Source organism: Vigna angularis, chromosome 9, assembly GCF_016808095.1.
Source record: "Vigna angularis cultivar LongXiaoDou No.4 chromosome 9, ASM1680809v1, whole genome shotgun sequence".
Lineage (NCBI taxonomy): Eukaryota > Viridiplantae > Streptophyta > Magnoliopsida > Fabales > Fabaceae > Vigna > Vigna angularis.
The window spans coordinates 19,724,084-19,796,172 of NC_068978.1; the positions used below are offsets into that span (position 1 = coordinate 19,724,084).

Below are 72,089 nucleotides of genomic sequence, written 5' to 3' on the forward strand. Positions count from 1 at the left end.
ACATTTAATTAATGCATCATTTGTTATCAAGTTTACTTTAGATGAAGTAGATGATATACTCTTTATATACTTCCCCTATAAGAAAGTTTACAAAATCTTGCGGTTTTGTTTGAGCGAGGTTAATACTTAGATGCTTTATCATTAGATCATACTCATGTTCTTTATTTCAGACGCTACAGAGTATAGATACTCTGTTAGGAAATCTACATTGTTTAGCGCAGGTCTAAGCTAGCATATTGCTTAATGGGATGACTATCGTTTATCCAACACGTTGTCTTCCTTTTAAGTGTGACATATACTTTTCCATAATGTTTAGTGCATCGTTTTAGATATCACACATGACTTATTTTTTCATACTCTTGATGACATAACCAACTCACTAATGTAGAAAAATACGTTAACGTTAGTGTTTTTCGATCTTTAACATCCAATACAAAGCTAACGTCATATCGAGAGATGTTAAATTGAGACATCATATGGAGCCCAGCGCAATTCCCTTTGCGCTTAGCAAGTGATCCAAGGGTGGTTTCTGTGAAATGGAAAAGGGGGGTTTGACGTCTAATTTTGTGAAGACTTACGTCAAGTTCGTTAAAACATAGCATTTCTCTTCGCGAAGGTTTTCCTTTGGAGTGGCACTGTAAGTGAGTTGACGTCGGTAATTGTATAGGTTGACTTTAATTCATGTACTTTAACGTCGTGTAGTGCATAGGAGAAAATAATGATTCATCAGCGTCTTCCAATGGATTGCAGATGTAACTCAGAACGAATTCCCATGTCTACCAAAATCTGGCCATGCTTTCACTCCATCTTTTGTCTTTCCTTTTACGTTTAGTAAAGTCCCGAAAATACTATCACATACATTTTCTTCAACGTACATCACGTCTATGCAATGTCGCACATCAAGTTTAAAATATGGAATATTAAAGAATATTAATCGTTTCTTCCAAATGTTTTTCTCAATGGTCTTCTTTTGAAGTTTTCCTAACACAACATTAATGTTCTTGACCTGGTTGTATACTTCTTCCCCATTGCGAGGTCTGAACATAACATCATCTTCTGCAATTCCATTAAACACTTTTTTCAATTTACGATAAGGATGATTTTGAGGAAAGAATCTTCGGTGTCTTGTGTACAAAGTTTTCTACCCATGCTTCAATTGAAGATATCTAGTATTTTATGCAAAATGACCTTTAACACTATAACCACTCAAGTTTCCATATGTTGGGCAATCATTTATTATGCAAAACAACATTGCATACAAACAAAAGTTTTCTTCTGAATATGAATTGAAGATCTTGATGCCCTCTTCCCACAACATTTTCAAATCATCAATTAACAGTTTTAGATACACATTAATGTCATTTCCAGGTTATCTAGGACCCGATATCATCATAGGCAACATCATATATTTTCTCTTCATGCACAACATAAGACATATATTGACCATGAACTATTTTTCCTACTTAAGTTGCCATAAGGATTCATATCATCGGTACCAAGTGCAAGTCTTAACTTTCTTGGCTCTACACCAAATTCTGGAAATTTTTCGTCAATCTTCTTCCATTCTAGGGAATCAGTTGGATGTCGAAGAAGATTATCACACTTTCTTCCATCAATGTGTCATTTAAGATTCTTCCCATCTTCTTGAATAGAAAACAATCATTTCATCCTAGCTACTATAGGCAAGTACCACGTTGCCTTAGTAGGTGGACCATCATTATCTTCATTATTATTTTCATCAACTTTCTTCTTAAACTGTGATAAACCACACATCAGATACAACTTCAGTGAAGCATATTCATCTCTATACAAAACACAATCATTGGGACATGCATGTATCTTTTGGTATTTCAAACCCAGTGGACATAAAATTTTCTTCGTCTGTAATTACGGGTTTGTAAGCCATTATTTTCTAGAAGGATCTCCTTTAGCAACTCCAACAATTTCGTGAAACCTTTATCAGTCCATTCATTCCTTGCTTTTAAACAAAACAATTTCAAAGTTGCCGACAACCGTGTAAAGTTGGTGCATCCTAGATACAACTCTTACTTTGAATCGTTCTTAAGACTTTCATATAAATGAGCTTTTCCAAAATTTTCTTCTCCAACATCACGTATGATGAGTCAATATTATCTCAACTTCACTTACCTTATTGTACTAGATTTAATTAGGGAATTGTGCTTGAATGTACATTATTCCCCAATTTTTGTTAATTGTGCTTAATTTGATCAAAAATTCTTGTTTCAATAAATTTGAATGATCTAGGACTAATTATTGTTATTATTAATTGCAGGAGAATTTTTGGAATCATATTTTGGGGACATTAAGAGTTGCCAAGTCATTCCAAATCTTCCACATCAGCATTTTAATTTAATTTAAATTGTATTTTAATTTTTTAGGCCTTTTTGGACCAATTTGCACATTGAGCCGTTTTTGGCCATTTTTGGGAGTGACCCAATTGTAATTTCTGACCTAGTTTAGTGTGCCAAGAGGGGGGAAGACCTCCCATCTCTCCTTATTCTACATTTTGTGTTTTAAGGGGTTCTTGGAGAGCTCCTCATCTTAGGTTTTTCGTTTTCTCTCTTCTCTTTGTATTGAACTCGTTTTCTAATTAAATGCAATCCTGTTTTCAATTTCTTTCTCTATTTTCTTGCTCATTTTTGTTTCCATTGCTTCTACTATTCTTAGAATTTAATTTTCGTTTTCATCTTGCAATAGCATTTCGTTTTGCTCTTCCAATTCCAATTTACATTCTGTTTTCCCCTTTTGTTTTCATTTTGCGTTTTGTGTTTTGGTTTTGCGTTTTGAAGTTCTGGGTTTGGTTCGTTTTTATGTTGCATTTTGGTGCTGTAATTCATTTTCCAATTCTTGATTTTGCGTTTTTAATGTTGGGTTGCAGTTCTAATTCATTAATAATGGTAGATTAATCGGTTTTTGTTGGTCATTAGTGATTTTACAGCATTTTCCATGAGATTATGTGCTATTATTGCAATTCTGCTACTGTCACTTTGTATCACATTTAATCTGTTATGCACTTGCGATTAGGGCACGCTTAGTGGTCTAATTTCGGTTAATTATCGCTTAATTAGTTAATCTGTTTAGTGTAGGGGTTGATTAATTTGGTGCAATTCGTTTGCTTAATTCCTCTTAGGAAAACCCAATTAATCTTCGCTTAGTTGATTGATTGGTGTTTGAATAGGGTGAGGGTAACGTTCAATTGATTGTTAATCGAGGATTGGGAGTGTTGTAACTAAGCCAATGACCAACCTGTCTTTGAATTGTGTGAAATTTGTGTTTTGATTTGTTAATTTCTAGTTCAAAAATGTCTATTTCCTCCCCTCCACTACATGTTTGATCTAATTCCTGAACCACATTTGGTCCTTGGGAGGCAACCTAGGAGTCACTTCCTAGTATTATACTACACTTAATTGCATATTAATTTGATTCGGGTACGACCTCGATCAACGTACCATTTCCTCTAAATGACCACTCATTGATTCATCCACATAATTTGAATCTCTTGACATTGTTGGGTGGTATATTACTTCTCCAAGTCAAGTCCAAACTATATAACTTCTCATTATTTCATAATGAACAAATGATCACGGATATTGTCCAAGTCTTCCAATATTTGATTAAGACAACAAATAGAAGGACAAAAATATGTCTCGTTCATTGGGTTTGCATGTTCTTTAACATATTATAAGAGTAAAAACTCTCATTTCATACTCTTCACCAATATAATGTTCATTCATCCAGCTTCAATTCATACTACTCTTAAAATGTTTTTAAACAATAAAAAGGCAAAAAACCACATCAAAAAATAAATATAACTTACGATTCACAAAATGAATAGAAACACGCGACTTAAAAAACAAATACATTTAAGGTAAATAACATAAAACTGACATTGGATGTTCTTTAACTTCGTGAACCAAGCAAATGGGGCTTACTTCAATAGATAGAGGTTCAACTCACTAACCACGTAAAAGCCTCAAGAAAACAAAAACCAATCGATCGAAACATACAAAAAACAACACAAAAGATCATGAAACCATTATCGCAAAGACTTAACTGAGTGAAACGTAACCTTTGTTGTTATTCACACTTATCTTTGAAAACGGAAGTTCAAGAAAAATGAAAGCGCAAAGAAATAGTTAAAGTAAGTTAAGTTTTTAAAATTTACAACATATAAGACGTTGGAAACCAAGTAAATCTGACATCTTATAGATATATGACGTCAAAATCTAGGACACTCAACGTCATATTGTAGTAAATACTTAAACTTTCCCGCGAAAACTTTAATGTTTTTTGGGGAAATATGATGCCGACTTAACCCACAGTCCGATGTTTATTTGGTCAATGAGAAGTGAAAAGGTCATCCTCACAACATCAACAAGCATATAACGTTTGGGAATACAAAAGATAAACGTCATATATCCATGAACAATGTAGTGAATGTTATGAATATTTATTTCATTGAAGTTGGAATCATTAATTATAGTGTTGTAAATGAAATGTTTGATGTTGAATTAGCCTTAGGTTCAATGTGTAATGGGTTAGGAGGACAGGGTAGTTGGTAGCATTAATTACAGTGTTGTTACCAATAAAGGCTTTGACGTCAAACTAGGTAATGATTCGACATCTAATTGGTTAGAAGAAGAGTGTAGTTGGGAGCATTAATTACAATGTTGTAAAATGTTATCAATGAGGAGCATTGATGCCTTGAAGTGATTTTGATGATAATACACTTGAAAGACTTGAAGAATCTATATGGTAAATGTTAAAAGCATACATTGTAGAAATCATTGTACATGAATTATTTTGCATTTGTAAAGTACTTAAAAGTTTCATTAACTAGTGATTCTTTACTGCAATGATCGATTATCACAGGGGATAATGGATTATCACATGCCAAAACAGAAAAGGGTTGGTTGTGGCAATAATTGATTATCACAAGGGATATCGATTATCATGTTTTTCAAAAACCCATAACGGCATGAAATAATCGATTATCACTTATGGTAATCAATTATCATTGGTAGTTAGGACCATAATTTCCTTTTCTTACCCATGGCCTACATATACAACCCTCATAACCTTTAAGAGGTTACCAAAACTACTTGAGTGCACAAATAAGTTCTTAGGAAGTTCTTTGAGTTTAAGTGTGAGTTAGATCAAGTCTTGTGAAAAGGAGAAGATTGTGTTTACTACGTCTAAGGTCCAAGCGTTTTTCTTCAAGTTGATTGAGTTAGTTTCTTTACATCGTATGTCGAAGGAAGGTGTATTCTTTTCCTAATCTTTGCATTATTCAGATTGTAATCTGAAACTGAATTATAGTGAAAACGTTAATCACTCTTTATAGTGATTAATGACTAGACGTAGAATCTATTTATTCGAACCAGGATAAAAATCATTTGTGTGATTTTCTCTATCCTTATACTCTTTGCTTACAAACTGTTCGTTAAAATTAGTGAAAGAAAATAATATGTTTTAAAAGAACCAATTCACCCCTCACCTCTTAGTTATTGACCATTTTCACGCTTTTAAACATTTGCGCGATACCAATCTCAACAAACGAAGTGTTTGATGTCAAATTGGGCCCAGGTTCGACATCTAGTTGGTTAGGAGGAGAGGGCAATTAGGAGCATTAAATACAATGTTGTTACCAACGAAGGATTTGATGTCAAACTGGACAATGATTTGACATCTAGTTGGTCAAGAGAAGGGGGAAGTTAGGAGCATTAATTATAGTGTTGTCAACAAAGCCTTTGACGTCGAACTGAGTAATGGTTTGACGTCTAATTGGTCAGGAGAAGGAGGTAGTTGGGAACATTAATTACAATGTTGTTACCAACAAAGGGTTTGACGTCAAATTGGGCAATGGTCCGACATCTAATTGATCAGGAGATGAGAACAATTGATAATAATAATTATAGTGTTGTTACCAACAAAGGGGTTCACGTCTCTTATTGCATATTCAGACATCTAAAATTCGTATTCAAATACCATTTCCATTCCATACTTTTGTCCAGAAGTGTTTCCCTATTGAACATATTAGAACCCATTTTTATGTTTACCTAAAGATTTTTCTTTCCTTTAGATTTCAGAGCATTTGTCTTCTGATAGAAAACTCATAGGCAAGGGTCTTATCACTAGAAGTATGATGAAGCTTTTATAAGAAGAACTATCTTTAGAAGAAGAAACAAACTTTAGCTTCACGTAGGTCATCATGGAAGATGAAGGAGTAGTATAGGATTTAGGCCATGTATTCAATCATGTAGTATAGGATTTCTTTAAGCTTGTATTAAGGCCTAATTAGTGTAGGGTTTTCCTTAAGTTAGACATCAAATCAAGTGGAAAGTGTGTGTCATGTGTCATGCTTCATTGGAGAGTATTTGTTTTTAGAAGTGACCACATGGCACTCTAGGATTGGAGGGGTTTACCTTTATAAGTGGCCACTTGTCCTTCCAACATTGAAGAGGATTTGTACACTTGCCTCCATCCTAGAAGGCCACCAAATTTAGCCAAGCCTTGTCCTTTAGATTTTCCATTTTCTTTTAGGGTTGTATGAGACACCCTTACCTATATAAAGAGGTGCCTCCATCCTTGTAATCATCTTGGAAGTTTATTAATGTTATGCTGCCCAAATTTTGCATACATTTCCTAGATCTAGACCAGAGCAATCCTAGAGGCCTTTCTAGTTACATTCCTCCTTGAGTTGGCCTCACTTCTTTTGGAGCCATGAAACACTACACCACCACCACTATATCTACTAAATTTTGTGTGCTTCTAAACCATCCACACCTTAGCTCATCATCTTTTGACCATTTACCACCACATTTTCACACCATCTATCCAAGGAAATACCCCTCCGTGCACATTTCTAGATTTGGCCCAACCTAGCATAAGGAGGTTGTTATCATCTTCTCCAAATAGCAATTTTTTGTCTTAGATTTCAAAGTGCCCATTCATCTTCAGGAAACATGTATGTATTAATGAAGGTGGCCTTTGAAATTCGAAGACTGGAAAATGTGTTGTAGAAGGGATAGGCCTTATTTCCCAACCAAGAGAGGTGGGTGAATTGGTTTGTATTAAAAAATAAGTTTTTTTTAAACCTTTGAAAATCTTTTGCACTTTCTTGAAACACAAGCAAATGAAGATTGTAATGCAATAAAATAGATAAGGAAGAGAAAGATTAAAACCAAGATTTATACTGGTTCGACCAAGCCTACATCCAATCTTCCATCAACAACCTTAGTTGAAGGGAGCCACTATAATGATAGAGTTTACAAGCAAGAATACAAAGACTCCCTCTCAATGCACTCTTCTTCCCCACTCAAAATCACTTATAGAAAACAAGAGGTGAACACTCTCACACTCTCATAACCTAGAAAGCAATCCCAAATTTCTGTCACCTTAAAGCAATCCCAACTCTAAGATTACCGAGCAATCCCAATTCTCAATAAGAACAATCACAATTATCTCCTCTGGCACAACATCACAAGAACTCAATCCACCGATTGAAAAGGATAAAAATGATCTTCACAGCAAGAACTTTAATATTATAGATATGATAAGCAACCTTTTAGCACACTTCTTGATAGAATCTTAATGTATAAACCCAAAGTTGATCCTTGATTCTTCAAGATGGTTCTTGGACGCTCCTGTAATCAAAACTCAATCAAAATGTTAGTTATGAAATTGAATGTTCAAAGATTAGTTTGGAACCGCGCGCAAGATATCTATTTATAGCATTTTTGAAATCCTGACACATTTTAATCGATTACACTATTAATGTAATCGACTACGTTTTTCCTGCTAGTTTAGTAGTTTTTTCCAACATTTCAAAGTACGACTTATAATTAATTATATGGTGCATGCAATCGATTAAACAATTCTTAACAGCCAAAAATAAATGCAATATGACCGTTATAACTGTATTAACTTGAAGGAAATTGAATTCATCATATGAAGTGACTTAACCAATTATACAACTTATGTAATCGGTTATGTCCAACACTTAAGTAAATTTTAAATTTCAAACACCATTTAAATCAGATTTTAACTCTTTAGAAAAGATGTATTGGCTAACTTTCTTAATCAGTTATATACATTGTATACCAATTATGTTAGAACAGTTTGCCTCCAATAAAGCATACAAGAGACCTTAAACAATTTAACAGATTACATGGATTGTTTAACAGATTAAATTATACCATAAATACATTTTTAATCTGTTTAAACATGTAAACTTTTTTCCAATCAATAATACATGTATCAAGCACACACATCAATAATATCAAACATTTGTTATGCCATTTTATGCAAGATAACTATAAAACAGATCCTTAATGTCCATCAACAAAATGTCCATTATACAATGTTCATTATCATGTACATCATCAAAAACAATATATTCAAAGATTAATTCTTAAACAATGAATATGCATATAATAGATATAATCACAAATATAATCACAATGAATATGCATAACATATAGTCCAAGCACAATCACAAATATAGATAATAACAATTTTCATATATGTGTGGAAGAAACTATTAAAACATTTATGTTGTTGTCATCATCAAAAACACACAAGGGTTTGGGTTTAGCTTTCACATTGTTCCCCTATCAACATGCGTTTTGGAGGATAGAAATGTAATGAAATCTTACTGAAAAAGGAATCTTCAGAAAACTTAAACCATGGTTCACAATATGTTTAATGGTGAAACTTTTTAAACATAATGACGTCGAACTGAGACATAATTCGACATCTAATAAGTCGGCAGAAGGAGGCAGTTGGGAGCACTAATTATAAATTTGTTACCAACGAAGGGTTTGATGGCAGACTTCGCAATGGTTTGACGTCAAATTGGCCAGGATAAGGGGTCAATTTGGAGCATTAATTACAATGTTGTTACCAACGAAGGGATTGAAGTCCATTGGTGCATATTCTGACATCTAAAATTTGCCTACAAATACCACTACCATTCCATTATTTTATCCAATAGAGTTTTCCTCTAGATCATATTAGGATTCATTTTTTAAATTTTCCTGAAGATGTTTTTTATCTTCATATTTCAGAGCAAAATGTAATGAAATTTTACTGTAAGAAACATCTTTAGGAAATTTAAAAAATTAATCACAATATGTTTTAACAATTTGTCGTCGGACGTTCGTATTGTGCGACGTCAATATGCTTTGTCAATATAAAAAAACCTCCAATGTTAAAAAACCTATGCACAAATATGAAAACCATTTAAGATAAGAGGCATCTTTAGAAAACTTAAACCGTGTGTGAATATATGTATAGTGGAACCCTTGTTCAAATTGACATACAAATTGACATACAAATTAACGTCGAATTATGTGATAATCCGATGTCAATTACCTTTGAGGATTTCAAAAGCAACTACATTATTACAAAACCTATGCACAAATATGAAAACCAAACCATCCAAAGAAGCATACTTTATGCAAAATGGAGAAGTTGTTTGAAATCCATATATGTTAACTTTTAGCCTCTAAATTTTTATCACACCTTCAAGGTTCACAAAAACTTTTCATAAAGATGATGAAAGCGTTACTTTTGTGAACTTGAAAGGGTTAATAGAAATTCAAAGACAAAAAATTAACAATATGGAAGTTGGTTCCAAAAGCTCTTTAAGGAAGCGAAAGTTTGGTGAATGAATGTGTAGGTTTTACAAAGGATTCGAAAACTCTTTTGGAAAGTGAAACAATGAGGAATATAAGGAGAATTTCATATAAATTTATTTTGTTGTGGACGTTTGCGATTGCCTACGCAAACGTTATATTTTTACTCAGAGTACAATATAATGTCGAAGATGGGGTTAACCAAAGTTAAAGGACTTCGGTTGTGATTTTTTCGGACGTCATTAAGTTAATATGTCAAAATTTTAGCCTTGTACACGTCTAGTTTATTGCATTTATTTACAACAATGCCACCAGTATTTTTAACGTTGGTTTTTTCGTTCTCTAATGTTGATTGTGAGACGTTATAGCCTTATTTTGCACCAGTGGCTTGATTGTGAATGCATATGTGTTTAGCGTAGTGTTTTTATGTATATCTTTATTGCATTAGACACTATCTATTTGAACATAATTACTCTAGTATTCATTATGGATGTTTTGTCTTAGTAACTTAGATAGACAATTTTACTTGTCAAACATTTGTCTTTTGGCATATCCAATTATTCAGACATTTCTTTCTATAAGAAATATTTCATTGAGTATTGTTTGATAAACTTCAAAACATGGGTTCCTAAACAGTCTAGCTTCTCTAGACGATTTTGTCTTAACACTTTATAAATTGGTTGCACAAATTCTTAAGAGGTTCTAAATGTTTCTTTGTTCTCTATTAGTCATTAGGGTATGATTGGATCATTAATTTAAGCCTTTTGTGTATATATATTTGTTTAAAGATTTTGTATTGTGAGGAGGATTTGTTAGAAAAAGGGTTCATCAATTCAGGTAAAGGAATCTTATAATTATATTATTAGGCATTTTAAGAATTGTGTGTGTTTTGAATGAAACTAATTAGATTGGATGACATGGGTAAAAATGTTTGAATTGTGTATATTGTGGACTGAGTTTTTTGAAACTGAATGTGTAGTAAGTATTGAAATTGGCTTTTGTGTTGTGCGAATTTATTATATGCATGTGTTATAAAATTATGTTTTGAGAGTGATCTAATTAGTTAAATGATGTTATTTGGGACATTTTAAAATCATGAACAATAGTTTAAGAAATCAAAACTAGAAATTTTGGAATGTATAAATTGTTTAAACTATTACTAAGTTAATATTCTATTTACTTGAAACTCGTTGCTTGAAATCAAAACTTGTCTCAATACTAAATAAGGAATAAGCAGATAGTGAAACCGCCACAAAGATGCCTTTAGCCCTTTATCTATTTATTTATTTATGCTTTTGAAACCCATCATCGACAATGAATATGCTGAGTGAGGATGAAGAAGGAAAAAGAAGAGGTGAAGAAGAAAAGAAAAGAAAATAGAAAAAGAATGTAAAAGAAAAAAATTAAAAAAAAAACCATGTTAGTGATGTGTCAGCTAAGTGTTTTGACTTTTTAATCAATATATGGTTGTTAGACACATCACCTAACATTGTTGATTCTCGAAGACATATTCTATGCATTACTAAATTATAGGGATGAATATATTGTTAGAATCGCACATCGGAATGTTCGCATATGGACAAAGAACAAAATTAAGGTTAGAAAACACCTCCTCTGACACACAAAGGATGAATAGTTTTTCTAGCCAAATCAGCAACACTCAATCACTTACACACACTTAGTGAAAGTTCACATTCTACCTACACTAGGTTTTTTAAAGCCCCTTTTTCACAAACTTTGAGAGTTTCTCTAACACATAGATCATAAATCTCTTAGTGAAAAGTTATTTTCAAATTAGGTTTAGGTAAAATATATATAGACCCCTATTTTGAAAATTAGGTCAGAAAATTGAAAAGTCTATTTGCAATTTCCACTAATAATCAATTATCATAAATGATAATTGATTATTTCAAAAACTCTTTCAAAAATTATTTTCTTGTTGTGATAATCGATTATCAGAAGGTGATAATAAATTATCACAAATATACTTCTGAAAAACTTAATTTTAATTGGATAATCGATTATTATTAATGATAATTTATTATCACATAGGTTTTTATGAAAAGTAAAATTTTCCTTAAGTGTTTTATTGTATGAGTTCTATCTATTGACTTTTGATCTACTAATTTAAATAAAATACACAAATTATAAGACTTCAACAACTAAATTCTTAAGTGTTTAATGTATCTCTTCATCCAATCATTTTTTAAATCTTCAACACTTTTTCATAAGCTAAGTGTTCTAACTTTTCAATCAAATCAATATATGATTCTTAGACACATCACCCCAAAATTATTTAATTGATTCTCGAAAACATATTTTATGTATTACTAAAATATAGAGATGAATTTTGCATGAAATTTTTAAGTGAATAAATTTTAATTTCGCATTTAAGAAATTAAAAACATTATTAACCCTTTATTTTGTTAACAAGATTCAAAATCGTAATTTTTTAAACTAAACCTAATTATATTCTGGTTTATGTGCTACTACTCCTTTTTATTTTCACTCTGCCAAAAACCCTTTCGTTAATCCAATATCGAATAAAAGTTTATATCAAAATAATTTAGAATAAAAACAAGAAAAGATCAATTTATTTTACAATTTTTCTAACAGTTTTTCTTTAATATTTTATGAAAAATGTATAAATAAAAAGTAAATAATTTAATGCGTTAAAAACTTGAACAGTTAAATACATTCTTTATTTATCAAGATAATTTGCAGAAAAGTTCATTTAGTAGCAGTCACAATATTTTGTCCATCCCTAATTCTTGCAATTTTTTTTTAAAAATTTTCCTTCATATTTTCTTAGAAAAGGTATGGCTTTAGAAATTTATTCCTAAACTAAGCTCCTATAATTAATCTTCTCATTACAATCACAATCAAGTCAATATTTAAAGGTTTAAATATATTTAAGTGTGCTGCGCATATATAGAGAGAGATTTAATTTCTGTAACAAATTACTTTTGATTTTGTTTAATGTCACTTATTTTATTTTCTTTTAGGCAAAACAACATGATTTATATTTTTACGATATATTTTAAAATAACTTACTTAAAATATAGTAATTTCGTTTTAATATTATTGAAAATTGTGATATGAATTTTTGTTCCTAGTCCAAACAATATGTTGAGTATCTAACCAAAATAAGTGATAATGGATATTACAAGATAAAATAATTAATAGAAACTATTTAAAATATATTTTACACGTTTAAATAAATAATGTAAGAAAGATACAAAGAATTAAAGAGAGCTGAAAAAATGTTTTGTAAGAGTAATTCATTTTTCAATCAACTGAAATTGTACGACTTACAACTGAATGTTTAGGAATATTTTATTACACTTTTATTACAAACATTTTAATTATATAATTAGTAAATTAATTATATTTGCGCTAGTAAATAAGAAATACAGGATTGTAAAAATAAATAAACAATAAATTATACATTTCATTTTCTTTTCCTTTCTCTCTTTATCTAACAATTTGAATGTGAACAAAAGTATAACACTCTAATATTTATTCCATCCTTAACATCAAATATCTAATGTTTATAAAGTAAAAGCATATATGTCCTTTGAAAATACAAGTTATTCTAAAGTAAAAGTTATATACACTTCTATGATGTTAACAAATGGACATTTTTAATGTTATGGACTGTAATATAATTATGTAAGTTATATTAGGAATGTGAATTCTTGAGTTAATCCACATGTTTAAGTTGGATTGAGTTAGAAAAAAAATTAAATATGGATTAAACCTGATTCACTTAATTTATGAGTTAAAAACGGATTGAATCTGGTTGAAAGTGAATTCACCCATAACCTACCAACAACAACTTTTTATTAGTTTTTCATCATTTTTTATAAGTTTATATTATTATAATTATTTACTACTTATAATTGTGTAGGTTAACAATTTGATTTTTTAAATATTAGAATGTTGATAATAATGTTTGAATAGTTTAAATATTTAATTTGTTTGTTTGCTAAATTATGTATGTTAAAGTTTTAATTTTCAACTATTCTCTTTATAATAATATTTGGAAAAATAGGTGAACAATTTGATTATACTACTATAAAAAATGAATTAAGTTTATTCACTTTAATTGCATTGTAATAAATATATAAAATAAATCAAAAGAATAAAACATCCTTCAATATGTGAACCTACTAACTCATCAAATGAAATCTATGATATAAAATTTCTAATTTACCAAAGAGTGAATCAGGTTGAAATGCTTTATTTTTAATTCAATATATGATAAGTGAATCCATGTAAGTAAAATTGACTTATTTTGATAGAACAAGCTAATTCAATTCAAATAGTATTATCAAGAAATTATTTAAGAAAACATCAGACAAACCAAACTTAATTAACCACATGCTATCTTAAAGACTCTGATATTGGATCCAAACCCAACTCTTAAAATAATAGGTTGTTCCATTAAATTGACAAACATTGGAATAAACCAAATGAAACTACAACCGAAAACAACATTACGGTATACCAAAATAACCCAGATGCACTTTTTTTACTATATTAGTAATTATATGTCGGGGTTGGACTGCTCCGTCCTGTTTTAAATATATGGGCTCGATTTTCTGGTGTGCCCTGCATATATGGGGTGTTGCTCCCTCCAGTACCATTCCTTCTCCCTCTACCTTCTTAACTCTCTACAAAAGTTTTTTAATTATAAAAGTAGTCTTTTTTACTTTTAACCTTAATTTATTTACTTTATTTTGAAATCCTAAATTTATACATATTTTTACTCACCCATTTTCACTCGTAAGTCCACCCCCAACTCTCCCAAGTCTCACTTTTTCTCTTTCTAGATTCTCACCCCTTTCAACTCTCACCGGATCCGTTTCTTCTCATCTTTTAACTCTTACTTCTCTTTTCCATATCCGTTTAGTTCTTCTTCATATTCTTGTCTCCATATCTGTTTGGTTTCATGGTGTGGTGGTGTGACTTTCTGTGGTGCGATGATGCAGGGTGTTTGCGGTGGTCATTTGACGATGGAGCGATTTCAAACGATAATGAATATTTTATGACTAACAATAATGATCAAATTCCTCTCTTAAAGTTTTAAAATTTCAATATCTTAATTTTTTATTTAAATGATTATATAAAATAATGTTTCAACCTTTTTATAAAATTAATTATCCTCCACAATATTTTTTCTGACACATTGCGAGATATATTTCTTCCTCATGTATCAACATTTTTTTTATGTGAGATTGCTTAACTCTTCGTATGTTGGTGTGGGTAAGATAAACAATCAGAAAGTTCAAAAGATACAAGAAAGAAGCATAAAAAACAGGGAGAGACAGAAGAAAATGAAACATAGAAACATGAGTCCACCATTAAAATGGTTGTGTTGTTTGGGTGATGAGATAGAAGAGAGAAAGAAACAACATAATGGTCAATAACAAATGCTTATTGGTTAAGCATAAACCAAACCATCGCATTCATATAGGAGATTGGAGTGGGTAGAAGTTACAAAATATTAATCCTAAAAATAAAATTATACTAAAGGATAAAACAGGAATGGGGAGATGGAGGGAACAAGAGGTGGTGGTGAAGGGAGCAACACCCCATATATGGGCTTAATTTTCTTGCCAACCTACATACATCTTGACCCGTAGGCCTGGGTACTGGCCCATTTTTGGTGGGTTTAATAAAGTATTAGCTAAATTAGTATATTATAAAAAGCTAAATTAACACTAATTGTTTACTGTCCATATAAATGTAAATTGTAAAGTAATTAGATGCTAAGGTTAGGCCCAATATAATTATATTCCCAATACCTATGTGCTTATTTCATGTCTTTTACACGTCTTTGGTCGGTCTTTGATCCGCGCAGACAACAGGTTATGCAGGACGAGTTTAAGCATACCAATAAATTTTAAATCTCAACTCGTTTTACACTTTTTCTTGCAACCTAACTCGCACAGGTCATCCTATATTAATTCATCCATGATTAAATGATGATCTTTTGCTTTCAATGGTATATACATAAACATAAAATTCATTATAGGGTTTACGATTTAGAGTAACTCGCTTTTAACATCCTAAATATACAGGAAAGATATAACAATATAATTAAATTCAAATAGCATTATCTTAAGAAAACATTGACAACCGAACTTAATTAACCACGTGTTATCTTAAAGACTCTGATACTGGATCCAAGCACAACTCTTGCAACAATATTGTTGCATTAAATTGACAAACATTGGAATAAATGAAATGAAAGTACAACAAAAAACAATCCTACAATATATGAAAACAACCCAGATGCGTTTTATTTATTATATTAGTAATTATTTGGAGGTCTATGGGGTGATAGAAACATGAAATTCATTATTTGTATACGTAGAATAAGAAATGATGGATGATGTTCCCAGACAAACTAGTCCTTGCCGTACCATGATTTCCTTTGAAGGTCTTCAATTACTTTGTTATCAAGTTGAAGAGCCCTGGCGAGAACCTCAACAGAAATAGGTGGAACAGCTTTAAACAAAGCGTTTGCAACAATAACAGTTCCTGGATTTTGACTGCTAAGACCAGCAATAGCAACAGCATTTCCATAACCGACATTGAGTTGGAAGTGAACGAGACCAATTGGGAAGACAAAGACATCACCCTTGTTCAAGACTTTGGTGAAAAGGCGATTTCCATCTTGATTTGAGGATACAAATCCAACATAAAGTGTTCCTTCGAGAACAATAAGGATCTCAGTGGCACGAGGGTGGGTGTGGGGAGGGTTTAAACCCTTTGGTGCAAAATCTATGCGAGCCAAAGATATGCCCAGCGTGTTCAATCCAGGTAGTTGATCAACAGCCACAGGAGTCACCTGTGCATTCAGTGGGTTGTCGGTGTTCCCAGGTTCCACATGTAAGGAGAAATCTTCAGCTTTCACTGCCTTTGGGTCTTTGCAAAATTCTCCATTCACAAACACTACCAATTACAAAGCAATGGTTATTATATATGTAGCATGAATACTATCCTGATCCCTTCACACGTGGACACTTGGACACGTGTAATTTTCAAATGGTAAGAAAGAAGATTTATATATTAGATCATTATGAATTATTTAAATCGAGGTATTCAAAATTATCTAAAAGTAAAGTTGGTAAAAAAATAAATGTTATTCATTTATGTCATATCCAAATAGTAAAAAGAAGATATAATTCTTTCAAGACGTTTCATCCCTTCTTAATCATCATCCTGAAAAAGATACTTCAGTCCAATTATTTAAATACAAAATTTAAAAAAAAAAATACATTGTATAAATAGGTGATTAGGAATTTAATAAAATCATTTTCAATATATAATTGTATCTATATATATGATTGAAGACTATTTTTACGTACCACCATCGCGTTCCTTGATTGCAACACAAAAGTCTTGCAGGGGACTAGGGTCATACGCAGAAACAAGTGAGGAAGTGAAAGCTAAGATGGCAAGAAGCAAGTAAACAGCTTTCATTTTTTTCCCTTTCGGTATCAAACGATTCTTGTGCTTTGTAATGTTGTGAGAAGTGAGTTTTGATTCATTTGGAGATCGGTATTTATAAGGATGAAGCATCGATTGCTTTGCAGATTGTATTTACCGTAATTAATTTTTTATTTAGTGAGGAACCGTTCCTTAACAACTACATAGGTACTTGATCAAAGAGTAGACTAAAGAGATGCCCCATGTGAAAAAGAAAACGCAAGTGTTTCGGTGTTACCTCTTCAACTGGCTTTGCTTGTTATACTTGTTCCCCTAATATTATTTTATGAGAGGATTATCGTTAACTTAATCAATGTTTAGTTTGGACTTTGTTTCAATATAGTACATTGATGACGTTATAGTTTAAATGGGTTGAATGGAAAAATTTTGTGAGGGACTGGGTCATACTTATCATCAAATGTATATTTACCACGGCTAAACATAGAGACCATTTCTGATGCCGCTGTCAACAACTTCAGAAAATGACTACTCAAACATTTCAATAATACAAGAGTGTTTGAATATATATATGATCTTGAATCATTCACAAAATAAAATGGCCAAGGGAAAACTTGAACAGTTCAATACATTCTTTATTTATCAAGATATTCTGTAGAAAAATTATAATTACTTTATTATTATATTCTTTAATGCTATTTCGTTTTTCTTTTTCTTTTTCCTTGTTGTCTTCTTCTCGACGTCTGTGTTGTTGGTAAGATCCCACGATTTAGTAGCAGCGACAATCTTCAGTTTGTCCATCCCTAATTCTTTCAGTTTTTTTTTAATTTTTCCATAATATTTTCTTAGAGCAGGTATGGGCTTTAGAAATTTGTTCCTAGACTAAACTCCTATAATTAATCTTCTCAATTATAAGAATAATTAATCTTCTCAATTTAGAATCACAATCAAGTCAATATTTAAAGGTTTAAATATGTTTAGTTATGCTAGATTTAATTTTTGTAACATTATTCTTTTAGTTGTTTAATGTCACTTATTTTATTTTCTTTTAGGCAAAACAACGCTGTTCATATCTTTGCGATATACTGTAAAAATATGTACTTAAAATATAGTAATTTCGGTTAATGTAATATGAATTTCTGTTCCTAGTCCAAATAATATGTTGAGTATCTAACCAAAATAAGTGATAATGGATATTACAAGCTAAAAGAATTAATAGAAACTAGTTAAAATCTATTGTACACGTTTATTTAAAGAGACCTAAAAAGACTTTTGTAAGAGTAATTCATTCTTCAATCAACTAAAATTGTACGACTCATAACCTTTTATATAACTGATAGAAATATTTTATTACAATTAATTATATATAATTAGTAAATCAATTATATATGCGCTAGTAAATAACAAATACAGTATTGTAAAAATAAATAAGCAATAAATTATACTTTCAATATTATTTGTCTGAAATATAACTTAATCACGCTAAATTAATGAATAGTTGATTTCATAAAATTTTAATTTTATTTCATATTTTGATATTTCGGTGAGGGAAATGATATATTATTTTATTGATATAATGATATTATTTGTTTGAAATATTCTACAACTTATATAAAGAATTTGTAATAAATTGTATGTTTTATTTTTGCTTATATTGATATGTAGAATATGGATCATAATTTTGTTATCTTGCCAGCTGATATAAACCGACCTTAGCTCAGTTGGTAGAGCGGAGGACTGTAGTTGGATTTAACAGACATCCTTAGGTCGCTGGTTCGAATCCGGCAGGTCGGATTTTTTTCCTCATTTTTCTCAATAAAGCAGAAAAAATAATAATTTTCTTTTGTCATTTGAAGTATTCCATAACACTTTATGAATGTGTTATTCAACAATACCTGGTAACAAAAAAATCACATGAAATTCTTAAATAGTAAGACATGATAAAACTTTCTTGCATTTCTATAAAAATTTCATGCTTCCTTAGAAAAACTATTTTTGGAACGGATTAACTCTTCGTAATATCAATACTTTCAAAAATATACTCTCTATAACACTTTACAATCACATTTATCATCATGAAAAAAGTTATTTGAAACCAATTTTAAATTCATCCGCTGTAAGATAAATTTTATTTTCAATTATTTTTGCTAATATAATATCTATGTTATTTCTCTATTAACATTAGCATCTACAATGTTTTTTTTCTAATATCAAAAGCAATTTTTTTATGAGAACTGAGATATTTTAAGTTGATGTCAAAAATATTATTTTTTGACCAACATAAACCAAAACAAAGGTCGCCATTATTTTTCTACTAACATTAATTAGTCTTTTTTTATTGATATGAAATTATTTTTCACTTAGAAGTCAAAATTACTTCTCAATTCACATTTGATAGAATTTTCTCCAATGATGTCAATGAGCCTATTCTTTTATCGATGTCAACTTTTTCACTTAAAATCTACAATGATTAATCTTGTCAATATCTAAAAGGATTGTTTATCCGTCACATCACGCGTATTATTTGGCGGTAATTGGAATAATCAATCCAAACAAAATAAATTATAATTCTTCAAACTATTTTATCTAAACATAGCGTTTCAAAAATTAAAATAATTCAAGTTGAATATATTTAAATATTTTAAAAGTGATAAATTCTCAAATACTAATGACTTAAAATGTCACATTATGAACCCATTATATTTAAATTATGAAATCAACTTATAGCTCCTTGTATGCCAGTTATAGCAGTACTAATCACAAATCGATATCATTTCCACTGTCAAATTTGGGTGAAATATTCTTCTGACGTTTTTGTCAGTAATTCGACTTTTAGTGGCAGACAGTCAAGAAAACCATGTTTTTCCCTTCGGAATTATCTGATGTCGCAAGTTACGTACTGAATATTTTTCATTTATAACTCTTATAAATATCATCAACATTATTGCATAAATATCTTATACACATTGATACGTTGGTAAAATTATACTAAATCACATTGGAGTACAAGTTGATCTAAATAAGCTCCTTTTGTCCCACCCAAACAAGTCAAAATGAAAACTTTAAGGAGTCCATACAGGTACACAGAACAACTTCTGAAAGCTTTATTTTGGTTTAAATTTATGATGTATATGGTTGAGTGGATAAAAAAACAAAAGAATTAGAAGCAAATAAAAATCTGAACTATGGAAAAAATGAACTATTTGAGTTTCAGTTAGTATTTATTTCACTTCAGAAATTCCCTTACAGCAATTATAAGGCCAATATACCATACAGTTCTAGCTTCTTCCACCTCAGAAATGCTTTTTAACTTCACCATAATTTATACTGACAAGAATATTCTTAGAGATGCTGCTAAACATGCCATAACCCTGATGTTTTTATAAGGCAACAAAAGCATGCCTAGAATGTGCTCCAGTTAAATCTGAAAATAGATTTAGTCCAAAAGCACTCAATGTGTATATCCCTTTTAGTGGTGTGTAAAGGTTTTATTTATAGAGATAGAAGAGGTTATTTTCCACTCTATCACCTAGGAGCAGTAGGGTAATGATACTATTGTTAGGGTTTCTTGCTCTAAATGGACTCCAACCCCAATATTTAAATCCAAATTTTATCAACTTTTCATATTCACTATCCTGGACCTACCAGAATATAATAAGTATAAATATAATATTCACACTGAAAAAATCATTTCATCATGAGAAGGAGATGAAAGAGAAAATGAATAAATCACATTCAAAAGAAATCAAAACATATAACTACCTTAGTTTTATGTTCCTTAAGGTGCACATCAGCATTGATGAGGCCTCTAAATTTTCGGCATTTACTTGTCAAAAGAAGTCTACCCTGGTGTGTAAACAACAAGTAGAAACAACTTTTACCAGTCAAAATGCAGATATTGGCTGCTATATTCAATGAAGAAAATTGAATATTGTAACATCTATAAAAAATGGAATAGCAATTCATTCCACACATCAGGTACCCCAGGCAAGCACCAATGTATGCAATCAGAGTAAGATGAGGGATTTGACAACTGTTCAGGCCTAAGGGGCTCCCAAAATTTGCGAAAAATGGAAGGATGACCATCTTTCCTATACTCTGATAGTTGAGTGATGTTGATGACAGAAACTTTTGAACTCAAATTGCTTAGGATCTTCTCCACAGTGTTCATTGTGGGCAAATCTGAACCGCTTCCCCAATAGCCCTCATTGTAAATAGGGTCCTTCTCCCCATAGCAGTTTCCTTCACTTTCTGGTTTCCACTCTCGGCTCCTGAATGATAATAGTTTCAATTCAGTGAGAAAACATGGAGGAGGAGATATTTGGATTTCATCAATTAATGTTGTGATGGTATAGATAGAGAGGTGTAGCGATATAAATGAGAAGATATCAAATATTTTGAATGAGATGCATTTCGGAACTAAATACGAGGATAACAAAACAATATCATACACCATTAATAACGAATAAAAATACTTTCAATTCACTTCTAATTTTCATAAACTAATGACGACTTCAGCAAAAGCCAATTCCTTTTTGTTTTTCAGTGTCTATGGAAGATCCCATATAGGAACCTAATAACTGTTGGACCGATTCACCTCATTTTCTTCACTGTTATATTATTATTATTCTAAAACTCTTACTGACTTGTGTAACATAGAGTCTCTCATAGGTGTTCATACTTGGACATTACTCTCAGAGGTTCTCCTCACGGAGTCCACAAGGTCGATAAGGAGACTTCGCTTCTTCTATGGTTTGTACAACAATGCTCTACCTTTTGGTAAAACCTGTTGGCACCCATTATTGGGCTTGGGTAAAATCTTTCCCAACCCACTCACATTTATGGTAATTACTAGAAGCCAGAAGAATACCATCTCCTCTTCAAACTGTTAGATGGATCTTTCTTCAATCATAAACAACCTCAACACATATGGAGAAACTGTTTCAAAAGAACAACGACACAATGCACAACAGAATTGCAGCCATGAAACAACAGAGAGAACATATGATTTTAACTCGCCAAGGCTTGGAGCTTGTTCGACAACATCAGACAGCCTCCAACAATAACATAACAACCTCTAGTGGGTATGTGATCAACAAATTGACGAATTCCAAGTTCTATGTGACCCATATACTTTATTATCACTGTCAATATGATGTTCTTTCGTAAAGCACTCATACAAAGGTAAAATATATGTCATAAAGGAAGTTTTGTCTACACTTTATTCTCGGCAGAACACACTTCAACCTTAATGAGCCCAACAACATCACTATTACATGCACTAAACAATTTGAGGAACTCCTCTATAAAATCCCTCAAGGTATACTTAGAGGCGTAGGAATCAACTTCACCGAAATGAAAATAGAGGGAAACCTATCTTTGCTTTTACCTCTCAACCTACTCAACCCTACCAATTCTACAGTCTCTTGAGAAGTAGTGTGTCACTTAAGTAAAAATTGGAAACAACATGCATTATCTCCACCAAGAAGGGGCGGTCACCAGATAACACCAATGAAAGATGAAAGAGGGCTATCTCTTCCACCATGTCCCTCCCTATGGAGAAAGAGTTCAGCCACTCTTTGAACAAGACTCCTCCAATGTTGCTAACCTCCTTGATGACTAGGGGGCTACCACCATAAGAAGAGTTGGGAAAAGATGAAGAAAATGACTTGTTGAAATAAGAACATACCTAGATTGACAAAAGGAAAGAAGAACAAGTTGGAGGATACGAACAAATAAGGAGAAGAAGGCAAGTGTGCTCTTGAAGGATATTGAATAAAAGAAAAAGTGTCAAAACGGAAGTAAAAGTGTCTTTCAAAAGAACATTAACTGATCTTGTGCAAAACAACACACCCTTACCAAAATGTCACGTCTTAATGACATGTCTTGAAAACACATGATTGCCACCAAAAAGATTGGTCATAAAAATGAGCATTGAAGGTATATTTTACAATGGTTGCTCATCATTGCAAAGATTTTTTATATACTTGGCGAAATAAAGTGGTCGTGTTCAAACACATAAAAATAGAATTAATACAAATCATAACCATAAAATTCGATCATAAAAGGTCAACCATCAATAACCCAATCGTTAAAAGTCTACCTCGTCAAACTTGTTCACCCTATAAAGGTGAACAAATCGTTCAAATCTTACATAACTTACTCACTCGACTTCTAAGCTTGGGGTTTGTGTACCTACCTACCTCCAAGATACTCATATTTGTAGTATTTCCTATTTTGATAAACTTAAACTTCAATCTAGTAGTCCAAAATTCAACCTAGTCAGTTGAGTGTTGAACTTGGAACCGAAATCTTGTAGTTAATTTCAATTTAGTGATGCAAAGAACACAACAACAGGACTTGGAACCGAAATCTTGTAGTTAATTTCAATTTAGTGATGCAAAGAACACAACAACAGATTATCCTTTATTGTTGTTAAGCTTCACTCACATAGACCAAAAATCCTATAAATATATACCACTACCAAAGGGATTACTACCTACCTACTTATCTCCACTCTTATATTACTATTATTCTAAAGCTCTTAAAAATATAAGTGTCGAAGAGACTTTTATAAGTGGACCTTCACTGAGTATTCTAACAATTACAATCAAAGTTCATTTTTAGGGATTTTGTCAGCTCAACAAGGAGCCATCAATCCTCCCACATCTCACCATTGACACCCCACCTTCTAGTGAGAGCAAACCTGTATCATATATACCAACAAGGGGCACTTAGTGCACAATAGGTGATCTAGGTAATGGCCAATTGACATCTAAAATTCCATAGTCAGATTCGACTTCAAAGGGAGCTAATACAATTTAAGTTTAAGGCAAGGAGGATACCCCGTTGGCTAGTACATGTCAAAGGCAACATCCGTCAACAAGAGCTTCATTTGTGACCTACCAAGGGAAATTATGAACAATGGGAATCAAACCAAGCCTTCAAGGCTAAACACGTTGGTTCTTACAAACTAAACTAACCAAGAGCTAACATCTTTTTTTATTCAAAGGAATTGAACAAAAACATGATGACAATCTCTCAAATTAAATTTTAAACTCCTCAAATCTTTCACAATTTCAAGAGGACAATGAGTTAATTCTTGTTAGATATATTAGATTATTACATATCTTATATATCTTATCTTTATCTTTTATCTTTATTTAGTTTGTTATTATTCCTTATTTGTATAAAATAATTCTAGAAGGCTTAATTGATCTCTCTCATAATCTTCTATTTATAAAAATAAATTGATACAAGAATACATGATAATTAGGGTAACTTAAACACAATATAATCATGATAAATAGGGTAACCTAGACACAATATAATCATGATAAATAGGGTAACCCTAGACACAATATAATCATGATAAATAGGGTAACTCTAGGCATAATATAATCATGATAAATAGGGTAAATATTCTAACACTCCCCTCAAGCTGGAGCATACAAATTGTATGTGCCAAGCTTGGAATAAATAAACTCAATCCAACCAAATCAACTTGTCTAAAATGTCAAGACAATAGACGTGGTAACTTTGGCTCTGAACAAGATGCACATATGCTTCCGACCATCGAGAGAGAATGTTTATAAACCAAATTGGACTCACAATCCAGCATAGCCAAAGAGACTCCTAATAAGCTTATGAAGAATAATATTGGACAACCACGAAACTTCATTTAGCACCATGAACCTTCAAGTAGGATGACTTTGACAAGGTTGATTTCCATCAAAAGTGAATGATGAGTGGTAGACAACGACAAACTACAGAGACTGGATTGCCATCAAGTAAGGATGGGGCTTGCATGGCTAATTAAGACAAACTACAGGGATTAAATTGCCATCAGTGACTGATGGGGCCTGTAGTGGTTGAAAGCGACCAAACTGCAGGGACTAAACTACTATCAAGTAAGGATGGGGCCTGTAGTGGCTAAAAGCGACAAACTACAGAGACTAAATTGTCATCCGTGACTAATGGGGCCTGTAGTGGTTGAAAGCAACAAACTACAAGGACTGCCATCACTGACTGATGAGGTGATGGGGGCCTGCAATGGCTGAAAGGACAAAACTACAGGGACTGCCATCACTAACTGATGGGGCATGCAGTGGCTGGAAACATATTGCAGTGGCTAGAAATATATTGCAGTTGCTGGAAACATACTCCCCCTCACAGAAAACGACGAAAATGACGACGTGCCAAGACAAATCGTGAAGGTGGAAGATCATTATGGTCTCCTTTATTCATCAAAGGATCCAAAAATAGATCTCACAAGGGACTGGTGAAATTGTTTGACTAAGATTCTTAATCTTGCCAGAAATAGACTCCCCCTCATGGCATGAGAACCTTCAACCTATGACTTTGGTTTTGAAATTCCTTGTGTTAACAAGCTAATAACACTGACTCTCCTTGGAGACTTGTAAATAAATGACACAAGCCATCAGAAACATCACAACTGCTACAATACGCAAATGCTGAAACAGAGGTATAATGCTGAAATAGAGAGTTTTTTTTTTAATTTGGTCGAGCGAGACGAACTACAATGACACGGTGTGATTCCGACACCGGAAAGGTGGCATGACAAGCGTCGAATGCTTATTGAAGAGAAGTCGTGCGTGACAAGATGAGAATGAGGCAACGACTAGGGATGAGTCGTGCTCCTCGAGGCGCACAAAACCCCTAACTTCGCCAGAGAAAATGTGACCATGGCAGAGGCGAACGTCGGACAAATGTGGCGTGCATGGCGGCGCCTAAATGAGAACTAGCCCTCTCGCTCAAGGAGGCGATCCAGATCACTAGTGGTCGGACTAAACTGTGGCAGCAGATGGCAACGGACGACAATAGACGACAATAGACGGTGGTCGGCAGCGGACAACAGCGGACGATGACAAACGGCGTCGGGAACAGAAGTTGATGGTGACAAACTTCTGTGGACAGCTCCTCACTGTGGCAAAACAGTGTTAGATGGCCAACGGCAAATGGCACCAGACAACGACAAACGACGTCGAACAGCTGCAAACGGCGCCGGGACAGCGGCAAACGGCGCCTGGACAGCAGCAAACGGCGCCTGGACAGTGGCAAATGGTGCTTGACAGTTGCGGACAACAACTAAGGTTTGGAGACTAAACAGAAATCAGAACGAGACTACTCATTGAAGTATTTCATAAAAGATGACATTTTTAAGACCGCTGGTGGCCAGTGCCGCCACCGGCAGCAACAAACACAGAGTAGGAAGAGACTCAGATAACCTGCTCTGATACAAACTTGAGAATTAAACTGTAAAATAATTCTAGAGGGCTTAATTGATCTCTCTCATAATCTTCTATTTATAAAAATAAATTGATACAACAGTACATGATAATTAGGGTAACTTAGACACAATATAATCATGATAAATAGGGTAACCTAGACACAATATAATCATGATAAATAGGGTAACCTAGACACAATATAATAATGATAAATAGGATAACCCTAGACACAATATAATCATGATAAATAGGGTAACTCTAGACATAATATAATCATGATAAATAGGGTAAATATTCTAACACTTACAAACTAAACTAACCAAGAGCTAACATCTTTTTTTATTCAAAGGAATTGAACAAAAACATGATGACAATCTCTCAAATTAAATTTTAAACTCCTCAAATCTTTCACAATTTCAAGAGGACAATGAGTTAATTCTTGTTAGATATATTAGATTATTAGATATCTTATATATCTTATCTTTATCTTTTATCTTTATTTAGTTTGTTATTAGTCCTTATTTGTATTTTGGACTTAATCCATATTTATTCTATTATAAATAAAGTACCCTATGTGTATATTCAACACAAGAAAGATTAATCTCATACATAATTTTTACTATATTGAACATGGTATCAGAGCCTATGTTTCTTTTAGAAAAAAAAATTTGTCGCCTCTGCCACTACACCCGTCGTGCCGGCAACGGCGCCATCTATCGCCACCATCACCAAAGTTCCAATTTCGACCAGAGACTACACAGTTTTGATCATCTCAGCCAGGCAACCACCGTGCCGTCAACGACGCCTTCATCGGAGCTCTTACGCACTCTCGACACCTTTCTAAGTTGTGAATTTGCTCCCTTTTTCGCTGTGCATGGTGACGCGTCCTGTCTCCTCTCCGACAATGATTCAAAGCGCTAAGGTTGCCCGTTTTCCTGTTTCTAGTTCCTTGATTGGAGAATCTTAGATTTTAGGGTTTATGTTCATCCATGGCTTCTTCCGCTGCTATCTCTTTTGACCTTTGTTCTATCACTGGTGTGTCTGACTCGTACATATATGCTTTTTCTCCAATGGCAAAGATGGCTTCTGTTAGTTTATTAATAACCATGGTGGCTCTTCAACAATGATCTCTTTATCAACTAGAGTTCCTTAACGACGATTTGCATGAAGACATTTAAATGGAGCAACCTCTTGAATTTGTTGCTCAGGGGAGTCTTTTGAATTGGTTAATCGTCTTCACAAATCATTAATAATTTGGTATCACTCGAGTGCAAAAGTAGATATTTTCATTAAGTCTTTATTTATTATATTTGTAACAAGCTTGGTATACACACATTTGTATGTATCAGTTTGAGGAGAAATGTTAGATATATTAGATTATTAGATATCTTATATATGTTATTTTTATCTTTTATTTTTAGTTAGTTTGTTATTATTCCTTATTTGTATTTTAGGCTTAACCCATATTTCTTCTATTATAAATAAAGTACCTTATGTATCAAAAGGAAGATTAATCTCATACATAGTTTTTACTATATTGAACCATTCTATATCAAACTTTTTATTGGATAAACTTGCATAAACTCTCAAATCAAGAAGCATGTTCATAAATGTGAAATCAGTTATAATGTTTGTTCCCATTGACCCCACAGTAATTGCTATACCATGACTTAGATGATCTGGAAAATAACTCATTTTAAAATCTTTTCACTTTAATGACCATTGTGCACATTGGATAAAATGAGCCCACAAACAATGGAAGAACAAATGCAACAACACTGGTTGTCAAACACACTTTTGGAGACAAACAAACAAAGAACACACAAAGCAAGATACCAAGAATTGTTAGATAAACTTAAATGTGGTTAGTTACCTTTAATAGTTCTATCATAATTAGTAGTCTTAGGAATTGCAAAGGTTAGGAGTGCTTCTAGTAATGATTGTGGCATGCAATAGAGTTCATTACATATAGTTTAGGTAGTAGTTGTATTTAATGGATGTAGTTGAAGGGCCAAGACAAAAATAGTTCTTGTACCACTCAATGTAAAAACACAAGTAATATTACAGAGTGTTTATCCAGAAAGACTTGTTTGTCAACAAGAATAAGTCATCTCATTTACTATGCCGTGCAATTTTTTTCTCTACTAGAGAGGTAGATGCTCTAAAAGGAGCTTTTTACAAGACTGTTAAGAATTAGCTAGAAACACTAATGAACTTCTAACTAAATGAGTGTAAATAGTTATGCAGAAAACCAGATTGCTAGCACATAAGCAGATAAGAAAAGTCCCTGCTAGACGCTTTAATCCAATAGATGCTTCTGATAAGCAACACGCTCTATAAGAATATCTAAGTTGTTATACTTTAGATGCCCTTATCCTAGAAAGTAGTTTAGTACACAAGATCCTACTGTGACTTACATTTTTATGAATTTATATATAATTTGATCACTAGAGTAGTTTGATCTAATATTGTATTAATATATAATCAACACTTCATTAGTGGAATTTTCTATTTAGCTTTATAATGATGTTGAAATATTGAATTATTGTTGTGTTAATAGCATTTTGTTTTGCCTATATGTCATTAGTAAGTCTTCTAATAATTTTACTTTTTCTATTTCATAAGAGTTGACAGGTCACAGAGCTTAAGAATCAACTACACAAGCCAGCTTGGTGGAAGATCCACAAACTCACGTTTGACAACCTAGAATAGGTACCGAGAAGTTTACAACAACTTCCAAACACTCTTTAACCAATTGAATTTGACTCTCTAAAACCTATAATATCTTGATACAACAGAATCGTATTAGATGTTTTCAAAGAAAGTCAAAATTCAAACTAGAAACTATAAGTACTCTTACGGTGCTTATCTAACAGAACTGCTCTGTCATGGAAGTGAGAGGACTAGAAGCCAAGGAATTAAAAACTCTAGAACAGGTAAGTTGTAAACCATAGAATTTGCATTGGGTTATCCAATGAAACATGGTTAAGAGGAATGATAACAATCAATATAATTCTGCTATAAGTTCTAAGAATACACAACAAAGTTAATCTAGACCAGCCAGCAAAAACTGGTTTCCGCTCTAGCTATTGTATCATAATATAACCTGTGGAAAAAGGTCTATCTCCAAGAATGCATACTAGCAATATTTCCCTCCATATATGATCATACAAAATATAGATTGGTTGCTCACCAGAGATGAGTTGGTGACATGGTCACAAAAAAGACACGCTTCTTCAGGGGATCAACTTTTGAAGATACCCATTCTGCCCAAGCTCCCATGGCCAACTCCATGGCTCCTCGCCCATCCAATTCTTCACAAGCTCCATTTTCTTCAGTAGTCCATCTGCCATAGAAGAAAATACAAGATACATTAGAACAGAGAAGAAAAATTTTCCTTAAAAAACAACTTGTACATTGATGAATTGATACGGACAATAGCTTAACTGGGCCTTGTCTCCACCATAAGTATGTGTTAAAAACAAGAATATCAGCATTTTCCCACAGTGATGCGTGTCTAAGAACTGTATCAGGACGAATTATGCGTTCATCTAGTCTGTGATTTACTGGATCATCAGAATTAGATTCAACAAGCAGGGGAGCCCAGAGAAACTCCACAGTTGCATTATAATCCTGAAAATTAGTACAAAAATAGCAGTGTGCTGGAAATGAGACTCAAAACAATGGCACTTGTGAACTAGACCCCATCAACAAGTCTTGGAGCAAGCAATGTGTATAAAGAAATTCGGTTAAATGATGGAAAAAGGCACATATTGGTATGAATGACTACATTTATAACATCATAAAATTGTTTTCAGTAAAGGTTTCTTACCTCTGCTCTGAAAATGGTGAGATGGGCATTTGGTGACATTGATCTCTTATCAGCGGGAATTACTGATTGTAACAAACATACCATTGATATCCATTGCCCTCTATTTAGTGAATCTCCAACAAACATTAGCCTTTTATCTCTCAACTTCTCCCACATTTCTTTCACATTCCACCTGTTTTATATAAGAAGTCAGTGGATCTTATCAGAAGAAACCTACCCTATCACATAAATAATTAAAGATTTAATATGTTTCTAGTTCCTATAAATAGAAAAATTGTACGATTGCAGTTTCCCTGATCCCATATTAATGTCTACAATAACATTGACATACATATCAGGGACTAAAGAAGAACATTCCCAATTTGTAGGGCTTAAATAACTTTAACCCAATAGTTAAATAAACACGTACACAACCCACAGCTAATGCTACATTTAGGCACCAGAAAAAAATAAAAAATTTCCACTATCCACAGGAACGATGTTAGGATATAAGGAGAAGGAGAAATTAATTAAGATAGACCATTAATATGTTAGGTTAGGTTAGTTAGACTGGTGTTAGATATAAGTACGGGAAGATGGATAAGAGAGGGGAAGGATGTTCATTCTTTAGATTGAGCATTAATGAGAAATCTTTTATGAAGCTCTTGGAGAGAGAGGGTGGTCTCCTATTTCTTGTTCTTTTCAACTCTTGGTTCCTACCTAACAAACAACTCAACAAAATGTTATTCTACTTGGACCTTTACAAAGCTAAATCTTGGTCACACATCAACTTCACAAAATACTGACAACCTTCAAGCAATTGAATTGGATTATTCCAACTCATGTCACCACTAAGGGCCTGTTTGGAGAAACATCTTCACAAGCCTTGGAGGAAAAAAGAAGAAAAATAAAATTAGTTTTTCCACAAGTTAAGATGAAATTATACATAAGCTAATTTGTAAAAATTATTTCGTTTTAACTTTTCCAAAATCAGATTTTTTTTTTTTATTATGCACAAGCTGTGGAGAAACTGATTTTAATTTTTCGTATCATTTTTCCAAAGTTTCCTCCAATCAAGCTCTAAGTCCAAAGCAACAACTTGACCATGGTGATTCAGCCAAAAACCACAAACACAAAGCTCAGATAGAGAACCACCTCTTCAAATTGCAGTTATGTGGTTGCCATCTCCAATACTGGTAACCCAAATCAGACCTTCCATGCTTGTGACAGGCCAATTGGTCAGACATGTAAGGGCAATCTGATTCATTGTACAGTGGATGCGAAACATTATCAAACACCCATTTGCCTGAAAAAACATCACAACTTTCCGGCCTCACTCTCCGGCGACCAGACTGCCAAGAATCACCACGCCAAGCAATTTTCTTGCCACTATACTCAACAGTAGAGTTGCATCTACTGAATCTATCCAAAACCTCTAAAATCCAACAACCCCATTTCAACAAGTCAGAGAAAGCACAAAGCTTAGCCTCCAATGAAGCACAAAGCAAGCAGTGAAGAGAAATGCCATACCTGGAGCTTGCTTGAGGTGACCAGAGAGGTTGGGTTTGACAAAGGTGGCTGAAGAAACCTCTTGGTGGTTAAGAACACGATCTGGGATTTCATGGATTCGTTGTATGGTGTGCTCACTGTGGAGGGTTGAGAAGGCTATGAAGAACAGCAAGACAAGCACAAGTAAAGGGAAAATGGGGGGTTTCTTTCTGTGCCACTTCCACCTCTGCATGGTGGTGTTGGTGGGTTGTGCTTGATTTTGATCTTGAATTTTGATTTTCCTCTATAAGGAAACCAAATCCTGGCTCTGCCTGAAACATGAAAAGCCAAATACATCACCTAAAAGATAAAAGACTGGTCATGAACAATAAAAGAAAACAGCTTCAGATTCACGAAGAATGTGTAACAAAGACTAGTCAGTGCTCAGAATGACCGAATCAGAAGCTTTGATTTGAACTTCGGTGCTTCGTGTTAGTGTTGCATTTGCAACCTATTCTGTGCAGGATTGAAGAGTTTTTTATTATTATTTTTCTGGTCAACATTTGTAGAATTATTTTTGGTAAATGTAGAATCGTCGTTACACCGTTTTACTGCATTGTTCATATTCTCACTCCTACATTATGTCCCCCAAATTATACCTTCATATAGTTATTATGATCAATGACACGCAAGATTTTAAAGAAAGTAATATTCATGTTTTTGATCAAATAGAAAACGGGATATCTTAACCTGTTCATATCCTTTCTAGTAAAAATTAAGCTGCAGATGTAGTTGCCGTGGTGGTTGTAAGAAACAAAATTAAGAGCGGTTTAATGTAAGAAATTCATTATTACTATATAAAAAAAGTATTAATGGTATATTTTATAATTATTATCGTAAAATTTAGTGAATATGTAATTAAATTATATGCAAAAATATCTTATATAACGTGACTTGAAAAAGAAAACACTGTTTTATATAATGATTAACCACCAGAATCATAAATAAATTTGTTTCCATATTATCTAAATTTATTCTAATTTTAGCATATATTAATTTTGATAGTATTTCTCTCTCGTTACAACTTCAATTATGCATTTTTTTTTTATTTTCATATTTTATTCAAATTTTCTTAATTGAGAGTGTCACATTGATAATCTCAAAATGTTTAATTTTGTAAATTTTTAATGAAAAATATTTTTTCACTAAACAAATTCATTAGACGTGAAATATAGATTAAACATGTTTAGCACTTTTTTCTTGTCTTGGATCATCTTATTTTAGTATTCCAACTCACTTAGGACTAAGGTAAGAATATTAGTTTCTCTTAGTCATTAGAAAATATTCAATTTAGTAACGTTTATATTGTCAATAGGGTCATCAGATGATCTATCCCTATATTTACAAACGACTTATCAACTTGGTTTCACTTCAGCTACACAAAACCTAGGTTAGAATGCTTTAGAACAAAATATGTTACATAATATCATTAACACTCAACACATACATGATTTATAAGTCATCTAGGTAAATTCCATAAACTAGACTCTAATGAAACTCTTCTAGCTAGAGCATCTAATGAGTACATATTTATCCCCTTATTTGGTCTTTAATATTGGATTCTTTAATTGGTTTTTATACTTTAATAGAATATTTTAATTAGAATTTGTTATAATTGGGTTTATTTAGCATGAGATACAAAAACATGTTAAAAATAGTTTTTTAATTGCATAAATGTTTTTTGGATATTTTGATGCGTGTTAGTGGAGTTGCAGCTAAGTTGACTTCATTGAGATGTGGAAATAAATTGGGTAAAGTTTCATGAGACCTTAAAGATAAATTCAAGAATAACAAATAATCAAGATCATAAGAAGTCAATCCAAGCATAACATGAAAAAGTGAAAAATTTGGTAAAGCCAAGAAGAGGGAATAAGCAACAAAATTTGATCTTGCGGTTTTCTCTATCTTTTCTACTAAAAGGGCTTTGATAATTCATAAATGTTCATGATTGAAGATAATTTGGGAAAAATATGTCCTAAGATATTTTATTTGATATTGTTAAATAATTACCTTATTTAACTATATCAATAAATACCAAAAGATAATATTTACCACATTTTTTTAATCTAACATATATCATCTCAAATATTTTTAGATCTCCACAGCAATCACATATATTTTGAAGATATTTGATGAGTTATGTCCCAACTATGGGTGATAATGAAGCAGCGGAATGTGGTTTGGACCGTGCGCAAAGATGATGTTGCGCATTGGATTTCCTTTGGCAACGCAAGTAATGAATTAAGTGAAGGTTGTTGGTGGAGGAAGGAGCTATCAGTGGAGGCGAAGCTAGCTCAGACGGCCTTCCATCCCTGGAAGGAAGCTAGAGGAGAGAAAAGGGAAGCTCAAGAAAGGTGACTTTTGGGCAGAGTAAGGGGGTTGGCTTCAAGGTAGCAAAGGCTTACTCATATTCATTCAAAAGTATCTTTACAAAGATAAACGATGATCATTTATAGCGAAGCTTAAGCTATTCACGGTCCCAGCACCAACAACTGATGATCAGCCGAATATCACAGATCATGGGCCACATATGCGTCACATGGGTCATGCAGAAGCAACTTCTGGAAGGCCAGCTGTTGGCACGCATGTGCTGCTGGCGTGGGCTTCACATGAAGCGCTGGGCGGTGGCTAGATTGGGCTGAGCGTGGCCCAATCCGGAAGTCACTTTCTTCATGGCTCCAAATGAAGTAGTTTCTTGGGCTAGGTGGCTTGGACATGTCTTTTAGGTCCTCTTGAAGCCTTCTAAGCATGCCTTTAGTCAAGGATCCTTGGGTGCAAGGCTTCATAGATGACAACTCTTCTTGATTGTGCATGACTTTATTAGTGATGGGCCATGGTTGTCTATTGGGCTTGAGCCCAAGTCATCAATATTGGATTATTTAGAAGATGATTGGAGGAGATTACATTATCATAAAGAAAATTACAACAACAGAAAAGCCTAAAACAAAGCCCAATCCAATTTCTATATAAAGAGACTTAGGAAAACACATTAGGGTAGCTAAGTAACCCTTTGGGGGGTCCAAATTTCGTCCTCCCTCTTTTCTCTCATGTTCTCCACCCTCTCTTCTTCTATTTTCATGTTATTTCTACATTCCATGGAGTGTTAAGCCTGTAGGGTTGATTGTGTTGTAATTTATTAACTGAATTATGAGGTTAGATCAATAAATATATTTGTTCTTTTGATTCTTGTTGTGATTTATTTTTATCTATGTCTTTTGCTTCTTAATCAAGTAAAAGTAATGATTTTTACATTATATCAATTTAGCATGGTGTCAAATCTACATAACATATCAATCATATGATTCCAAGGGTTTTTAATTTTAATTGAGAATTTACTTTGATTAAAGTTAGAAACTTTCATATGATTAAATGAGTTTTTGTCAATAATTGAAAATATACTTTGATCAGTGGTAAAAACTTTAACAAGAATTAATCATGAATGTACTTTGGTTAATTAGCTTTTTACTTGATATAAGAGGTAAAAAAATAAACATGATTAGGCATAGTAATATTTAATTAAAAATGTACTTTCGTTAAATTTACTATAATTAATCTACAAAGTTCTTACTTTTAATTGAGAATGTACTTTGGTTAAGAGTGAGAACGCCAACAAATTAATGGAGAATTTACATTGATTAATTTGAAAATCTAAGATAATAATTAATTGAACAATAAACTTTAGATAACCAATGATGAATCCTATTTTGAAAAAGCAATGAAATCAACCTATTTTCTTTATCATTGTTTTTTTATCTTTTTAAATCTCTTTTATAAATTTCGTTCTTTCTAACTTCTGCTACTTCGTTCTTTAATTTTTTTTTCTTTATCTTTATTTTCTTTATTATTTTACTAACCTTTTGTATAGTTTTTATAAGAACTAATTTGTTAATAATCAATTTCGTGTTTGTTGGGAGACGACTTAGGGTTGAATTTACCCTTTTTATTTTGTTGGCTACTGTCTTAACAATAATGAAGTTGCTATAGTTTAGTAATATTAATTTGATTACGTCAACGACAACGTTATCAACATCTAATGCACATTATTTGCTTATATTTTTTGTCTAATAAGGCTTCAAAACTTTAACATATAATTTCATTCAAAACTTATTTTATCCTTTTTGGAGAAATCTTAATTAAAATGATATATTTAAACACAATTGTTATACTATAAACCTAAGATTAAATTATGTATGCTATACGTGTTGATTCAAGAATCAAATAACAAAAAACACAACATGAACGACGATTCCCAAAATAGAATTGAAAATTAATGAAGGAAATATAACCTATGTGATTGAAGATTTCCTATGCGAATTGGAAGATGAATGACGTGAATGAATGGTGCTTGGAATGGAGTCTTGCCACACCACTTGGAGGTGCTCTAAGATAACTAAGGATTGAGTAGTCACTTAAAGCTCTCACTCTAGATGATACTCACGAATAAGAGAGAACAATTCACTCTCAGTTTCGATAGATTTTTTTTCTATTAATGCCAAAATTTTCCAATGTACAAATACAACCCTTTATTTATAAGAAAAGAAGTTTCCAAAATCTTACAAGCTAAGTATATACTAAACATGATTAAGGGAAGTGTATGATGCAAGCTATCACTAATGACTAGCATACAAAATAAGCTAAGCTAAAAACGTATCCCATAAGCTAATTATGTGTGCTCTAAGCTTTAGTTCTCTCTAGTTAAGGCACTATGATGAACTTCCTTCAAGTTAGCTGAAATTTACATACGTCAATGCTAAGTGTGAAAGCCAACTATCGAGCACAACATTCATTGAGAAAGAAAAAGCTTCCACTCGGCGCCTATATCTAAATCACACAAATGAATATTTTCCTTTATGTCATGCTCTTAGTTACTCTGCTTTAATCCATAATCAAGACCTCATCATCATGTTCCACGTAGGGATAGGCAAAGTATACTATATTGTACTGAACTATAAAAATGTATAGTTAATTATAAACTAGTTTAAGAAAACTCCACTGAACTAAAAAGTAGTTCATAATAACTGAACTGAACTATTTTTAGTTTACTTAAAGTGTAGTTCAATTCAGTTAACTACTTTTATGTTCACTATGATGTAATTCAGTTAAGTATAGTATAATGTAAGTGGATTTCCTTGCAGCAAACTATACTGAGTGTCCAATGAATCGAACCGGCAAAACAAACTCAAGCCTGAGAATTCTACCATGTCCGTGAGAATGCCCACAATCAAAACTAAGAACAATTTGACACCTTATAAGTCAACAACACTTGGTGGCGAGCTGTCACGCTTGAACACAACTTTCCCATTGTTAACAGCGAGAATACAACAATCCTTGGACAAATTTTTAGCACAGTATTTAGCTACAAAGGTAGATGACCTGATTCTATGCAAACCATGAGTTGTTCCGACCACAACATGAGTTGCAGAATAACCATTTGCTTCTCGAACCAAAATTTTCTTCATTGATGAACCACAACATATTTTGAGTTTAAGGTGACCTGAAAAAGAAAAAAAACAAAAACCATAAAATTCAGTATGTTTTGTTCAGGGACCTCAAATAAGAGCACTTTCACAAACTTCAAAATTACGCTTTTGTTTCCACTAGGAAGTTTCATTTTTTATGTCCCGCATTTCCTACCTGATTAGAAGACAACAGATGAATTTGCATTTCCGTTTATAGAAATTGAAAAAGGTCCACACAGAGAACGAAGATTGAGAAATTATACCTATTTCAAGTTGCAGAATCCTTCATAAACGGCAAGAACATAGTCAAACGCCTTGACAAGTGAAAGCAGCGAAGATTTCCCGTCTCCATTCGCAGTTTCTACAGAACCCCATTTCACCAGTCAATATTCACGTTAAAAAAACAAAAACCCAAAGCAAAAAAAGAAAAAGGAACTCGAATTCCCCAGGTACCCTGGTTCCCAAGAACATGCAGAGCAACCACGGTGTCACCAGGGTGAGCGACTTTGACCAAAGCCCACGTGAGAAATTCCTTGCTGGGGGAGTCCATCTTCAACCCCACCACCACCTTTCGGCAACCGGAGCCTCCATGGGAGGGTTCTTTGGCAAGATCTGTTTGAGGCATTTTTTACGTTGATCACAAAAGTGAATGATAGAAGTGAACCTTTGACGACAACGAACCTCCAACGGCGGCGGCCTCCAACGACGACAGCCTTCAACGGTAACAATCTTCAATAGGCGAGTGAGCTTTGAACAAGGCAGAAAGCAAACGAGGCCTGGTTGAGAAAAGAAATAGAAAACCTAAACTGCAGTTAACTGTACTATTAATCAGTTTAATTAGTTTTTAGTAAATTTAGTTTAAGTTTTTTAAGTATAAAAAAATATAGATAAACTATAGTTTAGGTTTTTTAAGTTAACTCTGCCCAACCCTAGTTCCACGGGTTGGAGAGAATTCACCCTCGAATTCAGAGAGACCTATAAAAGGAAATGCCTTTACACTTAAATATTTTATTTTTTGTAAAGGGTGATGTTGGATGTGATGCCGTTTTAGTTTCCCAAGGTCCTTACATTTAAAAACTTTGCAAAAAGTTGGAAAAGTTTTGTATTGCTTACCATTGTGTGCCACCCAATGAATGTATGTAAAAGTTAGCAAATGGAAGGGTGTAAAATTCCATGAGGCACCTTGAAACCCTTGCCTAGACTCTCAACTTCCTCCTTTATTCCATAGGGTTCTTTGTGTGTGCTAAAGGGTATTTTATTGTATGTGATATGAGGCTGTCTTATTACCAACAAAAATTTATTACTTGAAAAGTTATTATGCTCTTTTTCTTTTGTTATCTCTTTTTCTCATTTGTGTTTCATTTTTAGTTTATCTTCTTTAACCTCTTGTGGAGTCAAAGATTTGAGAGTAATATGGTGCCCTTGGAAGCCAAATAAAATTTTGTTTGAAAATCCATCATAAATAATCTTGTGATCATATTACCATGACCTTCCTAATAATAGGTGTGTTGCTTTCATTGGCACAACATCACACCTAACCTTATCCTTATATTTTCCAATGGCAAAAGTTATGGGGGACTTTGTAACGCCCCAAATTCTACGACATCACGGGTTAACAAAAAGCGATAAATTTCAAAACTTTATGATAATACGAAAATGTATTTTTCAAAAACGTTAACCTTTCAACATGCATAATTTATTCAAAACATAATAGTTTCAAAAGCCTTATCCAATTACATTATTCCAAAAGTAATTAAAATGACTAAGGAAATAAAACAACTACAATTACTTTGTTTCAAAAGTCTATACCAAAAGAAATTTTTAAAGAAACTCAAATATTTCCCTCATCATCTCACGAATCTATCATGCATCTAGAACATTTTCAATATCATTTGCTCACGTATAACACATTATACGATCACCGCCGATAATTTCGTTCACAAACACACAAACATGTATGGGGTAAGCTACCGATAAAGTAATCATAATAAAAAGATATAAACCTTCAAATATATCAACCATAATTAAACACCTCATACATATAAGTAATAACAATAGGATTACTAATCCTCTAACATAAGCAATTCAATCATAATGAATTACTCGATCTTCGATCCCCAATCCTCAAACTTCCGTCCTTGATCCTTGATTCCGAATCCTAGATGTCATCACCAACATCTCACCCATAGAACTTTGGTTTATCCACTCATTAGCACATATGCTAACTACTACTATAATCATTATGGTAAGACCACTATCAACATAGCATAACTTGGAGCATGTCAAATACCATGATCATCATCATAGATACACCACCATAATGATTATCCTAGTCATGAATCACACCATTAGCATCACCAAACCACGAACTCCATCATGACAAGACTTAGTCACACTCTTGTACCTTTCCTCACCGGCTGTAGCCGCTCCTATAGCCCCATCTGTAGCTTCCCCATACAGATACACTCGAGTGATCCTTCTTATGGCTTCAGACCTGTTCTCCTATCACACAAGGCAGAACATTTATCCCCCTCACCAAAGAAGATTAAACACTCGAACATCATTCTCTTTTCTACAACCATTTGCCAAAGAGAATGTCACTCTCTTTTCAACAACCAATGCCAAAGAGAGTCATCCCCTTTTCAACAACCAATCCCAAAGGGAATATTCCTTGCTTTTCAACAACCAATGCCAAAGGTAGTCACAACTCTCTTTTCAACAACTAATGCCAAAGAGAGCACATATCCGCAAATAGAACCAATATTTACTAGGTACAACAAGTAGACTAATCTCCCATGCCTCATGCTCATTAATCACACACTTAAGTACATCCCAATACTCATTCATGCTCCATTTCACAATCACCAGTCAAAATTGACTCTAAACATGTCCATTACTCTTATTCCTTGAGTACCAACGCGTTTAAGTGCTTCCTAGGCTTGAACCACATCCATTCTTTATCAAATTCATCCTTTTTCACAAAAATACATTGTGATAATCGATTATCACTTTGGATAATCGATTATCTCAATGAAAATCACCTAGAAACGTCATGCAAGAAGGGATAATCGATTATCATAAGTGATAATCGATTATTCTCGCAACCAGACTCATATTGACACGCAATAATTGATTATCCTTAGTGATAATCCATTATCTGTTAAATGAAACACATCCTGGACATAATTCAAGTATGCAAACACACATGCAACAACCCTAAATCACGAGAAAACTCTGTCAAAACATCATTCATGCACTACAAAAATTATTAATATTACCGACGAATTTTTACTGACAGATACATTTTCGTCAGTAAATTTTCATTACCGACGGCATTACCGACGAATTTTGAATTTTATTTACTGACGGCCAAAAGCCTTGGGTAAATCCGTCGGTAACTGACATACACATTACCGACGAATATGTTCCATCGGTAAATTCGTCGGTAATGTCAATGTCACTTACCGACGGTTTTATCAAAGGCTTTTGGCCGTCGGTAAAAAAAGCGGGAATTTTCTCGCCCATTATTTCACTTATCGACATTACCGACGAATTTACCGAAGGTCCATGTCCTTCGGTAAAAAGAACGGGAATTTTCCCGCCCAAATTCTGCCTCCATTGTCAATATATGTGGCAAAGACGCTCATTTCTCCTCATTTTCTTTACCAACTCAGTTCACACCACCACTACTCATTTCTCCTTACCGTCTTGTGGCTTCAGCTCTCTACCATTGTGGGTTGCTTTCCACCATCATAGGATAGTCTCCACCATCACGGGATGCTCTCAACTTTTCCGGCGAGCTCTACTTTTCCGACAAGCTCAAGTTTTCTGGTGGACTGTTGTAGAGTTCATTTGTGCGATTAGGAACATCACCGGTGCTAAACTTTTCCGGCGAGCTCAACTTTGCATGATAAAATGACACAACATCACTGGTCCTAAACCGGTCCTAAATTTGTGCGAGTTCATTTGTGCGATTAGGAACATCACCGGTGCTAAGCTTTTCCGACGAGCTCAACTCTGCATGATAAAATGACACAACATCACTGGTCCTAAATTTTTTCGGCGAGCTCAACTCTCTATGATAAAATGACACAACATCACCGGTCCTAAACTTTTCCGACGAGCTCAACTCTCCATGATTCCCTATGGTTATTCGTGTGATGCCCTTTTGGTGGCGGAGTTCGTGGAAATGAAAAAAAAAAATTGACACAGCGACGAAGGAAGAGGAAGAAGATGAACCAGGTCGCGACATTTACCGACGGATTTACCGAAGGCCTAGATCCTTCGGTAATTATCGAAGGCTTTACCGACGGCCAAAAGCCTTCGGTAATTACCAACAGACGAAAGATCCCTTGGTAAAGTTTACCGACAACATTTTTACCGACGGTATGTTGGCCGTCGATAAATGTTAATTACCGACAGATTTTATACATTACCGACGAATTATGACCGTCGGTAATCTCAATCATTCTTGTAGTGATGTATTCAAGCATCACATACCCTTGAAAACATATTCAAACACATACATTACCACACTTGAATCATCCAAATTCAATCAATACACATGTTATAACTCAAACAACACAAATATAATGCATATGATTATTACCACACCCTTACACATACATTTGCATGGAAAATCCCCAAGCCTCATAACTTTATTCTCCCTTAGCATCAATCCCTCAATTGGGATAACCCAACAATGATACATATATTCATAGGGTTCACCCAACTCAAATATTACATAAACCTTATGTCTATGCATACATAAACTCTTGCCTAAAAAGAACAACATACAACCATAATCATAATCATATAACATATATTAACAAGGATTATTAATCAAAATAACCAAGAACACATATAACATACAATAATTAACAAACAAAGGTAACCTTCCCCATACCTTGGTCAATCCTAGGGCTTTATCTAACTTCAAATAACCACAAGTCCTCCCTTGCACTAAGGTTTTCTGCAACTCTTCCTCTTTTCTCCTAGAAAACGTCTTTTACCCTTTTCGTTATTATCTTCTTCTATTCTATCTCCATCTTTTTAATTAAAATCATATCTCTCACTTAATCTATAAAACCACCAAGATTTCCTCTTATTCTCTCTTAACTACTTTTTAAAACATCAAGAACCACTAAATCTTTCTAAAATCCACTAGATCTTTTAAATTTTAAATTTATTTTTATTCATTTACTTCCTACACCCCTTATATTAATTCTACACCAATTAATAAAGTTAAAAGACAATTTTGCCTTTGGGCCCAAAAATACAAATTAAACAAAAGTTTACCTTAACTCTTTTTCTTTCTAGAATTTGGCGCACACCTATTAAATCCTAAATCACCCTTCTACCAACAAGCCCACACATCACATTGGTAATATCACACACATACAAATCATCATAGTAACAACATAACAATCATGTCACTAGTAAAAAAAACTATTTTTTTAACTCGCACAATAGACTTCGGTTTTGTAAAAACTGAAGCATAAAAATGTCGTGGCATTTTCGTAGTTATGGTGAACTTATATGCCTCGATTTTCTGGGAACAGAGGCAATAGGACCGTTCTGGGGACAAAGGAAATACTCAATTTAGATCATCAACAAGACTAAAATCAAGATGTGTACATGCTTTCAATGTTCACTAAATCACATAATATCCAACAAATGCTATTTTCATGAATGATCAATCAACTAAGCAAATATGTTCTTATGTGTTCATGGAATCTATCCTCACTAGATAAAGTGTTTCACCCAAACACACAAGTGTATAGGAGATATTCACTCATTCACTTTACTATCACAATGTCACATGAATTAACTTTGCCTTTCATTTAACCATAATCAAAACATTTACAAGTAAGGATCATCACAAGGACTTTTCAATGGCTTATAATGTGGCTGGGCTAACAATAATAATTAGTTTTTCTGGATCACAAAACCCTTGAGTTAAGAGAATCACAACCATTCTTAATTATCCCCAACTTTCTTTTGCATTGAGCTTTTCTTTTCTTTTTCTTCTGCTTTTCACATGCTTAACTTTTGGCTCAATGCTTTTTATTTTCCCTTTCTGTTTTCCAACAACCCCAAACTTGAACATTTATCAATACCACAAAATATTTTCAACTTAACTCAAGGTAAAGCTTTTCAAAAAGGGTTTTCAAATCATGTTCAAGGCTAAGGGTTCAAAGGATAGCACACTTAGTGCTCTCTTTTAGTGGGCTAAATTCATGCATCTGGCTAACAAAAGGGTTACCAACAAATGGCCTTGATCATATGATGCAAAAGAACAAGTGATTTAATCATAGAAAACCTGGGCAAAGTCATTCATGCTTTCAAAGTAATAACATTCAACAACAACTCTGGAGCTCAAAATCTCACATATAAGCTCATTCACATTCCACATAAACATCCTACTTAGCATCATAATCACAATCATAACATCATGCATTTGTTCACAAGGCTTGTGAACCACCTGTATAAGCATATAATGTGCACATTCTCAATCATCAATCAAGATCCAAACATCATCAAGCAATACTCATCATGCAATAAGTCATAAGCAAACCATCATAACAAAAAAAGTTCAAATTGAGTACATCAACCCTATTCTAAAAACATAAGCAAATAAGTTCAATATTACAAAACACTAGGTTGCCTCCTAGTAAGCGCTTGTTTAACGTCACGAGCCTGACCCAAAATAGTTCAAGGATCCGCCAACTTCATCACTGTGGATAATTGCTCTACTTCTCCACCTAAATAATGCTTGAGACGTTGACCGTTCACCACCCAGCTTCTTTGTTGATCACTAGCAGCTGGATCAACTAATTCAATTGCTCCATGTGGACACACATTCTTCACTATGAATGGTCCGGACCATTTTGACTTCAACTTTCCAGGAAACAGCTTCAATCTTGAATTGAACAATAGCACCTGCTGTCCTGGATTGAAAATTTTCTTTATCAACTTCCTGTCATGATAGAATTTTACCTTTTCTTTGTAGTTTCTGGATGAATCATATGCATGCAACCGCATCTCTTCAAGTTCCAACATTTGCCTTCTACGCTTATTTTGAGTTTTAGAAGGATAAAAATTCAGAAATTTAAGCGCCCATAAGGCTTTATGCTCCATCTCCACTAGTAAATGACATTCTTTCCCATAGACAAGCTGATAAGGTGATAAACCCATAGATGTCTTCATTGCAGTCCTGTATGCCCAGAGAGCATCATCAAGTTTATGTGATCAGTCCTTTCTTGACGTAGCAACTGTTTTCTCCAATATTCGCTTGATTTCTCTGTTAGATACTTCACCTTGCCCATTAGTCTGTGGATGATAAGGTGCAGCTACCTTATGTCTCACACCATAATGTTTGAGTACCTTAGATAGCTGATAATTGCAAAAATGAGATCCTTCATCACTAATAAGTACTCTAGGAGTTCCAAAGCATGTAAAGATTTGCTTCTTTAGAAATTTAATCACAGTGCTTGCATAATTTTTAGGACACACCAATGCTTCTACCCATTTACTCACATAATCTACTACCATAAAAATGTATTCAATTTTGAAAGATGGTGGAAATGGTCCTACAAAATCAATGCCCCAACAATCAAAGATTTCAACTTCTAGAATGCCCTGTAATGGCATTTCATGACGTCTTGAAATATTTCCAGTTCTTTGACACCTGTCACAATTCCTGGCATGATTATGAGCATCTTTAAATAAAGTAGGCCAATAAAAACCTGATTGGAGAACTTTTGCTGTTGTTCTTTCTCCATTAAAATGTCCTCCATAAGGTGAATCATGGCAATGCCAGAGAATTTCTTCAGCTTCTTCATTTGTAACACATCGCCTCAAGAGATTATCTGCTCCTATTTTAAATAAATAAGGGTCATCCCAGATAAACTGCTTGGCATCATGCAAAAATTTCTTTCTTTGTTGCCAATTAAGATCTTTTGGAATTACCCCTACAGCTTTAAAATTTGCCATATCAGCAAACCACAGCCTCTTTTGAATATACATGAGTGTTTCATCCGAAAAAGATTCCCAGATTTCTGTTTCTTTGCTAGTAACCTCAGTATTAACTAGCCGGGATAAGTGATCAGCAATCAAATTTTCACTCCCCTTTTTATCATGGATTTTTAGATCAAACTCTTGCAGTAGTAACACCCATCTAATCAGACGTGGTTTAGAATTTGGCTTTGTCAACAAATATTTTATAGCTGAATGATCTGTGTAGATAATCACCTTAGACCCTATGAGATAAGATCTGAATTTCTCTAAAGCATAAACTATGGCTAGAAACTCCTTCTCAGTGGTAGCATAATTTAACTAGGCATCATTCAACACCTTGTGTAAGACCCTAGAAAAACGAAGCACCATTAATTCCCTGTCTCATCCTCATTAATTGCCCTAAAAACCCTTCTGTGTGCATTAAAAACACACTTCTAGACTCACTGCCTTCCTGCCAGGTGTCGTGATGGAATGTTCCTAAATCAGTAGTGGAAGACAAGTGGCAGCAAGAGAACGGACGTTGGTTTTAAACAAAAATGACTTTTTCTGAAGTCCGCATCACTCTTTGCATGCACTCTTCTTCTTCCTCAGATTCTAACTTTCCATATTCTTCACCTTCTCTCTAGAAATCTCTACCTTCTCTCTACTGAAACTTCTTCTTTCTCTTCTCCGTTCACGTTTCAGAAACCGTAGAACCATTCCTAGTGTCGTGAGCTTCGTTTTGAACCGATCACCTCAACGTTCTGATACTGGTAAGTCTCTCTTCTTGTCGAACGTTTTCTGTCTCATGCAAAGCCAGATCCTGGTTGCATGAAGGGTTAAGTTCTTAATATTTCTTGGTTTTTATGGTTAGATCGGGTTGGAAGAGTTAAGTGATCCTGTGAGAGTAGAGAACTGTTAGCGTACGAACCAAACACCCTGAGTTAGGACGTTCACTTCTGATCCAGGTAAGGGAAGCTTATTAAATTTAATTCGTATGTTTGTCGTGTACCGTATGAACATTATGTGTGTCGCATGAAGTATGAACTATGTTATTTGATTGTTGGTATATGATCATAAGTATGAGTTGATATGAGTATTTGAAAATATGAAATATATATATGTATGCTGAGAAATGAGTGAATGTAAGTGAAACTTGAATATGAACTTCTCTATGATAACGTACGTTCGACATTAAACGGTTCTTGACCGTTTGGTGTTCTAGTAAAATTCTTTTTATTGAAATACTTTCATTCGGGAAGATTTCTGGTCGAGGTTGAGCTGTGTCGGTCCTTTACTTAGAGCTCATAATGAGCAGTGTCGAACACCCTTGATAATACAGATCATCCATCTGTGTCGACTGACCATGTCGAGCACCCTTCTTAAGACAGGTCGACCATCTGTGTCGACCAACAGTGTCGAGTACCTTTGCTAATACAGATCATCCATCTGTGTCGACCAACAATTTCGAGTACCATTGTTAATACAGGTCGACCATCTGTGTCGACCGACAGTGTCGAGTATCTTTGCTAATGCAGATCATCCATCTGTGTCGAACACCCTTCGTGAGGTAGGTCGTCCATCTGGGTCGACCGTCCATGTCGAGTCACCTGGTAATATGGGTCGTCCATTTATCTTGAAGCCGGTATTACTTTATTTTGGAACGGGGCAAGTTCTTTGGTCTCGTTCCTCACATTCGTTCTTGTTAAAAAGAGGTCGTGATTTTTATGTACTTGGACAGAAAGACAAAAATGAAAATAAAAGTGAAAGATTATAAATGATGAACATTATATGAGGTGAACTACGGTTGTGAATTTCGGACGAGCGTTCCAGGGAGGAACGACTCATGGTTGAATATGGAATTTTGTAAAGTATGATTGTGGGCATGCTAATGCTGGCTTGGTCCATCCTGATATTCCGTGATACTCATCTTCACGTAGAGGAGAGTAGTTCATGTGTGGGAATGGCAGGAGGTCCTTAGTCCATAAGTTAACATGGGCGACGTAAGAAACGGACTAACCTCGAGTGGCAGCTGTCGAGTGTAATACAATTACTACATCACTCGGGTGCAAGGACGCCTATAGCTACACAGATTCATACAGTCCGGACGGTCAGTCTAGTATCAGGAATTGATTTGAGTTAAGGGATTGATTTAATTATATGTTGTGAAATATTTGATATGTTTGATGTATTATGAAATGAATGATTTTCCTTGAATTAAATTCAATAAGCTTACCCTGTGTTCTTTTCCTTGCGTTGTCGATCGTCATTGTACGTCCGTCCTGTCTATGCAATGATCATCCGTGTGGATGTGAGCAGATGGTGAGGCGTTACTCGAGGAAACACTTGAAGAGGAGAATCTGGAGGAAGCAACCCTTGTAGATGTTGAAGTAAAGGCTGAACATTAGGCGTTCGGTTAGCTGCTTAGATTAGATGTTTCATTGTGCTGATTTTGGATCGACCTTTATATTATTTGGTCGATTGATATGTATCTGTACTTTGTAACCGAGGGTTGGGTACGACTATGTCGTGCGTGTTTTCTTATTTAACTTCTTGTAAGGCCGTTCAGCCTAAACCCGTGCTTTCGTTAATTTAAGACTGATTGGTTTATCATTAGTGTATTTAATTCTACTATATGGTGTTACTGTATTTTGGGATGTTACATTAGTGGTATCAGAGCAGTTTTGTTCTATTAAAAGGACACTGTAGGTTATGAGTGCACTTTGTTTTTGCTGTGTGCTTAATATGTGTTTAATGAGCTATTTCTCAAACTCGTTGAACATGACTAACGCTCTTCTTCTCGGTTCCAGAAGATAAATGGCTCCTAGACTCCCTCCTCCACCGCAACCTACTGACCCTGAGGCGTCCAACAACGCTAGGTTGTTGGAAACGGTGATTGAGAGACTGCAACAACAAAATACCACTCTGATGGAACAGAACGCTACACTGATGCAGCAAAACCAGGCCGCTATGCAGAGTTTGGAGGCCTCGCGTGCCAACTCTGAAACGACGCAGAGACAGCTGATGGAAATTTTAGCAGCAACTAGACACACTCCAGGGGCGTCTTTGTCCAACGCTGCCCCGCCTACTGCTGAATGTAGTTTGGAGAGCTTTCTTCAACATCATCCCTCCAAGTTTAGTGGAAAATGCCTTCCTGATGAGGCAGATCAGTGGCTGCGGGACATGGAGAAGATTTATAATGCAAAGAGGTGCCCTGACGACAATAGATTGGCGTTTACTGAATACCTGTTGACTGGTGAGGCCAGCCACTGGTGGGCGAGTGTGAAGGCTATCCTGACAGACGCTCATGCTCACATCACTTGGGAACTTTTTAGGAACAAATTTTATGAAGAGTATTTCCCAGATAGCGTTCGCTACGCCAAGGAAGTAGAGTTCCTTCAGTTGGTGCAAGGGGGAAAGTCTATATCGGAGTACACCAATGCTTTCAAGCAGTTGTTGAGGTTCAACACTATGGCCACTAGTGAAGAGTGGCAGTGTAGGAAGTTCGAGAATGGGCTAAGGAGCGACCTGAAGGTGTTGATATCAAGTTTATGCATTCGGTCATTTCCTGCCATGGTGGAAAGAGCCAAAGTACTGGAGAAGAATATGGCGGAGGTGGAACGACAAAAGAAGCAGCCACAGGTGGTTAGAGGACCAGTCGTATCCAGGGGTACTGCTAATACGAGAAGTACTCCTTACGCTCGTCCAAGTCAATCAAATACTAGTGGATCACGAGCGCTGATCACTGCCGGAAAGTCTGGGCAGCCAGGAAACATTGCTTGTTTCCAGTGTGGAGGACCACACTATCGTTCGTCCTGCCCTCAACTAGTGGGAGGTAAATTCTGCACTCGATGTAGAAGAAATGGGCACTTGGAGAGTGAGTGCAACATGGGTGGACGCGTTGTGTTGAGGCCACCAAATGCTGGAAGGAATCAACCGAGAGGTGGCAGAGCACAAGCAGTGGGGCGCGTATATGCTATAACTGGAGTGGAAGCAGCGAGTTCAGGTAACCTTATAACCGGTGAATGCTTGCTGTATGGGATATCTTGTCGGGTGCTGTTTGATTCGGGGGCGACTCACTCCTTCATCTCGAAGGCGTGTGTTGAGAAATTGGGAATAGTTGAGAGAGATATGCAGTTCGACCTAGTGGTGTCGACCCCAGCGGCTGGAGAGCTTAGGACATCTACCGTATGCATTAGATGTCCTATTGTGGTTGAGGGGCGTAGTTATAAGGTGAATTTAATCTGTTTGCCTTTGAAGGATTTAGAAGTGATTTTAGGAATGGATTGATTGGCTACCAATTGCATTCTTATAGATTGTGGAGCGAAGGAATTAATCTTTCCTGGTGAAGAAGAGGAGAAATTGTCAGTGACGCTCGGTCAGTTGAAAGAAGATATTATGGAGGGCGCCAGCTGTTTTCTCATCATGACGCATGAAGACGGAGGAGTTAAGGATGCAATTTTGGAGCGATCGTTCAAGGACAAGAATAGTGGAGGATGATTGGTTGTGGACAAATTTCTTGACGTATTTCCGGAAGAAATACCTAGGCTTCCTCCTCATCGTGAAGTTGAATTCACCATTGATTTGGTGACGACAGCAGCTCCTATCTCGGTTCAGCCTTATCGGATGTCGCCTGCAGAGTTAGCTGAACTCAAGGAGCAGATTGAAGAGCTGATGGAGAAACAGTTTATTAGGCCGAGCGTATCACCCTGGGGAGCGCCCGTGCTGTTATTAAGGAAGAAGGATGGCAGCTCTCGGTTATGTATAGACTACAGGCAATTGAATAAGCTGACCATCAAGAACAAGTACCCGTTGCCAAGGATAGATGATCTGCTGGATCAATTGTATGAGGCTGCAGTGTTCTCGAAAATTGATTTGAGATCCGGGTATCATCAAATCAGAGTGAAGGAGGACGACATCCAGAAGACTGCTTTCAGGTCTCGGTACGGACACTACGAGTATGTAGTGATGCCGTTCGGTGTGACGAACGCACCAGCAATCTTCATGGATTATATGAATCGGATATTCAGACCTTATCTGGATAAGTTCGTGGTCGTCTTCATAGATGATATTCTCATCTATTCCAAGACCGAAGACGAGCATAAAGAGCATCTTAGACTTATACTTGGAGTGTTGCGGGAGAAGGAGTTATATGCCAAGTTGTCTAAGTGTGAATTATGGATGAAGGAAATTCAGTTCTTGGGGCATGTGGTGTCGGCTGGAGGCATCTCTGTAGATCCAGCTAAAGTTCAAGCGGTACTGGAATGGGAGAGTCCGCGTTCAGTCACTGAGGTGCGTAGCTTTGTTGTTCTAGCGGGCTACTACAGGCGTTTCATTGAAGGTTTTGCTAAGATAGTAGCGCCGCTAACTCAGTTGACTCGTAAAGATCAACCGTTCGCTTGGACCGATCGTTGTGAGGCCAGTTTCCAAGAGTTGAAAGTGAAATTGACGAGCGCCCTAGTGTTGATCATCCCCGACACGGCCAGACCCTTTGAAGTATATTGCGATGCGTCTCATCAAGGGTTGGGCTGCGTTCTTATGCAAGAAAAGAAGGCTGTCGCGTACGCTTCCCGTCAGCTGAAGGTTCACGAGAGAAACTATCCGACACATGACCTGGAACTGGCGGCGGTCGTCTTTGCTTTGAAGATTTGGAGACATCATTTGTACGGAGCTACCTTTCAGGTTTTCAGCGATCACAAGAGTCTCAAGTACCTCTTTGATCATAAGGAGTTGAATATGAGGCAGAGAAGGTGGCTTGAGTTCTTGAAGGATTATGATTTCGAACTACTGTACCATCCAGGAAAGGCGAATGTGGTAGCGGACGCTCTGAGCAGAAAAGTGGTACATGTGTCGTCCATGATGGTGCGCGAGCTGAATTTGGTAGAAAGCTTTAGAGATCTAAGGTTACAATTCGAGTTGGAGCCGAACAGTATCAAGTGTTGTAACCTTAGGATATCCAGCGATGTGTTCAATCGGATTAGAATGAAGCAACGTGAGGATGAAGAGCTGGTGAAGATTTTAAGCGCACTCGGTTCGGATCAAGCTAAGGAATTCAATACGGGAACTGACGGCATGTTGCGTTACCTGGGTAGGACGTGCGTTCCAAATGATGGCGAGCTGAAGAGAATTATTCTGGAGGAAGGTCATCACAGCCGTCTTAGCATGCACCCTGGCATGACTAAGATGTATCAAGACCTCCGGAAATCATTTTGGTGGCCTGGAATGAAGAGCGATGTCGCTCGTTTTGTGGCATCATGTCTAACCTGTCAACGAGCGAAGGCGGAGCATCAAAGACCTGGCGGATTACTTCAGCAACTGGAAATTCCTGAATGGAAATGGGATAGCATATCCATGGATTTCGTGACCCACCTACCACGTACGGTCAGAAATCATGACTCAATTTGGGTGATCGTGGATCGACTGACGAAGAGCGCCCATTTCCTGGCAGTAAATTTGAAGATGTCGATGACCAATCTGGCCAAGCTCTACATTCAGGAAATTGTTCGTCTGCATGGAGTGCCGTCGAGCATAATTTTTGATCGAGACACGAGGTTCACATCTCGGTTTTGGCAATCCTTACAAGGTGAGTTGGGAAGCAAGTTGCAGATGAGTTCAGCTTATCACCCTCAGACGGACGGCCAATCGGAGAGGACCATCCAGACGCTTGAAGACTTACTGAGGACGTGCGTCCTAGATCACTTAGGCGCCTGGGACGAAGTCCTGCCACTAGTGGAATTCACGTATAACAACAGTTTCCAGGCGAGCATTGGAATGGCACCGTTTGAAGCACTTTATGGGAGAAAATGCCGAACGCCACTCTGTTGGTTCCAGGAAGGAGAGAACGTGCTAACTGGACCCGAACTTCTCCAGCAGACGACGGAGAAAGTGAAGTTAATCCAGGAGAGATTGAAAGCGTCGAGGAGCAGGCAGAAGTCCTATGCCGACAAGAGAAGAAGGCCGTTAGAGTTCCAAGCTGGCGATCACGTATTCCTTAGGCTTAATCCAACCACAGGAGTCGGCAGGCTATGCGATCAAAGAAGTTATCCCCGAAGTTCGTCGGACCCTATCAAATACTAAGGAAGATTGGCCCGGTAGCGTACGAACTAGCATTGCCTCCTCAACTGTCGAACCTTCACCCAGTTTTCCACGTTTCCCAACTTCGGAAATACATAGCGAACCCATCCCACGTACTGGAGTTGGAAGACGTTCGGCTTCGTCCAGACCGAACGTTGGAGATGCAGCCGGTGCGCATTGTAGAGAGTGATACCAGATATTACAAGCGGAAGGCTGTCCGAATGGTGAAGGTAGTGTGGAATGAAAAGACGGGCGACACTACGTGGGAAGTCGAGAGCGCCATAAAGGATTTGTACCCTCACTTATTCTCGGGTAAGTCTTAATTTTCGAGGACGAAAATTTTTGTAGTTAGGGAGGATGTAAGACCCTAGAAAAACGAAGCACCATTAATTCCCTGTCTCATCCTCATTAATTGCCCTAAAAACCCTTCTGTGTGCATTAAAAACACACTTCTAGACTCACTGCCTTCCTGCCAGGTGTCGTGATGGAATGTTCCTAAATCAGTAGTGGAAGACAAGTGGCAGCAAGAGAACGGACGTTGGTTTTAAACAAAAATGACTTTTTCTGAAGTCCGCATCACTCTTTGCATGCACTCTTCTTCTTCCTCAGATTCTAACTTTCCATATTCTTCACCTTCTCTCTAGAAATCTCTACCTTCTCTCTACTGAAACTTCTTCTTTCTCTTCTCCGTTCACGTTTCAGAAACCGTAGAACCATTCCTGGTGTCGTGAGCTTCGTTTTGAACCGATCACCTCAACGTTCTGATACTGGTAAGTCTCTCTTCTTGTCGAACGTTTTCTGTCTCATGCAAAGCCAGATCCTGGTTGCATGAAGGGTTAAGTTCTTAATATTTCTTGGTTTTTATGGTTAGATCGGGTTGGAAGAGTTAAGTGATCCTGTGAGAGTAGAGAACTGTTAGCGTACGAACCAAACACCCTGAGTTAGGACGTTCACTTCTGATCCAGGTAAGGGAAGCTTATTAAATTTAATTTGTATGTTTGTCGTGTACCGTATGAACATTATGTGTGTCGCATGAAGTATGAACTATGTTATTTGATTGTTGGTATATGATCATAAGTATGAGTTGATATGAGTATTTGAAAATATGAAATATATATATGTATGCTGAGAAATTAGTGAATGTAAGTGAAACTTGAATATGAACTTCTCTATGATAACGTACGTCCGACATTAAACGGTTCTTGACCGTTTGGTGTTCTAGTAAAATTCTTTGAATTGAAATACTTTCATTCGGGAAGATTTCTGGTCGAGGTTGAGCTGTGTCGGTCCTTTACTTAGAGCTCATAATGAGCAGTGTCGAACACCCTTGATAATACAGATCATCCATTTGTGTCGACTGACCATGTCGAGCACCCTTCTTAAGACAGGTCGACCATCTGTGTCGACCAACAGTGTCGAGTACCTTTGCTAATACAGATCATCCATCTGTGTCGACCGACAATTTCGAGTACCATTGTTAATACAGGTCGACCATCTGTGTCGACCGACAGTGTCGAGTATCTTTGCTAATGCAGATCATCCATCTGTGTCAAACACCCTTCGTGAGGTAGGTCATCCATCTGGGTCGACCGACCGTGTCGAGTCACCTGGTAATATGGGTCGTCCATTTATCTTGAAGCCGGTATTACTTTATTTTGGAACGGGGCAAGTTCTTTGGTCTTGTTCCTCACATTCGTTCTCGTTATAAAGAGGTCGTGATTTTTATGTACTTGGACAGAAAGACAAAAATGAAAATAAAAGTGAAAGATTATAAATGATGAAAATTATATGAGGTGAACTACGGTTGTGAATTTCGGACGAGCGTTCCAGGGAGGAACGACTCATGGTTGAATATGGAATTTTGTAAAGTATGACTGTGGGCATGCTAATGCTGGCTTGGTCCATCCTGATATTCCGTGATACTCATCTTCACGTAGAGGAGAGTAGTTCATGTGTGGGAATGGCAGGAGGTCCTTAGTCCATAAGTTAACATGGGCGACGTAAGAAACGGACTAACCTCGAGTGGCAGCTGTCGAGTGTAATACAGTTACTACATCACTCGGGTGCAAGGACGCCTGTAGCTACACAGATTCATACAGTCCGAACGGTCAGTCTAGTATCAGGAATTGATTTGAGTTAAGGGATTGATTTAATTATATGTTGTGAAATATTTGATATGTTTGATGTATTATGAAATGAATGATTTTCCTTGAATTAAATTCAATAAGCTTACCCTGTGTTCTTTTCCTTGCGTTGTCGATCGTCATTGTACGTCCGTCCTGTCTATGCAATGATCATCTGTGTGGATGTGAGCAGATGGTGAGGCGTTACTCGAGGAAACACTTGAAGAGGAGAATCTGGAGGAAGCAACCCTTGTAGATGTTGAAGTAAAGGCTGAACATTAGGCGTTCGGTTAGCTGCTTAGATTAGATGTTTCATTGTGCTGATTTTGGATCGACCTTTATATTATTTGGTCGATCGGTATGTATCTGTACTTTGTAACCGAGGGTTGGGTACGACTATGTCGTGCGTGTTTTCTTATTTAACTTCTTGTAAGGCCGTTCAGCCTAAACCCGTGCTTTCGTTAATTTAAGACTGATTGGTTTATCATTAGTGTAATTAATTCTACTATATGGTGTTACTGTATTTTGGGATGGTACACCTTGCTAGCATAATAGATAGCATGAAATACCTTCCCTTTTCTCTGACCAAGGACAACTCCTATTTCATAATCACTAGCATCACACATTAATTCAAAATTTTGATTCCAATCTAGGGCTATAATCACTAGGGCCGAAATCAATTTGCTTTTCAATGTATCAAAAGCTTTCAAACATTCATCATTCATCAAAAAGGTATATCTTTAACCAACAAATTACTCAATGGTTTTGCAATTTTTGAGAAATTTTTAATAAATCTTCTATAGAATCTAGCATGGCCTAAGAAGCTTCTGATTCCCTTCACATTTGTTGGTGGAGGAAGTTTCTCAATAACCTCTACTTTGGCTTTGTCTACTTCAATCCCCTTAGCAGAAATCTTATGCCCCAACACAATTCCTTTTGTTACCATAAAATGACATTTCTCCCAATTAAGTATCAGATTCGTCTGAACACATCTTTTGAGAACAGTGTCCAGATTCATCAAACACTTATGAAAGGAATTTCCAAAGACAGAGAAATCATCCATGAAGACTTCAATGCACTTTTCCATGAGATCTGAAAAAATTGCATGCATACACCTTTGAAATGTGGTTGGGGCATTACATAATCCAAATGGCATCTTTCTATAAGTCAAAACACCAAAAGGACATGTAAATGCAGTCTTCTCTTGATCTTTTGGATCTACCACAATTTGATTGTAACTAGAATATCCATCCAGAAAACAATAAAAAGACTGACCTGCCAATTTCTCCAGCATTTGGTCCATGAAAGGAAGAGGAAAATGATCCTTCCTGGTAGCTTTATTTAATTTCCTGTAATCAATGCACATTCGCCATCCAGTAACAGTCCAAGTAGGAATAATCTCATTCTTCTCATTATGAATTATTGTCATTCCACCTTTCTTTGGAACTACCTGCACTGGACATACCCATTCACTGTCAGAGATTGGATAAATAATGTCAGCTTCCAAGAGCTTCAATACTTCTTTTCTAACCACCTCCTTCATGACAGGATTTAATCTTCTTTGTGGTTGAGCACTCGGTTTATAATCATCTTCCATAAAGATCCTGTGCATGCAATAAGTTGGACTTATACCTTTAAGATCTGAAATTGACCACCAAATAACTTCTTTGTTGGCTTTCAATATTTCTACCAACTTTTCTTCTTCTTCAGGAAGCAAAGAATTACTGATGATGACTGGCTTTGTTCCATCTTCTTCTAGAAAAGCATACTTTAAATGTGATGGTAGCATTTTTAATTCTAACTTCTTTGCTTTGACTTCCTCTTTGGTATCAATTGTCTCAAACTTAACATGTTCCACTGGAATCTCCTTCAATGTCTCTAAATCCGTCATACATTCATCAATCAATTTTTCTTCTTCTTCATTTAAATCTTCACAAGCATCAATAAGAATTTTCTCTAGTGGAGAAGAATAACGTACCATCCTTTCTTGCACCATGCAAACTTCATCAAGTATATCAAATTGAAAACATGCTTTGTCATCTTTTGGATGTGTCATGGCTTTGAATACATCAAAATTTACTTCTTCATCTTGAACTCTCAATTTGAGCTTACCATTCTCCACATCAATTAAAACTCTGGCAGTCTTCATAAATGGTCTCCCAAGAATGAGAGGTACATCTCCATTTTCCTCCATCTCCATGATAACAAAATCCACTGGAAAAATGAATTTGTCTACCTTGACCAACACACCTTCAACTACTCCATAAGGATATTTAAGAGACTTGTCCGCCAATTGAAGTGCCATTCTAGTGGGTTTGAGCTCTAAGCCCTCAATTCTTTTAAATACAGAAAGCAACATCAAATTAATGCTAGCTCCCAAATCAATTAAAGCTCTTCCAACTTTCAACTCTCTTATAGTGCATGGAATCGTGAAGCTCACTGTATCTTTAAACTTGGGAGGTAATTGTTGTATGATTGCACTACAATTAGCTTTTACTTTAATGGTCTCCTTCTCAATATATTTTCTTTTCTTTGTAAGAAGTTCTTTCAAAAACTTTGCATAAGATGAAATCTGTTGCAATGCTTCTGAGAAAGGAATGGTAATCTCCAGTTTTTTAAACATCTCCATGAACCGCTCAAACTGTTTTTTTTTTCCTTCCTTGAATAAATCTTTGGATAAGGAAGTATTTTTTTTAACTCTCTCTCTTTTTTTCTCTCACCTAACTCTTCTTTTTCTTTTTCTTTTTTTTCTCTCATCTTCCTCTTCTCTCTTTTTTCTTTCTCAACCATATCTTTCCACTCAAGTGTTTCTTTTTCACTCTCATTTTCTCTCTCTTTTCCCTCTATTTCTCTCTCTTCTAAAACTTTACTACTTGTTACAATGGTTTTAAATTCTTTATTCAACATGTTCTTTGCATTCTTTTCACAACCTTCTATCTTGTTAATCATTCTCCCAATGTTCATTTTCATACCGTTAAATGCATCTTCCACATTCTTACAATAAGAGACACTCATTTTTATGAATTCCTGGAAAGTGTGCTCCAATTTCGTGTTTTTCTCATATGAAATAGGTTGTGGTTGCCATTGTTGCTGCTACTTTTGGACCATTGAAATATTATATATCTCTTGAGGTAGTAGAGAAAGCTTCTTTGTTACTTCTTCTAACTGTTGAATGATGATCTCATTTTGCGCAAACAAGGCGTCTTAAGTTTGCATTTGTAACATTCCCATTTGTTGACTGGGAACTCCTGTTTCGCTGTATAAATCATTATCACTAGCAGCTATGTTCTTTATTAATTCTGTTGCTTCCTCTGGAGTCTTACATTTAATATTACCTCCAGCTGAGGCATCTAACATCAACTTGGTTTGTGAACCAAGACCTCCAAGGAAAAGTAGAACTACTGCTGCTTCATCAAAACCGTGCATGAGAGTCTTTCTTAATAAGCTTTTGTACCTGTCCCATGCTTGACCTAATGTCTTCTCCATGCCTTGTCTGAAAGAAGAGATCTCTTGCTTCCCTTTGTTGACTTTAGATTGTGGGAAGTATTTGTTCAAAAACTTTGCAACCACAACTTCCCATTCTGTAAAGCTACCTTCTGGAAAAGAATTTAATCACAACTTAGCATTGCCTCCCAATGAGAAAGGAAACAAGCTAAGCTTGATGGCTTCATCCGGCACTCCATTTATCTTCACGGTGTTACAGATTTCATTGAAGGTGGTGAGATGTTCATATAGGCTTTCATGTGATAGCCCATTAAACTGATTGCTTTTCACAAACTGTATCAATGCCGGTTTCACCTCCATGTTTGCAGCATTGACCCTCGACCTTGCTATACTGTTAAAATGTTGAAGGCCAACCACAATGGTGTAATCTGCAAGAGTCCGTCTACCATTATTCTCCTCTGCCATATTTTCAGTGTTATGGTAAGACCTTGGTGGTGAAGGTTGTAAGAGTGTCTTAGGAGAAGAGAATAGTTCTCTTGAAGTTCGAACTCTCCTCCTCCTTCTACTTTCGTCCAAGCCTTTAAGAAGATGTTCATAAATCTTTTTGCTTCTAGTCCAAATATTACCCTGCATACACAAGGAAACAAAACCCTAGAAAAATTTTGTTAGCACAAAAAGATAGAAAAGAGAAGAAATAATCAAAGGATATAATTGAAAAGATAGGAAGATAGAAAATAAAAACGGAAAATAAAAATAGAAAATAAAAATAGAAAAATAAAAACAGAAAATACAAAATTCAAAAATCAAGTCAAAAGTAATCAAAAATCACACAAATAGACTAGTTAAACCACGAGTCCTCGGCAACGGCGCCAAAAACATGTTTACCCCTCGGCAAGTGTAACCGAATCGTATCAAGTAATAATCCTGGTAAGACCAAGTATCGTTTCCCAAGAGACTCACGGCCTAGACAGTTATGTGATTTATTGATTAATTAAGACTTGTGAACAAATTGTTGTAAGTTTCAAATGCAAAAGACTGAAAAGTAAATATGTATGCATGTGATGATCAATGGGCAAGAAGAAACAAAACACGTGAATTGAAATATATGGATGAATATGTTGTTGGGGTTTATCAATTTCATCTTATCCACTCTCTTGTATTTAGGAATTCATCATACTTTTCGTTAATGTTAATGCCACTTTCTAAATTACTTTAAACCCCGATGTCTCGGCGAAGAAAGCCTAATTATAATCACTAGTTTACAATGTATTGTCTCCCTAGCAATTAATCATGCATTATAGTGAACAAAAGCTTAAAGGCAACCAACTATCATACTCCTATGTCTAGGTTTGTAATATACTTTTGGGAGAGATTCCCCAGATCTAGATTTCCTCGTATGTGTCCATATCGACAAAACCAATAATCATGACATCGAATGAGTTAAACAATGCATGCTTTGAGCAAAGAGGAAAAACCCTAACTATTAATGAAAGAAAGCATGTATCATAAAAATGATCTTGAAGAACAAATTCCATACAAGAGAGTTTCTAAGGATTTACATTGATTCCCCAAAAACAATAAAAGTTTAGTTCACCATATTCGTGGTGAAACTAGATGAAATACAATGGAAAAGTGAAGGATAGAACCCTAGAAAGTTGAGAAAGGAGTCTTAGCATCCAAAATCCTTCTCCAAGGGGTGAAAGAGTAAGTTTTTGCTTCGTCCCAGCCAAAGATGACTGACCTAGGTTAACTAAAACCTTATATAATATTCTAAAAAATACAGAAAAGTAAGCCCAAGCCTAGAAAAGTGCCGCTTAGCGGTAATAGCGCGTGACCACTTCTTCCCCTCAGCGGTACCAACAGGTCTTTGAGAGTGCCGCTCAGCGGTAATTTGCGTTGAGCAGTACTTGCGGTTTCTCTTCTTTTGCACTTTTTGTGTCCTTTTCTGATTCCATCTCTATCCCTTTTCACTTCTTTCATCAATTTCATCTAAAAACCTGCAAAAACAAGGAAATCAAGCATAAAACCTGTCCAACTCTATTATTTCCAACAATTTAACAAAATCATGAGTTCAAGCTAATTTCTAAGTCATAAAGGTTGTAATTGAAGTCAATTTTAAGTATAAAAATAACAGTTTTTCAAATGTTATCAGCAACAACAAGATTATCTTTCATTACCTTCCAATTCCCATCTCCAAAAGTGGTGTAATGTCCTTCATCATCTAAAAGCCCTATAGATATTAAGTTTCTCTTTAAGGATTGAATATGTTTGACATTATTCAAAGTCAACATGCTTCCATTAGAGGTCCTGATGTTAATATCACCTCTTCCCAGAATATCAAGAGATTTTCTATCTATAAGGTAAACCTTCACAAACTTTCTAGAAACATGGTTAGATAATATTTATAAGGAAGGTGTAGCATGAAATGATGCAACTAAGTCCATAATCCATGAGTTAATGGAACCATCTAAACTACATAATAAGGCATCTGCAATTTCATCTATTGTTGCATTTGTTAATTGATCATCATCTTACTTTTTGTTGTTGTTCTTCCATAAATCCCAACATTGATTTGTAAAGTGACCCTTTTCTGATAATTCCAACAAGCAATATCATTCCATAGTTTTTTTTTGTGGTCTCCCTCTAGACTTTGATATACCTCAACCTTGATTATGATCTTTTTGGCTATTTCTTCCTCTATTTTCAGCACTCATTGTTAAACCAGAATTAGAATTGGAAGATTCCACTAAAGTTCTCATGCGAACATCTTTGCTTAAGATTAAGTCACGAATTTTATCAAACTTCAACTTGTTGTTGCTTGCAGAATTACTAACTACACTAACAGTTGCACGCCAACTTTCCAAAAGAGACGATACTAAAACAAATGTTTTTATTTCATCATCAAAAGTTATCTGCACTAATGCCAAATGTGCCATAATTGTATTAAATTCACTAATATGATGAGTAACCGAGTTACCTTCACCTATTTTTAGGTTGACAAGTCTACGAATAAAATACACTTTATTGGCTGCAAATGGCTTCTCGTTCATATTTGACAACACATGCATCAAATTTGTGGTTGGCTTTTCGTTCATGATGTTGAACGTAACTTTCTTGGCTAATGTTAGCCATATCACACAAAGTGTTCGTCAATCTAACAAATCCCAATTTGAGTGCTCCATGTCGTCTAGCTTCTGCCCTCTTAAAGGTAGATACAACTTTTAATACAAGTAATCCTCTATCTGCATCTTTCAGAACTCGAAGTCATTGCCATCAAATTTCTCAATCTTCACTTTCCCTTCTTCCATTGTCATTGCTCTCAAACGACACAAGAATTTAATGTGGTTTAGCGTACAAATGCTTATGTCCACAACTACATTAGGATGTGTATTTATTTTGATGTATCTTTCAAGCTTTACAGAGGGTTGCTTATATAGCTAAATAGAGAGCAACATGTCATAATATTAAGCAACGTGTGACTAAATTAAGCTCCACAATACTAACAACTAATATACTTATTTCGTTTATGGTTTCATATATACTAGTTGGATGAGCCAATCATCAACTAAGCAAGCCAAACATCTACTAAGTGAGAGTGAAAAACTAAAATCATATAGAGCTCCATACCTTTTCACTCGTTGAACGAGTCAAAGCTTGTTGGGCAAGCTTGAATAAACAAGCTTCCAAGATCCGAGTCGTTGGGCGAGTGAAATTGTTGCTGGGTGAGAACCATTTTGAAAAATTGTAGAGGCATGAGAGGTTTGGGTTGCTATGTATTGTTTTGTTGGACGAATTTCTATGATTTTTTGTTCCATGGCCTAAGTCACTAAGTGAGTCATCTTTTTGCTAAGTGAATATACCTCTATGGGTAGTTTGCTAAGCAAAAAGGACATTCATTAAGTGAATTGGTGATGGTTGGTTCACACTTGAAGCTTGAAATTGTGAGATTTTATTCATGGTTAGAATGATGGTTGAAGGTTATGCTTTCAAATTATTAAAATATGTTCAAACAAGGGAATGAATGGTATAACACAATTATGTGATTATTCCAAAAAAGGAATGTAAAGTTAGACAATGTCCTGTTTGTATTGAGTAAGAGTACAAAGAATAAAGTCATTGTAACTCTACTAAACTCATATAGATTAAAGAGTTTAGGTGGTAAGAAATGAAAGAAATTCCTATAATGGAATTTGATGTGATAAATTACATTTTTAGCTAGTTAGCTAGAATATAATGAACTAATTACTTTATAAAAATTTAATTTTTTTGACAAAATCTAAGTTGTTGTTATAGTGTATTATGATGTATACAAAACTTCATCAATATTTGCATGTTTTTAGTTTGATATAAAATGTTTAATAACAAATTAAAAGTAATATACTTTAATTGGATTGTTACAATATTAATATTATAGTAGTGTATAAAATTTTATATTTTTTTTACTTAACCAAAATTGAAATTATGTTTATTTTTTTTTAAATTTATTTATTTATACTTATGTTATCTTTTTGTAAGTCAAATTAAAATTAATATTAGCATATAAAATTAATTATTTTAAATTATTGTTTATTATATATTTTATTTTTAACGTCTTCTTTCAGAAAATTGAAAATAAGAAAAAAGTGAGTCTACTAAAATAAAATTTTGACTTGTTTTTTCCGCGTTAAAAATTATAAAATTCATTTTTTTTCAGTAAAACTCAACTTTAATAATAGAAATCTAGTTTATACAAGGTATGAGGAGGTTTATTTAGAAATTTTTTAATTGAATTTATTATGAAAAATAAATAAATTTTATACACAGCTATAGATATTAATAAAAATGAGTTTTTCTTAAAGAAAACCCTCCCCAGGATTTCTTGTCTGATAAGTTTGTCTAATTCATCTCATTGAGAAAAAGAAAACATAATATATAAGGAAAAAAGTGTCTCCTAAGTTTTCGTGTGCAGAGGGCAATTCGAGTCTTCAATTCGAGTCTTCCTCTCTCTCTCACTCGCCCTTTCTCTCTCTCTATCACTACCTCCTCTTCGCCACCGATTTCGTGAGTTTTCTTTTTATCTTCTTAAATCTTCTTTTAATTCTAGTTTCAATTCTCATCTCTCTCCTTTTTAATTAGGTTGTGGGGTTCTCAAATAGGTCGAATAATTGGTTTCCTTTGATATTAGTTGAGTCCATGAGATTTTTTTGTTACTCTGCTCAGTAGATTTGTTTGTCGGTAGTTTAAAACTTCGATCCTTGTAATTTGTTGAGATAGTTAAATGTAACCCTTTCACTTAGATTGGTAATTTTCTGAAGCAGTTTATATTATTAGTTAATGTTGACATAATTAACGTATTTTTTTATATGTAAGATTGGGTTGGATCAACCACAAAATTGCATTTGTTTGATTTTGTTTTTACTTTTTTCTTTCCAAAATCCGAGGCTTACCTTGCTGGGAGTTTGACTGGGCATTCAAACTGAAATATTTCTTTTTGGCCTATCTTGGAAGAGTAAACCTACAATGGTACTTTTGGTGATGAGCTGTGATACAATATTATTTTGAATTTTAATGTCTGATGTGTTCTTGGGTAGGTGCAATGTTAATGAACCATTATATGATGATTAGTTCGGATGATGTTAGTTGTTCACTCATTTTGGCCTTGACTTCTAAGTTGTATTACAACTTAGTCATATTTTTTTATCCTGAATGGAAGTTCATGCGGCTTCTGCCGCTCAATGGGCAGGACATATTATTTTTGCTAAATTGGTATGGTCATATCTTTAGGAACTTTATCTTTGTGGCTGACAAATAATTCAGAATAAATTTGCTTTAATTGTTTAAATCATTATGTGTGGGATACCAACTCAACAACCAAAACTAATGTCACTTGTGCATCATGCTAGTCTTAGAAAGTTTATATCCTAATATCCTGACAAATAATGCAGCTCTTAGTTTGTTTTTTGAAACTCGATGTTTTGTGTTTGTGCATCAGGTTTAGGAACATTTTGGGGTGAGAAACGTTTCTTCTTTTCGTGCCTTTTTCCTTGCCCTCTTCATATCTCTAACTCGCATAACTTTTCCATTAAAAAATGTCAAGGTTCTTATTGCTGTCGAATTTTTATATTAAAGTTTCTTACTGAAGTTTAGCATTTTAAAAGCTGTTCCTAGCCAGGAGTATAAAAGATATTTTGCAGGATACTGCTATGGTTTTCATATGGATTATTTCGACAGGCTTATCAGTATTCTTATCAAAAGTTTCGTAAACATTATGAAATAGGGAAGACAATTACAGCTTAAATAGTAGTGTATGTCAAAACTTCCTATTCAATTGACAACTTAACCAAAGTAAACCCCACAGAAGCTCACAGTAGAACACAACCAGCAGGTTACCTTGTCAGCTTCAGGAAATAATCACCCACAACTCCTTCCCTAATTGTGTTATCACTTGTCTGCTGAATATTTTACTTTTATCTTTATATTATTCTCTGTCTTGCAGCAATAACTACATTTATAGGTACTATAAACTTTATTTTGTAGATAATATTAAGAAATTCAACTGTGTTTTAAACATGAAGTCGTCTAATGTATGTGATTTTCACAATTTATGTTGTTTATAGAGAAAAAAAAAACTCATTTTTTTGAAGGTGAGATAAAGCCACTATAGCCTCAAATGCCACAACTGTTTCCATATCATGAATGGTCAGGGAACATATCCGAATTATTTTGTGAATGTATGCTACGTAATGAAAAGACTCCTTTTTATATATGGAATTTGAAATCATATCCTGATATTCTTGTCTTTTACTTCCTTCTATTTTTCCTAACGGAGTCCGGCAGCTCTATATTTTTTGGATATAAATCATGTGTTTGACACTTCTTCTTTCTTAGTAGTACTTATTCTCGTAATGCAGATTAGGAATTTAGTGCTATCTAAGCCTATATTGTCAATCTAATATTTTTTTTTCCTGTAAAAACAAATGTATGTTAGAGAGGCTCTTGTGATTTTTAGGTCAGCGAGAACTGATTTTTGTTGAAAGAGCGAGAGGGTTGGTGGTAACTCAGGAGTTTAGATAATTCCGTTGTTAAAATCTTTTAAAATCTATAATATTCCTATTAGCTTGTAGGGGGTATAGAGAAAGAAAAAAGTACTAGAATGTTTTCCTTTCTGCTTCAACCGACTTGTTTAATTCCTTTCATTTTCCATGTTTGCAACTTTGCATAGGTCAGTAGTAGTTAGATCAAAATGTCTCGAAGATATGATAGCCGAACAACAATCTTCTCTCCTGAAGGACGTCTTTACCAAGTGGAATATGCAATGGAAGCTATTGGTAATGCCGGTACTGCAATAGGGATCTTATCGAAAGATGGAGTTGTGCTGGTTGGTGAAAAAAAGGTCACATCCAAGCTGCTCCAAACCTCAACCTCCACTGAGAAAATGTACAAGATTGATGATCATGTTGCATGTGCCGTGGCTGGGATAATGTCCGATGCCAACATTCTGATCAATACTGCAAGGGTCCAAGCACAACGCTACACTTATGCTTATCAAGAGCCAATGCCAGTTGAGCAGCTAGTTCAATCTCTCTGTGATACCAAGCAAGGTTACACCCAATTTGGTGGTCTTAGGCCATTCGGGGTCTCATTTCTGTTTGCAGGATGGGACAAAAACTTTGGCTTTCAGCTTTACATGAGTGACCCTAGTGGAAATTATGGTGGCTGGAAAGCTGGAGCCATTGGGGCAAATAACCAGGCAGCACAATCAATACTGAAACAGGACTACAAGGATGATATCACAAGAGAAGAAGCAGTTCAACTTGCACTGAAGGTTTTAAGTAAAACCATGGACAGCACAAGTCTGACTTCAGAAAAGCTTGAACTTGCTGAGGTTTTTCTGTCACCCTCTGGTAAAGTGAAGTATGAAGTTTGCTCCCCAGAGTCCCTCACTAAGCTGTTGGTGAAGTTTGGTGTAACCCAACCTGCAACAGACACTGCGTAGTTCAATTTTTCCTATCTTGTTCATTTATGGTGCTTTTGGCATTATATGGCAGCTATTGGGTCAAACACATTTCAAGCTTAAACATTTTGGATCTTCCTACATCTGAGATTTTCAAGACAGATATATGGCCTTTGAGTTCCATTTGGTTAACCACTGTGTTTCCATGATTTGGTACTTGTTATTTGAATCAAAGTTTATAGGAGAACAAATCAATCAGCTCGTAAGTACTTTTACGAAATTTGTGTTTAGTTTATATTAATTTCAAAAATATTTCTGATGAAGTTGACAAATTGCGATTATTTTTCTAAAATAAATAAGCCAAATACCTATCGAGATTAGAGCTATTCATTTGAGAAAAGTGTTTACTTTATTATTTGTTTGCAATAATTAGTGAGCAGAGAGTAAATTATTTCGAGAATAAGTATTACATGAAACTATTTTCATCTAAGAATCTATTACATGAAATAACATTATTAAAGTAAAAGAGTAAATTATAATTTTACTTCACTTTAATTTTTACTTTGCGGATTTTTTTTTTCATCTTTTTACGAATTTATTCCTATTTTAAAAAATATGTAGTGTTTCGGTAGGGATTTTGTGGGATCGAAACACTAACCTTTCTGACGTGACTTCAACGTTTGAGTTGTGTGTTTCGTTTGTATGCTTTTAGTCTGGGCCACACGTACCTAGCTGTTGGCTCTGACATTATATTTATAAGTCACCTCATGGATCCTAAACCGATACAGGTCCAATAAAATAAAAACAGATTTACCTTTAGATTCGGCATTATATTTGGTCGGTTGCTCATAAACAACTTATCAATATCTTTAATTAGATATATTTAATTATTTTATCCTCTGCTGGACTATTACCTCAATAATACCTTAAGTGTTGGCCCAATTATGGCCCAACACCATTTAACGTGGTTGACCTTAGTTGATACAGTGGATGATGGCCTGGTTAACCATTATTGTGGTAGTGACTGAACAGTTAACAATTAGTAACTGTTCGATATACACTATACCCGATATATGCCCCCAAATCCGAGTTAATCGTTCGACTTTTAGCCATGATTAATTGTAGGATTTATGAGCTCGAGAGAGACCAGACGGTTTGTATGTAGGATGTTGTCACCTGTACTAAAGAGGAAAAACAATTCGAATCCACATGTGATTAGGAAAATGTAGTCAATCAAATTAACATTAAATAATTTGGGTTATGAAGCCGAATGGCCGAATGGCCGAATGTTTGAACGCTTGAGGCAATGGAAGGCCGAGCAGTCGAGGCTGAATGGTCAAATACTTGAGTTTGAATGGCCGAATACTTGTGAGGCCGAATGGTTGAATGCTTGTAAGGCCGAATGACCGAATACCTGAGAAGCCGAATGATTGAATACCTGTGAGTGAGCCTTTTACCGTTCAGATGATAGTCCATAAGGGACTGGCCTCCCCTGCTCGGTTTATAGTCCATGGGGGACTATCTACACCGCTCGGTTTTTAGTCCATGGGGGACTGTCTTTACTGCTCTGTTTATAGCTATGGGAGACTGTCTTTACTGTTTGGTTTATAGTCCATGAGGGACTGTCTTTACTGTTCAGTTTATAGTCCATGGGGGACTATCTTTACCGCTCGATTTATAGTCCATGGGTGACTGTCTCTACCGCTCAGTTTATAGTCCATGGGGGATTGTCTTTACCACTCGTTTTATAGTCCATGGGGAACTTTCTTTACCACTCATTTTATAGTCCATGGGGGACTATCTTTATCGTTCGGTTTATAGTCCATGGAGGACTGTCTTTACCGTTCGGTTTATAGTCCATGAGGGACTGTCTTTACCGTTCGGTTTATAGTCCATGAGGGACTGTCTTTATTGTTCGGTTTATAGTCCATGACGGACTGTCTTTACCGCTCGGTTTATAGTCCATGGGAGACTGTCTCTACCGCTCGGTTTATAGTCCATGGGGGACTATCTTTGCCACTCGTTTTATAGTCCATGGGGGACTATCTTTACCACTCGTTTTATAGTCCATGGGGGACTGTCTTTACCGTTCGATTTATAGTCCATGGCGGACTGTCTTTATCGTTCGGTTTTGAACCTAGGAGTTCGATTTGAAACGTTCCTTGAGTTTTGTGGACGACCCTATAAGGTTGATTTGCCGACTACATGTGATAAAACGTGATCATGATGTCATAAGCATTTATTCCAACAAAAGAATTTAAACAATAAAAGTCTATGTATGAGGAAATTGAAATAAACATGATAGTAATGTTCAACTAAAGTAAACTTGAGATTTGTTGCATTCCACATGTTAGGAAAGACTTTTTATCATATCTTCTAGTTCATATGTCGAAGAACTCTGCGGTCAGGGTTGTGACTGTGGTTGTGACTGCTGCTGTAACTATGCATATGCCTTCATTCGACTTTTTGATAGAATCGTTCGGTTTCCTTGTGCTGAGATTTTTCTTTGGGAGGACTTCTTATTCGGGTTCCTTTTTCTTCTACAAATTTCTGCAGATGGCAACCTCGGATGAGCCTTTCTATTTCATCTTTCAACACATTTCATTCCTCTGTAGTATGTCCTCGGTTTAGATGAAACCGATAGCTTTTCCTTTCGCCAGCGTCTTTTGGAGAAGACTTCTTTCGGATAAGAAGTTCGGTATTAAGAGTTTCCTCAAGAACTTTTACCCTAGGTGTGTTGAGGGGGTGCAATGATTATACCTGGGTGTTCGGATGAAATCCTTGTGAAACGTACCTCCATTCTTGTCGTTATTGTTGAATGACTGCCTGCCTTCTTTCTTGCTTCCTCCTGTAGAGACTTCTTGTTGTTTCTTTCTCGAGTTTCTCATAACCTCAATACAAATAAATTTAGCGATCCTTTCCTGAAGTTCGTCCATAGTTTTTGGTGGTCGGGCATATAGCCTTTCAGCAAAATATCCCGGTCTTAAACATGAAGGCAAATTGTTGATGATAAAAGTTTGATTAACATCTTTAACTCGTCGTGCGGTTTCTTTGTACCTTTTCATGAAGGCCTTCAAGGTTTCATCCTTCTTCTGTTTAGTATTTACCAATTCCGCCAGTGTTATCTCTTGTTTCTGATTAGAGGCGTATTGCCTTCTAAAGAGGGTTTCCATGGTGGCGAAGCAGTCCACTGTGTTTGGAGGAAGAGTGTTGTACCACTCTAACACCTCGTCCTTAAGTGATAAGGAGAAGGCTCTGCATATGATTGGATCACTGTCCGTGTAGAACTCCATTGCATTGGTGAAGATCCTAAGATGATTGTCGGGATCTGTCGAGCCATCATACTTCAATAATACAGGAGGATTCTTCTCTGGCATTGGAGTTTGCATGATGGTCACCATAAAAGGGAGTAAACTAGAGGGCCAAACAGTTTGCAGGGGCGATGGTTCTCTCCTTCCTCTACCGTTCGGGTTGGTGTGCTAAGATGGCTGTCGATTATGACTTCCATCATTTTCATTATGATGGTTGTTACCCCGTTCGACTGTGGACACCGAGTGCTGAGCTGATCGTTCGACGCGACCTCGTTCTGCTCTTAGTGTCGCAATCTCCTTTGTGTGCTTCCACTGCAACTATTGCTATGCTTGCACCTGTGTATGTATGGTTCATGTCTATGCTTGTACTTGTGCTTGCATCCGTGCTATCAAATTTCTAGTGTGTTGTTGTTCCTCCATGCTCCTCATGGTCACCATTGGGTTTCTTCAACTTCTCTCGGCTCCACGGTTGACGCCAAAATATTTCGGTAAGGATTTTGTGGGATGGAGACACTAACCTTTCTAATGTGACTTCGACGCTTGAGTTGTGTGCTCCGCTTGTCTATTTCCAGTTTGGGCCACTCGGTTGCCTTCAGTATTAGTCGTTCGGTGGACTTCAATCTTAACCAAGGAGGGGAGGTACCTGCAAAGGCACTTCGACGCTCAAGTTAAGTGTCTGTTGAAGGAGCTTTTGCTCACAAATGAATGTTTTGTATTTATTGTAATTGAGTATTGTGAACTCAGTCGAACGTACCTGGTTGTTGGCCCTAACCTTATATTTATAAGTCACCTCATGGATCCTAAAATTATACAGACCCAATAAAATAAAAATAAACTTACCTTTAGATTCAACATTAGATTTGTTCGGTTGCTCATAAACAACTTATCAATATCTTTAATCAGATATCTTTGGTTATTTTATCCTCTGTTGGACTACTGGCCCAATAATACCTTAAGTGTTGACCCAATTATCACCCAACACCATTTAACGCGGTTGACCTTAGTTGATACAGTGGATGATGGTCTGGTTGACCATTATTGTGGTAGTGATTGAACGGTTAATGTAACACCCCAAATAATTTAAAGGGTATTACTGGTAGTAAAGACTAAATTAATTTGATATCTAATATAAACAATCAAACTTTATTTCAATTCTTCCAAAGTACAGTTCCAAACTTACAAACTTTAAACAATATAGTCTTCACCACTTAACGTAAATTCGAAATTAAACTTATAAGTCTTACACAACATATTTTTCCAATGCAAATTTATTCTTTTTACAAAAAAAATCCCTGAAAGTTTTTCCCCGCATCTCTCTCATCATCTCTAAGCTTTTTCAACCGCATCTACAACATTATCTGCTCACATATAACATGAGTTATATGATCATAGCACAAACAAATAAGGGTAAGCCAACCATATCATACAATCATTAAACTTACTTATAATATAAATGTTTCAATCATGTATTTCTGCAATTTATAAATACCATTATCCCGATGTCATTAATTCATCATCTTTCTCATTTTCATAATCCTTTCAAGTATACCATGCTTACTCACGAAGCCTTATGGTCAGACTACTCTCTGCCTGCTTCCTTAAGCCCTACCTGTATACTATGTCTTACTTTCTGAAGCCTTATGTTCAGACCCCTCTTTGCTTGCTTCTATAAAACTTACGAATCATATGTTTATGTCAAAGCCTTATGGTCAGACCACTTTCTGCCTACTTTCATAAAACTTACGAATCATATGTTTATGTCAAAGCCTTATGGTCAGACCACTTTCTACCTGCTTTCATAAAACTTACGAATCATATGTTTATGTCAAAGCCTTATGGTCAGACCACTCTCTGCCTGCTTTCATAAACCTCAGGTGTTACTTTACTCATATCAAGCTCCCATGGTATAAATCGAACATACTACTCCTAGTAGTAAACATCATTTCATAAGTAATGATTTCTTATATCCACTCCAACATTTCATAAAATCAATAATTCATACCCTCTTATCCACCTAACTCAATCATGTTCATTCTTTAATCATAAATTGACAATAACTCGTTTTGGTGTCAATAAATTAAACATATTACCAGATATCATACTTCATATTAAAAACTCATTTTTCCCATAACGAGTATAACTCAACATATTTTCACCAATCAAAGGTCATAGATCAGCCAAAATACATCAACATATCTTAGGAACTACATATTAAAGTTTGGGCTCAATGTAAAGGTAAATGAAATATATATGAAGTTTTTACCATGATAACTTAAGAACAAAAATATAGTGTTCATCATACATTTCAAAATTTCGAAATTTATTTCTCAACACATAGACTTCTAATTACGAATCCAAACGGTCAAATTATAGTAATATATCTTAGGAATAATATATCAAATTTTCAGGTTGATCTAACGGTCAAATAGAAAAAAATCTATATTTTACCGAGAGGACTCAGTAACACAATAACAGGGGTAATTAATTTACTCAAACATGCAGAACTTATTTCTCCAAGTACAGACTCTTAATTAATGATCTGAACGGTCAAAGTGAAGAAATAGGTCTTAGGATTCATATATTAAAATTTTAGCTAAATCCAACGGTAAAAGTAATTAAAAGGAATGTTTTACCACAGTAACTCGAAAATAAGAAAAATTATAATCATGAAAACTAAATTTACACAAGTGAATAGATGACTACCATTACCAAAATTTTAACATGTTCATAACTCATATTCATGATCATAATATGTATAAATATCATATGTAAGAAAGGATTTGCTCCCCTACCATCAAAATAATCTTAATATAAAAATTCAGGGGAAACAAGAAGTTGAATCTGGCAGAGCCGGTTAGACAACTTCCCATCCTTCCAGAAAGATATAATAAAAAAATAGATAAAACAATAAAATTTCTGGGGAAACAAGAAGTTGAATCTGGCAGAGCCGGTTAGACAACTTCTCATCATTCCAAAAATACAATATAAATAAGAAATAATTCTGGGGAAACAAGAAGTTG

At 35.2% G+C, this 72,089-nt stretch overlaps 3 protein-coding genes, 1 long non-coding RNA gene and 1 other non-coding gene across 8 annotated transcripts; 2 read left to right on the forward strand and 3 right to left on the reverse strand.

Annotated features, from left to right (window-relative positions):
* Nucleotides 1–15,753: 15,753 nt before the first annotated feature.
* On the reverse strand, nucleotides 15,754–17,191 carry LOC108320147 (germin-like protein subfamily 1 member 20). Its single transcript, XM_017551493.2, has 2 exons — nucleotides 17,039–17,191; nucleotides 15,754–16,622 (listed from the first exon to the last, which is right to left on the reverse strand). The coding sequence occupies exons 1-2, from the start codon at nucleotides 17,151–17,153 to the stop codon at nucleotides 16,075–16,077; spliced, it is 663 nt and encodes a 220-aa protein (XP_017406982.1). The 5' UTR covers nucleotides 17,154–17,191; the 3' UTR covers nucleotides 15,754–16,074.
* Nucleotides 17,192–18,823: 1,632 nt separating this feature from the next.
* Nucleotides 18,824–18,911, forward strand: TRNAY-GUA (transfer RNA tyrosine (anticodon GUA)). The gene is given in 2 exon segments: nucleotides 18,824–18,860; nucleotides 18,876–18,911. It is a non-coding gene; the product is annotated as a tRNA-Tyr (tRNA).
* Nucleotides 18,912–20,826: 1,915 nt separating this feature from the next.
* Nucleotides 20,827–32,264, reverse strand: LOC108320146 (protein trichome birefringence-like 35). Of its 3 annotated transcripts, none has more exons than XM_017551492.2 (7): nucleotides 32,122–32,264; nucleotides 31,710–31,995; nucleotides 31,335–31,614; nucleotides 30,201–30,372; nucleotides 29,805–30,001; nucleotides 29,562–29,714; nucleotides 20,827–21,388 (listed from the first exon to the last, which is right to left on the reverse strand). In XM_017551492.2, exons 2-7 carry the CDS (start codon nucleotides 31,918–31,920, stop codon nucleotides 21,058–21,060), a joined length of 1,344 nt encoding a protein of 447 aa, XP_017406981.1. In that variant the 5' UTR covers nucleotides 31,921–31,995; nucleotides 32,122–32,264; the 3' UTR covers nucleotides 20,827–21,057. The 3 variants fall into 3 exon arrangements, with proteins under 3 accessions (XP_017406981.1, XP_017406979.1, XP_052724814.1); XM_017551490.2 differs by having other exon boundaries at nucleotides 31,710–31,999; XM_052868854.1 differs by lacking the exon at nucleotides 32,122–32,264 and adding an exon at nucleotides 32,096–32,110 and having other exon boundaries at nucleotides 31,710–31,999.
* A 4,569-nt stretch (nucleotides 32,265–36,833) lies between these two features.
* Nucleotides 36,834–38,138, reverse strand: LOC108320149 (uncharacterized). The gene is made up of 3 exons (XR_001831362.2): nucleotides 37,640–38,138; nucleotides 37,450–37,547; nucleotides 36,834–37,221 (listed from the first exon to the last, which is right to left on the reverse strand). It is a non-coding gene; the product is annotated as an uncharacterized LOC108320149 (long non-coding RNA).
* A 24,574-nt stretch (nucleotides 38,139–62,712) lies between these two features.
* Nucleotides 62,713–66,013, forward strand: LOC108320151 (proteasome subunit alpha type-4). 2 transcript variants are annotated; one of them, XM_017551495.2, is made up of 2 exons: nucleotides 62,713–62,865; nucleotides 65,027–66,013. In XM_017551495.2, exon 2 carries the CDS (start codon nucleotides 65,048–65,050, stop codon nucleotides 65,798–65,800), a length of 753 nt encoding a protein of 250 aa, XP_017406984.1. In that variant the 5' UTR covers nucleotides 62,713–62,865; nucleotides 65,027–65,047; the 3' UTR covers nucleotides 65,801–66,013. The 2 variants fall into 2 exon arrangements, with proteins under 2 accessions (XP_017406984.1, XP_017406985.1); XM_017551496.2 differs by having other exon boundaries at nucleotides 62,723–62,865; nucleotides 65,032–66,013.
* The last annotated feature ends 6,076 nt before the right edge of the window (nucleotides 66,014–72,089 follow it).

Excerpts from the sequence above, each read along its gene's own strand:
- LOC108320147 (XM_017551493.2), bottom strand. The coding sequence starts at position 17,153 with ATGAAAGCTGTTTACTTGCTTCTTGCCATCTTAGCTTTCACTTCCTCA. Across the intron at positions 16,623-17,038 it reads AATCAAGGAACGCGATGGTG|TGTTTGTGAATGGAGAATTT; the intron begins GTACGTAAAAAT and ends TGTAATTGGTAG.
- LOC108320146 (XM_017551492.2), bottom strand. The coding sequence starts at position 31,920 with ATGCAGAGGTGGAAGTGGCACAGAAAGAAACCCCCCATTTTCCCTTTA. Across the intron at positions 30,373-31,334 it reads CATAACTGCAATTTGAAGAG|GTGGAATGTGAAAGAAATGT; the intron begins GTGGTTCTCTAT and ends TATATAAAACAG. Across the intron at positions 21,389-29,561 it reads ATGTCACCAACTCATCTCTG|GAGCCGAGAGTGGAAACCAG; the intron begins GTGAGCAACCAA and ends ATTATCATTCAG.
- LOC108320151 (XM_017551495.2), top strand. The coding sequence starts at position 65,048 with ATGTCTCGAAGATATGATAGCCGAACAACAATCTTCTCTCCTGAAGGA.